The following is a 60,948-nucleotide window of genomic DNA, read 5'->3' on the forward strand; positions in this document are numbered from 1 at the left end:
ATCAAAATTTGTCATGCAGCATCCTGAATCTCCTGCATGTCCTCGGAGCAAAGCACACTCAGCACCATCATTTGAAAAGTAACTCAGCCAATAACATCATTTCTGTATGTGAGGGCCAAGTGGCATTAGCAAAGTACGCAAATTCTAATTTTAAAACTCACGAAAATATTTCAGAGCTAAAACAATCCACATCTTTTTGAAACAAGCCAAATAACTGAACAAAATTTTGTCTACAAAGCCCAAGTTCACCCACCCACCTGTCACTGCTGCATTCTTTGTGATACTCTCCCTAGTGGCCCAGAAAAGTTAGCTGCCTTAACTAGTATACTTGGAGGAAGATTCCAGAGTATGGCAGCATCTCATTTTCTTTGTTTAATTTGATGGAAACTGGACTCTTACCAAACTGTGAAGGTGAGATCAGGGGAAGGGTGTGAAATATCAGTTTAAAAATAACCACTTCCCATCCATTGAGACAAAGAGGTGTTGAAGGACCCAGTGAATTTTACAACAATGAGCGTTAAGGAAAACACTTGAAGCTCCTAAATCCAGGGACTCAACGACTTAAAGAGTGAGAACCAACCCCGCTGACATCACAGATCCTTCCTGCGGTCACAATGTTGCTGGGCCACCCCAGGAAGATGCCCCAGAAACATGAAGACTTTAGTCTGGATGCGATCAAGATTCCTTAGTACTTTGGCTTTCTGAGAGAGAAAATTAAAAATCTCTGTGCCCTTTCAAAAAAAATCCAATCAACAAAAAGTAAAGTCAGGAAATCAGGCATCATGAGTTCAGGTATTTATCTCATGGATTACTCAAGGACTCTTAATTTCTCGTACTTTGCTATGTTACTTGTATTTCTTCTTACATACAAACAAGGTAGCAAATCCCAAAGAAGATCCTCAGATGGCTTTGGCACAATAGGGTGAGGAATCATTTCCTATTATTTTAGAAGAGCTTGATCTAAATGAGTGCATCTTAACAGTTTCCTGAGTGTCTCATGGCAGTACCTGAGGTGATAAGCGCTTTCTGTAGGTGTGATGGGGACCTGGGAGAGAACTGGGGTGGGGAGGAGGGAAGGGAAGAAGTGTAAAAGAAATTGGAAGCCTCCCTTTAAATTTCACTGTATGTATAGAAACTGCCCTCAATTTTAAAAAGTAGAAAATTGCCACCACTGCAAAAATTCACTTGCCATAGTTCCTAATCTGACTCAGCATTCTGGTTGCCTAGATACGGATGTACACGAAAGTTCCTCCCCTACCGCCACGACTGCCTGCCACGGAAGAGCCAGATGAACCTGATGGCCCCCTTCTTGGCTCAGCCAGTGACCAAGAAAAGAAAGCAAGTACTTTTAGATATTCATATTCAAAATAGAATATTTTGCTCAGCTTCTTTAAAGCTTAATGTTGCTTAGAGAGATCTAAGGAGTCCTGGAAGAGTTGCTTTTCTTTTCACTCTCCCACATCTCCTGTTTGTCCTGCTTTGAAAAAGTGACTGATGCCAGCACAAGCTGCAAAGAAAAATTTGTCGATACATTCATTGCACTGACTTTTACTATGTGGAGATAAAAATTAACAAAAATTTGACAATTATTTTTGTGAAGATTTAAAAGGAAAGATGATAAACTCAAAGTGGAGACATTACCTCTAACATAAAACAGAGAATAGCTAAATAGAATTTTTATTGGTATGGACTTGTCATATCTTCCCCATGAATGAAAAAGAACATTCAAATAAGCAGGGTTTTTAGACTTTGCATTGTAATTCTCAAACACCTGACCAGCGGATGCAGCCTCTTGTGATGGGAAGAGGACTGGAAAGCTAGCACAATGTCAAGGACTGATTTTTGGTATCTATTGGCTGTACCACATATTGGCTATGTGACTTGGACAATTACTTAAACTATCTTGTTTCCTTCGGTGAAATGGGCTAATTAGGCCTATCAGATAAAGATGTGGAGTTTGAATGAGCCACTAAGATAAAGGACTTAGCAGGTAGGAAGGACATAGTCTGATTATTATCATCGTCTATATGATCTTGAGCAAGTTCCTTCTCTGATCCTCAGATTCCTCACCTATAAAAATAATTATCTTAAATTCTTTCTGTAATAAAGATTTCAGTTACTTAAGGTAACTATTGTTATCCATAAGTTAAAGGCAATGATTCCCACCTTAAAGGGCTGTTTCAAGAATGAAATCACATCATATATGCGAAAGTATTTTATAGTCCGTTAAGCCATAAAGCATTATTATGAAACAGATGAAAATACATGTAAAATGTTCCATAATAATCACAAAGTTGTTTGTGAAACAAATTTGATATAATTATGCTTAGTCTGTAGGAATAGGGATGGAAGAGCTGACATATTCAGTCAGCAAAAATATAAAAATTTAGTCTTAGATACATCAAAAAATTGCACAAAGAGTAAATAAATATGCCATAATGTTAACAGCTTTTGCTCTAGAATTAAAAGAGAATTTTTTCTTCTGTACCTTTTCCTTTTTCTATATTTTTCCAAATTTCCCTGCATTGTCAGGTTTCACATTTGTTACTTTACACGTATGTGAGTTGTAGGTGTGCTTTTAAGAGGATGCTATTTATAGTCTTCCAAATAAGACTTAAAAATGAACAAAATAAAAATAAAACAGATGAATAAATAAGTAAATAAATAAAACAGATATATCCAATTGCTTCACCTCAGAAGGAGAAAGGAAGACAATAGCCCAGTAACGTAGTGCCCTTGGACACAGTATTCATCACACTCTTTCATTCCACAAGTACTCACAAAGGACTACTAGGTGCCAAACATACAAGGCCAGGGACCAGCCCACAAACAATCTCCCACAGGCCAGGCTGTAGCAGCGGAGAGATGAGAAGGAAAGGGCTGGCATTAAGTAGGTGAGGAGCCCAGGGCACAGTACTGTTCCAGCCGGAATCCGGAGTGAAAACAGGAACCAGGGCAGAAGACCCATCCCATTCTCTAGGGAGTTAGGATGGTTTCCATAACGTGGACACCTGGGTGCCCAGTGTATTAGTAAATCCATTCTCTAAGCGAAGACCTGGCTTCGGAGCATCAGACCCATTGCAAACCCCATTCAGCATTGGGGAGGGAGGATCTAAAGCACAGTTACAGCGGCCCACTGGCTCCATCTGAGCAACCTCAAGCTTTTTCTGATTCCCACCACCGAGTGGGCTGGTCAGGAGAGCCTGATTATTGTCAGGTGTCCTATATTAGCTTCTTTGATAAGAAACTTGCGTTACTTTTTTTCTTTAACTTTTATTGGAGGCGAGGGGTTCCAATTAAGTTTCTTTGGCCCTAAATTAAGAAGTAAAATGTGGTCGTTCCTAAGGCATTTGCAAAAGGAATGATTTCTGTAGTGAGTCTTAACATATTCTGCTCATCATTCTAGTATATAATAACATAAACCAAGAAAAAATATCCTAGAAACATATTTTGCTTAAGTTTTTAACTGAGGTGGAATACAACTCGTACTCTCCCTACTGAATCCAATTCAGTGAGAGGCTATTAAAATGAAGGTAAATCTGTCTTGTTTTTTAAAGTTAAAAAATAAGAGAACATTAGAGTTTAAAACATTTTCAGCATAAGCAAAATAGTGAGTACATTTGGTAACCTCTTTCCTCCTAGAAATGCTACGAAATTATGAATTTTCATGCAAGTAGAACTTTCTAGTACCATTTTATTGAATTAGTTGTGTTCATACGGCCAACTATGTTTAACACTAGAAGTTATGTATGTAACTGTGCTCTGTACTTTTATTTCTCATTGACTATAAGAATCTGACATCCAAATTTCTCAGAAAACAAAATTATTTGAATAGACTAGTTTTCTAGGTTTTGGCTTTGTTTTTGAAAATTAGCTGATTCCCCTCAGAATTCACCATGTCAGGAATAATTCACTCTATGAGGACATCTTTAGTAACTCAGCCAATAATCATTTGTTATTTCATTTAAAAAACTTTCCAAGAATAATCTATGGCTTTGACTTTTCCTGAAAGTTTTTCTTAACTATGATACCAAATCTATGAAATGCAACACTCTAGAATCTTCCCAGAACTTGATTTTGATTTTAGTCTTGAGCAGTACAAATGGGGGCATGTGCAAGATTAACTGGGCTGGTGATCTATGATCTATAGCACATATTTTGTTTTCAGTTAAAACATTATAAGATGGATAAGATTTCCCTGTAAAGCAGCTAATGATACATTTTAAACCCGTGACATTTGTTTCAGGTAAGATTATCTCCAGTCAAAATGTCAACCAAGAATTCTACAGATCTAGTTGAATATGTTGACAAGTAAGTCTGTGAATTACAACAGTTTTAACTATTTACTATACTTGATGATTACGTTAGAAATTAAAGTGCCTGAACGAGATCTTTGAGTTCATCTAAACTAGTTCTCTGCTTTCAGAAGGACTGCATTAAACCATCTCAAGAAGACGAACCTCTCTCTCTTATTCCTCTCTGATTAACAGAACAAACCAATTTTACTGTTTCCTCTTTAAATAACCTCCATAGGTTCCTATAGATTTATGAATAAAATAACACAACATAGGCAATGAATGACATATGACAAGATCAGATATAGTTAACTGTGACTTTCAAAATAAACCAAATAAATATGTTAACATTTCATGATAAAAACTCAGGAAATTTTGAAATATATTAAACTAATCATCAGAATGTTTTTGTTTCTGCTATTTACAGTGTCACACCTGGAGCTCATCCAGGGAAGGTCTACAAAAGAGGGACAACTCCAGGGACTTGGAAATATAGCATACAATTGATAACATGCACGTTGTCCAAAAGATCCTAGAATTCCAATTTGTAAAGAAAGGATACAGGGCAAGGCATATTAGTTTGAGTTTCTATTTGAGTATGTCAGAGGGGGATTTGGTCTGATGTGCACATTAATGTTCTCAGGGCACTTGGGATTTAGTCTCAGGCTTTCCAGTAATTTTCTGCATGACTTCACGCAGTCCCATATGTCTCTGGGCTTGTTCTCTCATTTGCCAGATGAAGAGGCTGAACTAGAAACTCTCTAAGACCCACTCACTGTATCTTTAAAATAATTCTGATTCTAAAATATACATCATGACCACAGGGAAAAAAAATGACCAAACAAATAAAATGATTCAACATGAAAAGAAAATTCTAAATACTGGATTTTCATTTTTTTAATTACTTTTAACAATGAAGATGATAAAATTTTAAAAATCACTAATATTACAGTATGTTCACAGTTAAGAATTTCCCTGTTCCTTAGCCAGCTGAATTTAAGCCATTCCAAAAAGTTCAACCACAGTATTTCAGCCCCTCTTTTCATGCTACCCATGATTTGTATTTGCTTATGTGACAATGAGGCTGTAATTTAGCGAATGGAACCAAACAAGGGGAAAGGTTTTTTTAATGTTTAGAAATGAGACATTTGGATCGATGGCATTTTTTCTTAGTTAAGGACAATGAATGTGGTATGCACAAAAGTAATTATTGTAAAGATATATTGGCTAACCTTGCCATCCAAGGAGAACACAAAGACCTATTCCCACCTGACTCTCCACATGACAAACAAAATAGAAATGTTTCTTCTGATCTGTCAAATTCCAGTATGAACCCAAGTGGATTTATTTAGCTCAGGCTGGTGACTTACATCATAGGAAATGAGAGAAAATTCCTGGAAGATGGCAACAAACTTAAAATGAAATCCAAGGAAATTTTTGCCATTTCTTGGATTCCAGAAACTAAAATTAAGACAAAGGGAAAGAAATATTCTATAATTCAGAGCAAAAGCATGATGACCCCAACATTCATTTCCGCTGTGATCCCTCCCACATCCCTTCTCTTTTTGTCCAAGTCATATATCTAAGAACTTTCTATGTACTGCCTAAGATGGCTGGTTTTCTTTTGGTCTCACTCCTCTAATCTCCCAGAGCAGGCTGCAAACTCCCTAAAGGCAGGGACTCTCTGGCCTTAATGCTTTCTGATATCCCTACAGTAGCCTATCATGATGCATTGAATATCAATTCCTAAGGAACTGTAGTTGACAGATTTAATGGAGAATAATGGGGGAGCAATTGAATCTTTAGGGCTCTCCTTAGAGCAGCAGACTCCTGGGTAGCTGATTAACTGGAAAAGCAAAATGGCCTTTGGGCATTTCAATCATCAGTGCAGATATTTTGAACTGACATACCGAATCCAACAAAATAAATATCAAAAACAATAATTTTTAAAATAACTTCTTCCTCACAGTCATAGTATGCATTGAGTGGCAACAAATGTATTGATATGCAAGCAGAGTACTCACACAAGTAAAAGTCATTATCGATTCATTAAGCAGCCTGAATATATGTTACATATTCTCAGAGGTTCTGCCTCATAAATCTATGTGGGCATATTTACAGGCAATACTAAAAACAAATAATAAAAACAATGGAAAAGAGTAAAAATTCAGCAACAAAAGAGATGATGCCTAGTCTGTGAACTAGGTTTGGCTAGAGATGAGCACATTAAAAAGAAAGGCGGACTGAGCATGTACAGGGCCCTTCTCAGCCTCAGGCAGCTGGAGCAACACCCACACTTGCTAAATGTTAGATCTTATTAATAATCCATGCAGCAGGGGCAGGCGGAATGCTTGCAATCATTTCTAGGACAATTATGGTGATATTATATTAAAGGCAGTAAATAATTCTGATTTCCACATGTGTTTATAGATTCACAATGAACAGATGTCCACTGAGTTCATGATGGTGTAGTCAATGCTCACTTAAGCTTAATTAAGCAGAAAAGCACCAGAGGCTTTTTCTTTTTCTTCTTTTTCTTCTGTTGGTAGAAGGAGCATGGCATGGAGGCTAGGCACCTAGGTCTACCCTTGAACCTGCCTGTAATCAGCTATGTGACCTTGAGAAAACTAAAATGTCTTTGCTTCTCCAGGCAATCTCTGCCTCCTCTATAAAATGGGGTGGGGTTTTAGGTGCCTGAGTCCCAAGGTCTGTCTCTGTTCAAGGTAAGATCCAGAATTCACTTCCAGAATGCAGATCAGAGCCACCACTACTTTCTATTTCTCAACTCTGCCCACAGTTTAAACTCATAAACACTCTTTTATGTAATAAAGTAAGTGGTTAAGATTTAAGAACATATGTTATTCCCCCACAGGATTTCATATGGTGTAGAAAACAAATACTGCCCATAAATTACTTTTTATTTTCCTTCAGTTGACTCTCCTGAAAAAAAAAAGTTTCTCACCACCGAATCAAATAATTTCTAAGGTCTCTTCCCTCCCTTAGATTCTTTGGTCTTCAAAAACTGGTTATAACCATTTATTCACTTAACAAATATTTATTGACAATCTACTATATGCCAGGCACTATGCTAGGCACTTGGAGGGTTTTCAGTGAACAAAACAAAGACCCCGTCCTCATGGAGCTTTTGTTCTAGTAAGAGGAAGAGATACACATTGTTAGGTGGTCTGGCCAGGGTAGAGTTCATTGAGAAGTTAGCATCGGAGCAAAAACCAGGAGATGAGAAAGTGGGCCATGGGGACATACAGGGGAAAGCTAAGTTTCTAAGGCAGGAACACTCCTGTGGTGAGGCAGAAACAGCACAGGGGCAAAGAGGGCTGGAATAAAAAGGAGGGAAGTATAAACCCGAACTGTAATGCTATCTGGGCCAAGAAAATGAAATTGTTTTGTACTGAAGAGTTGTCCAGGCTGGGCTATAGCCAATATCCATCTCAGGAATTCTCTTCAGGAGTACATTTTGGGAAGATGGGGGTCTGGCTGACAGCCAAAGAATGGTATGTAAAATTTGGATATATAAAACCATCAGTGAGTCAAATGGGCAAAATAATAAATTATTAATGATCTCTACTTGTAAGTAGAATAGGGCATTCAGGGTCTGGGAAGTATTCATTTTCAAGGTTTTTTTCTTAGGACCGTGGCAGCCATTTTATTATACTGTGATGCATTGCTTTTGTTGCTACATGAAGACAGATATTTCACATTAGAGTACACAGGAAAGGAAGACAAAACACTGTTGGTTGAGTTTTTTATGGGATAGGTCATGTTAGGTTGGAGCTCTCTTGGGTTTTATTTTGCAGTATCATATCCATCTTCAAGGGCAGCTAGCTCCCAGGTGAGAAAGCTCAAAATAGTCTGCATAGCTTATAAAAAAAAGATACATGGGGCACTCTGGGTTGTTAGCAAGTTGCTTATTACCTGGCAGACCCCCTCCCACCCTGCACAGTTCTCTAGCCCCACTGACCGCATTCAGCGTTAATGTTTCCAGCTCTTACTCCGTGTTAATCATCTCATTTAATCCTCACAATAACCCTAAGAGGTGGAGAGTGTCGCTATTTCAAAGATGAAGTCAGTGGGGTTCACAGAGAAGTCAAATACTTGCCCAAGGTCACACAGAAGATTCTAGACCAAGATTAGACCAAGATTCTAACAGAAGATTCTAGACCAAGATTAGACCAAGATTCTAACACAGAAATCTGTGTCTACGTTATTCCAAAGCCTATTTTCCTAACCACTCGCTATCCACGCCCCCTACCAGCTATCTTCTCAACACACACACACATATAGCCTGGGACATCGTCACCTCCAGCCCATCCATCCCTTGCAGCATGGAAGATGTGAAGGCAGCCATATCTGCTCTTCCTCCATGGGTTCCCTCTGTGGGATGTAGGCAGCCTGGGAGGCGCTACCGTCAGCCACAGTGCAGTCTTTTACTCTCTCTCTGGCATCATCTCACTGTGCTGGGGGTGGACACAGCTACAGGAACTGGGCATTACCCACAGCACTCCCATATCAGTCCAGGCAGGAGCTGCCCACATGGAGCTCAGCTCCTCCCACCCCAGGAGGGACTGAATTCTTGCCACACCTGAGAGTTTCTGCTCAAGTGTGAGAACTGTGCTGAGGTCAGGCCAAGGCTAGTCTCAGTCCACTAGAGCAGAGAGGGAGCCCCTCCAACCTCTGGGCCACAAAGAGGACCCTTAGGGCTCCACGGAGAGATGTGAGCCAAGCAAAGGAAAGGTAGCTGGGGTGAAAAATTGCATGATGTTGGAAGCAAGTTTTATATATATATATATATATATAAATGCAGAGGAGTATATTTATATATACAAGTTATATATAACATTATATATAAACATATGTATCTTGAACACATATTTATATATGCAGAGGAATATACATGTGTAAATATATATGCCAGTTATATGTATATAACTTTATACCTATAAATATATATACCTTGAATATATATATTTATATAAATATATGCAGAGGAATCAATATACCTTATCTCTCTAAGAAAAATTCAAATATAACAGGCAGAACTACTAACTGGTCTAAACAAATGTGCTGTGGTGTACGGAAAAAGAGTCAAGGGGGCAGGTTGAAATGTTTCCCAGCTGGATTACCGATCATCTTTAAGCTTTAGTTTCCACCTAAATTGAGAAAAATTTTACTTATGCCAAGGACAAGTTGTGGGGATGAAATGAAATCATGTTTATGAAAGTGCTATGTTGACTATAAGCATTACGGAGAAATAAAACAGCAATAATAATAGATTCCTTACATTTCTCTTGGGCTAGAAACTCCCCTCAAATAATCTACCATTTGTATTAGTTTCCTAGGGCTGCCACAATACAGTACCTCAAACTGGGTGCCTTCAAACAGTAGACGTTTATTATCTCACAATCCTGGAGGTTAGAAGTCTGAAATCAAGGTGTCTGCAGGTTGATTCCTTCTGAGGGCTCTGGGGAGAACATGTCCCGTTGGTCTCTCTTAGCTTCTGGTGACAGCCAGCAGTCCTGGTGTTCCTTGATTTGTAACTGCCTCGCTCCGGTCTCTGCCTCCACCTTCACGTGGTCTCCTCCTTGTGTCTCTGCCATCACACAGCCATCTTCTTACAAGGATATCAGTCATACTGGATTAGGGGCCCACCAACCCCGTAAGACCTCAGTAGGTATGACTAATCACATCCGCAGTGACCTCTAAGGTCACATTCTGTGGTACTGGGGTGGGGGGCGGTTAGGACTTCAACATATCTTTTTGTGGGGACACAATTCAGCCCATAGCACCATCTAATCATTACTAATAATTATAACAAGAACACACGTATATGACCCTTGTAGACATTACAAAGCACTTCAGATACATTACGTAAATTGAAAAACTTCAGCCAAATAAGTAGGGCAGGAGTCATCTCCACAGGACAAATAAGGAGCTCTCTTCTGGACAGCTTAATGGGGGTTAAGGGTATTAAGTGGCAGAGGCAGAACTCGAGCTCCCAGTCTTCCAACTCCAAGTAGAGTGTTCTTTCCCCTGGAGACTCACATAAATAACTCTCAGAGCCCAACATCAGCAAGGTAACATGGGTAAGCATCTCAAGAGCCCTAGAAAACGCTGTAAGAACTCCAAACACCCTCAAAACAACTTGCTGCTGCCATTTACATGTTGCCCCTGTGTCACCCAGATGTCCACCGAGCCCCCATTCACACAGGGACTCAGGAACACCTGCCAACCTGAATGCCTCTACCAGAAAGCCAATCACAACAGGTACATTACTAATTCTGTAATTTTATTGAAAATGTTACTGAACACGGAGAGTTTGCCTCATATATTACATAACTTGCCTCTGGAAAAGATCCACAGCCAGTCTCTTTCTCCAGTCTCTTCTCAGCCAGGTAACTATTTGGAGTCCTTCCCTTTCCTAGCTCCTCCACGCAGACCCCATGCTGACCCAGCCCCGCTGGGCTGCTTCTTCCTGTTATGTGTTATTTAAAACAGGAGATGCCTCCCTCACCCACCTACAGCATTCAGCCCTGTGTAAAACTCAGCAATGGAGGCTTCTAGAGCCACCAAAACCATCTGCCAGGGTGATGGTTAGGAACAAGCAATGGAGAAACCATAGAAAAGACATTTTCAGTTCCATCACTCTACACACACACTCACGGATTATTTTTGTGAGGCAGCAAAATATTCTCTGAAATGCCACTTTGTTTGCTTTTTTTTTTTTTTTTTTTTGCAAAACTCTATGCACTGAGAATGTAACTAGTCATAGAATAAATCTCATGGAAATGAAAATTCTCTTCAGTTATGCCCTTTTGTGTTCTAGAAAGGGGTTTAAATTTTCAAATCTTTGTCTCTTGAATATTCCAGGTTGCCGAAATGGTTATTAAAATCTCCTAAGTAAATTTAGTGCTCTAGTCGCAAGAACAGAACGGGCAGAGAAGTGAGAGTTACTATGTACCAATGCCTCTGCCAGCAACAGCACAGCTGGTGTAAGTCACATTGAGTTGCAGAGAAATAGAACTCAGAGTTTGTGGAAAATCTGTTCAGATTCAGTTGTCAGCTACATAATCAATGATTTATATAAAGTCCAAATATCCCTCTGAAAAGGCCCCCTAGGAATACTTCCTCCTGTGGTTAGTAACTCCACCTGCACGAGTCTGGAATATTCGTTATATCTTTCTTTCACAATTAAATTTAGATATATAAGTCCCACTGCTATGATATACTCATAAAGCAGTGAATTTTTTAAATTCAGGGTAGCCACATCTTGCTACTAATGAAAAGCCTCAGTTTTTAAACTTGTGGATGATCTGATGTTTTGAACAACAGTATTACTAGGAATCTCTCTTAGAAGACTGAGAATGTTCGTGTGTTGAATGTTATTCCAGTCATTGATTTAGAAAAGTCAATTGGAAAATAATATTCTCTTTCCTTACAGCAAAAAATAGGAAACAGGGCTTCCCTGGTGGCACAGTGGTTAAGAATCTGCCTGCCAATGCAGGGTACACGGGTTCAAGCCCTGGTCCAGGAAGATCCCACATGCCACGGAGCAACTAAGCCCGTGCGCCACAACTACTGAGCCTGCGCTCTAGAGCCTGCGAGCCACAACTACTGACCCCTTGTGCCACAACTACTGAAGACTGCACACCTAGAGCCCGTGTTCTGCAACAAGAGAAGCCACTGCAATGAGAAGCCCACACACTGCAATGAACAGTCGCCCCCACTCACCACAACTAGAGAAAGCCTGCGAGCAGCAACAAAGACCCAACGCAGCCAAAAATTAAAACAAGTAAAATAAATAAATTTATTTAAAAAAAAATAGGAAACATATATATAAGCTCTATCTTCATCCTGTAGGAATCATGCAAATAGAACTAAACAGAGCATGATTTGGTGCTTCATTAAGCATCATTAATAAACAACAATAATAATACTCCAATAGTAAATCTCAGACATGAAAAGACATTTCAAAAAGGAACATTCTCCACTTAAATATAAAATAACTTTTAAAAATAAATGTTAAGAACTAAAAGAAAATAAGCAACTACAGTCCATCATTTATGTGCCACTTAATGTCCCATGGTTGCAGGCAAATACATTCACATAGCACCAGGTGCTGCCCTGCAAGGCTTCCTCCCATGTGCAAAGAGCAACAACACTGAGGCCAACTCTGAAGGCAGGACCACAGGCTGGCATCTGAGCAGAGGTGGTAGCCCTGTTCCACTGGCCCCTCTACTGGCTTAGGTCTGTTTCCTCAGACCTTTCTGGATACAATGTTCTTTCTGGATACAATCTTGATACCAGCCAACAACACACCCAAAGACTGAGTGCACATAGGCCCCTTGTGAGCCTGGACGGCAGTGCAGTTGTAAGCACTGGTCTCACTGCTCCCTACCACCTGCTTCTACATGTGATCTCAGAACTTAACAGCCATATGGCAAAGTGGCCCCGTTACCTCTCTCTAAAATGAATGAACAGAAATATTTGGTCGGTAAGTGGTGGAACCTGTATTCTACCCTCGGTCTACCTTGCCTTCCAACTTGCCAAGCTGCCTCCGAGTATCTGCATGATTTGAAATCTCATAGTCCACATTTCACACTTCAGCACTTCATTATATGTTCTTTACCTTTATGCCTTCAAGACTGGTCATGACTCATATGACCAGTCTTAAATAAATCAGTGATGTTCAGTCTTAAGAATATATTAGATTCATCTAAGTGCTTATTTAAAATACATATTCTTGTTCTTCCCCTCACCCCCAAAATTATGATTTAGTAAGTCTATAGTGGTGCCACGGAATCTGCATTTTAGCAACTTCCCTCCCTTCTCCACCCCCATGATACTAACGCAAGTTTCTTCACAAGAAACACTGAATCAGATTAAGTTCCTGGAGGGACAGGACCTTTATATATTGTACATGGACTAGAGTAGACATTTAGTAAATATTTACTGATACATTTCTATTTCAACTGACATATTTATTGGTAAGTTACTAGATACAGATACAGTGCTTTCAGCTACCCATAAAAACTCCAACCAAAATGGCTTAAATGTAAGGACGTTCATTATTTCACATTAAAAATCTAGAATTTGGTTAATTTGGAGGCTTAACAACATCATCAAGCACCCAGGTGTTTTCTATCCTTCTTCCCAGCCATCCTCTTTCCCCTCATGATCACAGGTAGCTTCAGCAGTTCCAGGCATCACACACAGACATGACTACAACCAGCAAAAAAGAGAGAGGTTTCTTCTTGGGTGTGTCTTCTTAAAGGCAAAGCAACCTTACCCAGAAGCCCCACAGTAGGTTTCCCCTTGCATCTCATTGGCCAGTATTGCTTCACGTGCTCCTACCTAAACCAACGGCATCTCAGCCCAGAAGAATGGGACCACCATGGTTAGCTTGCGCCCCACCCCACCCTGAAGGACATGGGGGACAGGAGGACGTACCAAGTCAGGCAGAAGCAGGGACGGCTATTAAGAAGTTAACCAACCGTGTCTGCCACAATGAGAACACCTAAGAGAGAACAAATTCTAAACTTTGAGAGGAATGCAGCATGATTCACAAGGGTCTGTACAGAACAAATGGAGATCAAATACTCTTTCACCAGCAAATCCAGGCTGCAGATTGTCTGGAGACCAGAAAGAAGCACCAGCTCAAGGAAAACAATGAGTAAATCTGCAATCCACTGCTAGGCTATGTGCCACCATCAGCAGGGCCTGACATCCTCTTGCCTTCTGCCTGTGACTCATACATCCCATCCAGGGTAGCACTGTCAGCATGCTGGGGTTTGAGAAGAATGGATTTTATATATATAAGGCTCCATTTGGTAGTTTTCCAGAAGAACATTTTTGAGCCAAACGAGTGGTGGATGGAATCTTACTACCGAAACACTTAGCTAAGCCATATCTGTTCCTCAGATGTGCAGGTGATACGAAAGATGAATCTCACCCAGGCTGAAGCTATTTTATACTGCTCGAGAAAGGAAACTGAAAACTTTGAGGCTCTAACAACTTGGAGCTTTGTGGAACCATTTTTTCCTCCAATTTTCTAACAACTGAGACTTAAGGAAACAGTCCAGCTAGAGCAATCAGTCAGTCAACAAATATTTATTGACCACCTACTATGTGTCAGGCGCTCTTCTCAGTGTTGGGGAAACTGTGGAGAACAAGTTAGATAAAGTGCCTGCCTGCAGGGAACTTTCATTCTAGTGATGAAGGGCAGAAAATAAACACAAACAAGTAAACATGATGATTTTAGGTAATGACAAATGTTATGGAGAAGATGAAATGGGGTATTATAATAGAAAGTGACTGAGTGGAAGGTTTGCCCAAGGAGGGGATATTGAAGCTGATACTTAAAGAATGGGAAGCAGGCAGCCATGAAGAGACTGCGGGGAAGAGCACCCCAGGCAGAAGGAACAGCAAGTACCAAGGCTCTGAGCTAGGAACTGCTCGGCATCTTTGAGGAGCAGAAAGATGGTCTGCGTAGTTGAACGAGAGTGAATGGAGGGAAGAGTGGGAGGAGATGCGGCTGGAAAGGAGAACCAGGATTTTATTTCCAGAGAATGGATGAGCCATCAGAGGGTTTTCAGTAGGCAAGTTCTATCCTCACACTTTTAGAAAGATCACCCTAGCTGTTGTGTGGAAGATGCACTCTTTGTTAGGAGGCGAAAGTGGAGGGGATAATGGTGGCCAGGACCGAGAAAAGGAGAAGGAACTATGGAAAGAGGAGCTTTGAAGCCTGAGGACACTTCTGTTTGTCATTTCTGCGGCCACTCTATTAGGCCACATCAGTAGCATTAATCAAAGTGTGTCTTCTGCTTCTGCTTACTATCTCGTAGAATGACAGGAATATATGGGAGTAAAGGTTAACATTTGATTTTGGAGTCAGACAGACGTGAGTTTTGAATTCTGACTCTTGGCATCTCCAAGTTGTGTGGCTGCTCCTTCTGTCTGGTAAATTTTCTCAATCTTCTCTCCTAAATCACTAATTCATTCTTCAGCTCTTTCTTGTGTCATAGCTCTCCCACCTTTTATGTTTCTTTATTTCAACTATTATATTTTTCATGCCTAATATTTCTACTTGTTTATGTTTTCTAGTTGTTTTCATTTTGCTAATATCTTCCCATATCTTCCCTTTTAATACCTTTATTCGCTTTTTAAAAAATTTCTCATTGCATATATTTCAGTAATTCTCTTTTGTAGGAATCTATAATCCAATAGATTGTCTGTTGGCAAATTGGTTTTTAAAAAGACTGTGCTCCTCAAATGTCCTGATATTTTGGCCTGTGAGTTCATCTTTCCCTGAAGATTTCAGTCAGAGCCTGGTCGCCAATGAAGTTTTGTCAGCTCCAATGAGCTCGGGAGGTGGGGTGTGGATAAGCCCCAGACACAGTAAAACCGTAGTCAGCCACTCCCCATCCTACAGAATAACTTCTCCTGTCAGGTCTTCACCTTTTGCTCCTCGGGAAGAAGCAACACTAGAAGAGCAGTTGCTTTCCCACCCCTGGGACATGTGGATGTGGTGAGATTTTATAGCATTTGGAAAATGTTTTGGCTTTGTCTTTTTTCAGAGCCAATCTAGGATAATCAATTATTATAGGAAAAGAAGCTCTTAGCAAGATTTCTAGAGATCCAGAAACATTTTTCCTCTTAATACTAAGAGTATTTTATTGGGGTATAATTAATATGTCCTAAAATATACAAAGTATGTATCTGGATGGATTTTGACAAATATAATCAATTATTAACAACCACCCAAATCAAAATATAGAACATTCTAGAAGCATTTTGATATTCCTGAGAAGCCAGTTAGATGACGGTGACAGTGTGGTGGTTTTTAAATGACCACGAATTCTCTGACACTCCATTTTTCAAGAAGCGGAGCCTAACTCCCCTCGCTTTGAATATAGGCACAACTCAGTGACTCGCTTCTAGGGAATGGACTAAAGCGAAAGTTATGGGGTATGACTTCGAGATTAGGTCACAAAAATAAGCAAAGTAAATTAAATAAAGAAAAAGACACAACAAAAGTAACTTGTTCTCCAAGAAGTTCATCTGTAAAGGGAAGGAGTAATTTGCTAATGCCAATAGAAGCTATCGGGATTTTACATGTTTCTTTGCCCTAATACTAAATAGCCCTAGTCTTTGTATTTTCCTTTTCTAATTTATTTTTTTTTGCTTTTTGTTGACCTTCTGACTCTTTTGTTAATCTTGGCCTTTGAGCTATTATTTCTTCCAGCAATTAGAAAGCAGCTCACTCCTCAGTACAGAACCATCAGGCATGAAATTTATGTGGCTCCAACTTGGCTTGTTAGAATAGCGGGTAAAATGTAGAACAGTTCCTGCTTGGGAAACAGGAAAAATACATGATACAAGATCAGGGCATAAGTCAGATCCAGTTTTCAGATGAGACATAAATCGAGATTCTAACTACACAGGGTTTAAAGTCCTAACAGACTTCTCACAGGGGAGGAAATACAGGAGTAGGAGTGCGGATGCAAGTTCTGGTTCTGGTTTGTCCAGCTCATCCTTGTAACACCCGCGGTGTTGTTTCCTTTTCCGGACCAGGGGTCATTCTTTTCTTCCTGCCATTCCAAACATCCAGAGAAGTCAGCTAGAAGACAGACTGAACAACCAGGGTCGCACCATAGCTTTCCTCCTTGAACAAGCTTTCCGCATCAAGGAGGATATCTCTGCCTGTCTTCAGGGGACGCATGGCTTTCAAAAGGAGGAGTCACTTGCCAGGAAGCTTCTGGAAAACCACATCCAGACCATCACCAGCATCGTCAAAAAACTCAGCCAGAACATTGAGGTAGTTCTTTATTTCTCATATGTTGGCATCATTGCTTGACAAAGATTATCAAGCACCAGTGTCATTTTTCAGCTAGAGAAATGAGTCACTATTACTTAAGTTTAAATGATTTCAGTTTAGTTGCTTCCAAGGGAAATAGTCAATATTTCAACTTCTCATTTATGCCAAAAAGTAGAAGGAAATTCTACCTTCAGAAAATGTTTGTTGAATGTTTCTGTGACAGAAGAGACAACTGTCTAACATTAAATGTCAGACATTGTGCTAAGGTACTTATTTTCATCTTAATCTCCAAGATTCTATTAATATAATCATTTCAAACAGAGGTCTTCATTAGGCAGTGGGAATGCTAGTTCATAGGCCCATCACACTCTGACACCATCTCCTACCCCTTTCTCCTTCACTCTGGCCAAACTGGGCTCCCAGCTCTTCCTAGAACACCCCAAACATGCTCAGGCTTCAGGGCCTTTGCACTTGCTGTGTATTCTGGGTGGATTATCTTCCCCTAGATACTTCTATAAAGTATTCTTCATTTCCCTCAGGTCCCTGCTCAAAAATCATCATATCAGAGGGCAGTTCCTTGACATGCCATAAAATACCCCCTCCTCACCCCAATAGTCACAACCTCCCTTAAACCCTACATTATTTTTATCTATAGCACTTATCGCAAATGACCATGGTCTTTATTTGTTTATTGTGTTTCCCTTCTAAAATATAATCTCTGTGAGGACAGGGACTTCATTTTGTTCACTGCTAAATCCCACATCAAACTGATGACAGTGTATCGGAGGCAGTCAGCAACCTGTAAATATTTCTTGAACAAATAAATGAATGAATGAATGATGTTTAAGGTGCTAAAGGAAAAAATAGAGTTTCTGATGAAAAAATGAAATGCTTGGGTTAAACCAAGACAAGTAGATTCTTATTACAGGTCTTTCAGAGTTTTTAAAGTGCTAATGAGCATTATGAATCTGGGGTAGCAACTTTCAGGCAAAAGTTCCAGAGAATACAGTTTAAAAATCTGGCCCAAAATGTGTGAAATTGTGAGAATTGACAAAAATGCCCTCACACAATAATGTCCTTTTCTCCTATCAGATAGAATAGTGGATTAGACAAAAAACAAACAAAAACCATGAGATTGACCCAGCAATGACTTACTCATGACTATATATTTAAGGCTAAGGATATTTGTTAATTTATTTTCTATCTGTAGACCCCATAATGCCATACTGCATTTGAGGGACTGTGGACAGTTAAAAAATCTTGGTGAGCTTTTAAAAGGCACTTTATTGGTATTTAGCACATATTGAATTGAGAGCAGGACCTAAAGAGTCAATGTTACTTCTCAAAGTGGTCAAAGGTGTTTCCAGGCATAATGAACTGTCATGAAAGTAACAAGAGACACATGGCTCAGTGCCTCTGAGATGATGAGAAAATCAAGTACAGCACCAGGACTAAAATAAGATCCTAATTTAGGAGTCAAAACTTCTTGATAATTGAAAAGAGAACAGCATTCTCAGAAATATCAAAATGCTTCTAGAATGTTCTATATCTTGACTTCAGTGTTTGTTACATAGTTGATTATATTTGTCAAAATCCATCCAGAGATATATTTTGATTTATATATTTTAATACGTATTAATTATACCCCAATAAAATACTATTAGCTTTAAGGGGAAAATAGTTTCCAGATATCTGAAATCTTGCTAAGAGCTTCTTTCCCTATAATAATTACCTTAGATTAACTCTGAAAAAAGACAAAGCCAAAACATTTTCCAAATACCATAAAAATCTCAAAATATTTGCAATCCTGTTAAGGGTTTGGCATATATAGGGAAAATGACAAGGACTGGTCTGATTGTGCAGAAAACTGAATTAGGAAGTATATAAAGACTATAGATATGAAGTTAAAACATTATGAAGAAGTATTAAACTACCATTAGTAAATAACTAAGACTATAAAGTAATAAGCATTTATAGAGAAATGGATGCTATCCAAGTATTTTTTTAAAACCTAAACTCTTTAATCGGATCAGCCCATTTGTAAATTGGCCAGCAAGTTAGATCCAAGTGTGAGCAGAAGCTTGACTTGGGTTTTTAAAAGAAATGAAAAAAATTTTTTTTGTTTAATCAACAATAATTGTAGTAGTTAAGTTTCTTGTTCCTTTTTATTTTTTATTATTATTTCTTTTAATTAATTTTTATTGGAGTATAGTTGCTTTACAATGTTGTATTAAGTTGCTTGCTCCTTTTTGAATAAAAATATTTCTTTTTTAAGCTGGCAGCTAATTAAAGTTTGAAAATTAATTTATTTTTAATTCAGGAAAAAAGCATTTCATGTACAACATTGCTTTATTGCATTTTTTTCCTCCAACTTATAAAAGCAATACTTGTTCACTGTAATTATTTGGAAGTTTAGGAAACAATTTTAAAACCTAGGAAAAATTTCTCACAATTTCACCACCAAACGGCCATCTCTACAAATACCTAGATGCACCTCCCTCTGGTCTTTCCAGGCATTCCCTTTAGGAAGCTGAGACTACGTTTGTAAGCACAATTTTTAATACAAAATTATATCATAAACTCTTTCGTATGTCATTAAAAGCTCTTTGCATGGTGCGTACATCATGGTTTGCTTAATTATTTTCCTAATATTGAAATATCTTTGTGCATAAATATATCTTTGTGTCCACATTTGGATTATTCCTATTGTATACATATACGTATTGTATACGTTCTTGGAAATGGAATTACCAGGGTAAGAACACTATAAAAGCTCTTTACACATATTGCCAAATTGGTCTATTTACACTTCCATTAGCCTTACATGAGAGTGCTTTTTTCACTGCGCCTATCCCAGCATTGAGATTTATTGTTAATTATTGCTAATTTGATGGGATAGAAATGAGATCTTTCCCTTTTTTTCACTTTTTAAAAGTGACTATAACAATTTACATTTTCTCTGTCAATAATCTGTTAATGTCTTTTGCCAATTTGTTTTTTTGGATTTTAGTGCTTTTTGGTTTTTATTTATGAGTTGTTTTTTTTTTTTAATATTTATTTATTTATTTATTTTTGGCTGTGTTGGGTCTTCGTTTCTGTGCGAGGGCTTTCTCTAGTTGGGGCAAGTGGGGGCCACTCTTCATCACGGTGCGCGGGCCTCTCACTGTCGTGGCCTCTCTTATTGCGGAGCACAGGCTCCAGATGCGCAGGCTCAGTAGTTGTGGCTCACGGGCCTAGTTGCTCCGCGGCATGTGGGATCTTCCCAGACCAGGGCTTCAACCTGTGTCCCCTGCATTGGCAGGCAGATTCTCAACCACTGCGCCACCAGGGAAGCCCTATGAGTTTTTTATTAAGAAAAATAAGCAGTGGGACTTCCCTGGTGGCACAGTTGTTAAGAATCCGCCTGCCAATGCAGGGAACATAGAATCAAGCCCTGGTCTGGGAAGATCCCACATGCCGCGGAGCAACTAAGCCCGTGCGCCACAACTACTGAGCCTGCGCTCTAGAGCCCTTGCTCTGCAACAAGAGAAGCCACCACAATGAGAAGCCCACGCACCGCAACGAAGAGTAGCCCCCGCTCGCCACAACTACAGAAAGCCCGCGGGCAGCAACAAAGACCCAATACAGCCAAAAATAAATAAATAAATAAATAAATTTATTTTAAAAGAAGAATAATAAGCAGTGATGCTTTGGTAAATGTTTAACAATCAGCAATCAGTTTTTTTTCTGAGGGATAAAATACCTGGTTTATAGTGTTTGCCTATTTCCATGGTGTAAATACTCTCACTATGATTGATTTAGAAAACCAACTGATGTTACTAAACACAAAGATGGGAAGAGATATATATGCACAATCGGCTCTCAAGAACAGGTGTATACTGATTGCAACACCCCATTGAGACCCTTGGCAGTAACATTTGTTATAAATGTTTTTCCAGTTGGTTGTTTATATCTTAATTATATTTATATTGTTTTTTACAAGTTTTAGATAAAGTTAAATGTTCCAATATTTTGGTTTGTGACTTCCCTCATTACTTTCAAGAATAGAAATTTCCTTTAGAAATTTCAAAGATGAAATAATCTCCTCTATTATCTGTTAGTTTTATGGCTTAACTTTTTTAATATTCTAAATCTATTTTTTTCTAAAATCTATATTCATGTATGATGTAAGGTAAGGATCTAAACTGATTGTTTTCTGAATAAGTAACCAAAAATCTCAACAGCATTTGTGAAATTCCTTCCCCAGTGATTTTGAGTCTCATATATAGCATATTTCTTTCTTACATTTACCAAGATCTTCATTAAATTACAGTGATCGATTTAGCTATACACAGCTATTTAGCTACACACAGCTATTTAGCTACACTCATTTACTTATCCTTGTTTTTACAAAATGCTTTACTATTTAATAGGGCAAGTTCCTTTTTATCACTGTTCCTTACAAAACAAAGCAAAACCACACCTACTATTATGGTCTGAACGTTTGTGTCCCCATCAAAATTCATATGTGAAATCCTACTGCCCAATGTGATAGTATCAGGAGGGCTCTGGGAGGTACTCAGGTGATGAGAGTGGAGTCCTCATGAATGGGATTAGTGCCTTCATAAAAGAGGTCTCACAGAGGTCCCTGGCTCCTTCCACTATGTGAAGATGCAGCAAGACGTGAGCAGTCTGCACCCCAGAAGAGGGCTCTCCCCGGAACCCAACCACGAGGGCACCCCGATCTTGCACTTCCAGCCTCCAGAATAGTGAGAAATAAATCTCTGTTGTTTATAAGCCGCTCAGTCTGTGGTATTCTGTCATAGTGGCCCGAATGAACTAAAACACCTAGAGGCATGCAAAAGCAAACAAACAAGCCAAAACAAAAAGCAAAAAAAACCTCTAGCTAGTGTTCTTGACACTTTTATGTCTCCAGTTAAAGCTATATTTGCTCTTGGATTGTCTCAATCTGCCAGTTTACAAATGGGCAAGATTCTGTATATAGTCTTGGAAATTTCTATAATTCATTTCCTATAAAATTCCTTCTTTTCCTCCAAAAATTCATAATCACAAATTTAACATGGTTCAGGCCTTGGTAAAATATAGCAATTAACCTTTAATGTTTCCCCAAATCACAAAGTTGTTTGTGTTTTCCTATCCTCTAAATGCTTTTCTGAGTAAACATAAATTATTTTGCATGTCTTTACTTTGGAATTTGTTTGAATGTCAAGCAAGATATATATTTTTTCTATGGACAAGCAAAATTTTTTAGTTTTTATGTATGAGTGCCAAAAATTAAAACCCACTGTTTGGGGGACCACCAACCTGGTGGTATAGGACAGTCAGCTTCATTTCAGAACACCAAGACATAATGAAGGCATGACAAAGGATACTCGGCAAACTCTGAACACACTCAAGCCATAAATTTCTCATGTTCTCTAAAAAATCTAAAACAATAAACGTTTTTCACTCCATGTATGTGAAACAGTTTGATTCAGATTTGCTTGTGTTAATTGTACTAACTTCATTGTGGTTCTGATTCAATCTGTAAAGGGCCTTGCTTGATACCATATGAAAGGTTCCTTTTTCTAAACTTTACCACCAATTCTGAAAGAGGTTTTTGTGAAAAGCTTTTACGTCGATGATGGCCATGGCCATAATAGCACAGTAAATATGTTTTGTTTGGCCCATATGGTGTTTATAAAAGAATTTGAATAAGATGTCAATATTTTAAAATTGAGAAATTTAACATAAAACCTGGATTTCCAGCTTCTGTTGAAACATCGTTGAACCATCATGCCCACTTGGCAACAATTGGCAGGACTCACGCCATCACTGTCTCCCTCAAATAAAGCAAAGATGGCTTTTCTCTGATACAGAACCCTCTCACTCACTTACACTATCAGCCTAACTAGGAAATGCACCCGATTTTGTAACCTCTACTCTAAATGATATTTTCTTATCATGTCTGATGGGAAATTAATGGAAATTTTAACTCAAATATTGCAGATGTTGGAAGAACAAATAAAAGCTCGAGACGTGGCAGCCACAGGAACTAATTTTGCAGTACAGGACCTAAACACCAAACACCTTCAAGGAGTTGGAGATCTTCGAGGAAGAGTAGCCAGGTGAGAAGAAGCGTGTTAACTGATGCTTCGCGGTCAGTTGCTGGCCACTGAGTTCTCATCCCTAAACAAGTTCCATATTGCAGAAAACAAGATACTGCCTTTAAGCGAAATGATGAGACAGTAACTGAGAAAGTGTATCATGAAATTTGAAAACCTCATTCTCCCTGTGAGATCCAAGGGTTCTATGAAGGACCTCTCATACAGGATGCCCAGTTTGGTTTCATCTGCAAATGACAAGTCTTGTCTTTACAGCCCTCAGCTGTCCAAATGCCAACATCTATACAAAGACGTACCCTTGAAACCACACACAAAATCCCCAGATGTATCAAATCTAATGATTAAAACATTTAAAATATACAATAATTACATATAGAAGCCTAGCAAAAGGGATTTAATGGTCAAGTGAATAAAATTTTGAATATCTTTTGTATGAGACTTGTAAGTTGGAAGAATTCATGGTGTACAGTTCAGCAAAAATTTGTGGGCATTGACAATGGCAGGACCGCTCTGGTTGACACACGGAAGATGACTTGTGAGTGGCTGAGCGTGGACACCTTTCCATCTTTACATCTTCTGCCAGCACCTCTCTCCTCTCTCCTGAAATACCCCCAGCTTCATCTCATTAATCTGCTCTGAAGTGTTAATGACCAATAATTATTATTATTGACTGATAATAATTAGGTGATTAACACCTAAGACAAACCTCTTCTAGGGTATCCATCCATTCAATTCAACAACAACGACAAAAAAATGTATTAAACACTTCTATATGCCAGGCAGTGTGCTAGTATTCAGAGATTCATCAACATGGTCCCTTTCCTGTAAATTCACAGTCTACCTGGGAAAACATAAAGCAATGAGGTGAGCACTATAATGAAAGCCTGGGGTGCTATGGGAATATACAAATTAGATGGGGGCATAAAGATGGCTTCCTGGAGGAGGTGACACTTGGCATGAATTTTGAAAGGTTTGTAGCAGTTAACTAGACAGGGAAGGAAAGGCAAGGCACTTCACATAGGAGGCAAGATATGTGCAAAAGAACTGAGGGGTAAATTACTGTGACATGTTCAGGGGCTACCTGTGAGAAGAGTATTTTAGTTATGTTATTTTGGATTTGCACTTAGGGAGAGATGGGAGATTGGGAGATGAAGCTAGAGAAATGGTCCAGAGTTGGGTGATGAGGATCTTTGGCCAAGGTAAAAAGTTTAAACTTTATGTAGAAAGTTGTAAATAGCCATGGGAAGATTTTAACTAAGGGGATGACATTTAGTGACCTTCTAGTAGTAGCCAAATTGGTGGGGTACAGAAAGAAGGCATGAAGATGAAAGGAAGCTATTGCAGCAATCAAGGTGAGAAATGTCAGGGCCCTAAACTAAAGCACTGGCCATGCAAGTCCAGAGCAGGTAACAGACATTCAGAAAACAGAATCTACAGGATTAGTACATATGTCTGTGTGTATGTATGTATACATAAACATACATACATATATATATATACACACATATATAATTATATATTATATGTATACATGTTTTTAAATATATAAAATTGTATACTTTATTCTATAATATTTGGTACATGGAAAAGAATTTTTATAATATTTGGGTAAGTTATGAAGCAAGATAATAAAACAAACCCCAGCAAACCCATCACCCTACTTAGATGTGCCATGATTTTACAAAGAAGATAAACACCAAAAATCTCTTGAATGGAATTTGGAATTTGGTTCAATTTGGTGCTGATGACACTTCAACAATTTATTTTTTTTTCTGCAAACCACTTAAGACCCTACTATTTCATTCTTGTAAATCCTCTCTTACGTACAAGACAAAGTCACAAACAGATTTAAATGAAGCCAAGAGATGAATGGAATAATATCAAGGAAAAGATGTGCAACTATTTTTGTTCTGCTCCAGTTTCTTTTTTTGTTTCCTTTTTAAAAAATATTATATATATTTAAGGTGTACACGATGATTTGATATACATATACATACTAAAATGATTACTATAGTCAAGCTAATTAGCATACCTTCTCCTCACAGAGTTATCTTTTTGTGTGTGTGATGAGAGCACCTGAAATCTACTCTCTTAGCATATTTCCATTCTTCAGTACAGCATTATTCACTGTAGTCATCACACGGTGCATTAGGTCTCTAGACTTATGCAGCCTACAGAACGGCCACTTTGTGCCCTTGACTGACGTCTCCCCATTTCCCCCACCTCCTCACCCCTAATAACCACTGTTCTCCTCTCTGCTTCTATGTATTTGACTTTTTTAGATTCCACATATAAATGAGATGATGCAGTTTTTTCCTGCTGTGTCTGGCTATTTTCACTGAGCATAATGTCTTCCAGGTTCATCCATGTCGTTGCAAATGGCAACGTCTCCTTTCCTGAGGCTGAAAATTTCAGAGTGCGTGTGTGTGTGTATCACAATTTCTTTATCTATTCATCCAAAGACACTTAGGTTGTGTCCATATCCTGGTTATTATGAATATTGCTGCAATGAACATGAAAGTACATATTTCTTCCAGGTATTCATCTCATTTCCTTTGGATATGTATCCAGAGGGGGGATTTCTGGATGATATGACAGTTCTATTTTTAATTTTTAAAAGAACCTCCATACTGTTTTGTATAATGGCTATACCAATTTACATTCCTGTTAACAGTGTAGAAGGATTCCCTTTTCTCCACATCTGCACCAATACTTATCTTTTATTTTTTTGATAATTCTCGTCTTAACAGGTATGAGGTGATATGGTTTTGATTTGCATTTCCCTGATGATTAGTAATATAGAGCTCTTTTTCATGTACCTGTTGGCCATTTGTACGTCATCTTTGGACAAATATCTGTTCAGGTTTTTGCCCATCTTTTAAAATCATGTGACCATTTAAAACCCCCTCTTTGTTTTCTGTGGTCCCAACGGACTCACAGATGAGCCCCATCGGGTCTCAGAGCTAGGTGATTTGGGAGCCAGTCTCTTGGGTGGCAGCTAGATGTATGGTCCACACCCTTTGCTCCCCATGGAGAATCTGGGATTTGGAGGTTCCCTCCCAACAGTAAGGTGTTGCACCAGGGATGGGGCTTATGGCATGTGTGTGTCTCAACTTTTTCCACCCAGTTTGATGTGGGTATTAGTTGCCTGATGTGTAGAAGTCTCTAAACCAGTTTCTGAATTTTTCTCAGAGGGACTTGATCCACATTTTGCTGCTTATTTGGTGCACCTGAGGGAGGAGGGAAAAATCAAGAGCCCCCTATTCCTCCAACTTGCTCTCTGACTGCTTACTTACCTTTCCCTTTAATATGAAGCAGTGATTTTAGGACAAGGTCTTATTTTTCCTTGAAATGTCTCCCTTTTATGAAACTTTCTTAACTCTAGTGATTTGAGACAGATTCTGGCTAAAAGCTATGAGATTTAAATTCACACTTCCACTTTTTCTTTTCCATATTTTTGCAGGCAAGCAACCCATGGACCAGCTGAGGCAGATTAATTACTTTTCTCCCACATATATTGACCTTAATTCCAGTTAGCATTTTGGCATAAGTGAAACTTAGTTGATTATTTTTTTTTTTAATTTTATTTATTTATTTATTTATTTATTTATTTATTTATTTATTTATTTATTTATGGCTGTGTTGGGTCTTCGCTTCTGTGCGAGGGCTTTCTCTACTTGCGGCAAGTGGGGGCCACTCTTCATCGCGGTGCGCGGGCCTCTCACTATCGCGGCCTCTCTTGTTGCGGAGCACAGGCTCCAGACGCGCAGGCTCAGCAATTGTGGCTCACGGGCTTAGTCGCTCCGTGGCATGTGGGATCTTCCCAGACCAGGGCTCGAACCCGTGTCCCCTGCATTGGCAGGCAGATTCTCAACCACTGCGCCACCAGGGAAGCCCCTAGTTGATTATTTTAACATAATTCCTAGCAAACCTTCTACTGCTTCACAAATCAAACTCAATATTTGATAACAACAATGTGCTTTGAATTTTATATCTTATTTTCCACTCCAATATAGTGTCAGTTTAAAAGCAAATACTTCCAATGAGATGAGGTTCTCGAAGTTGTCTGTCCTGCTTTTGACACTCTGTACTGTATTTGATAGATTAGTCTCATGTGCAAAAAAGAAAAAGGCAGGTATGTAAAAGGCAGCCATACAGACGGCTTACAATCTGTAGAAGCAGCCAGAGGAGGCCAACCCTCTATCCACACTTGACTATTTGGGACCCCAAGGCAGATCTGCAGATGAAAAAAAAAAGTTGTGTTGATGTGGGATTAAAAGCATAAGTCATGTCCTTTGAAGAAACAGTAATGATATTATTTGGATACTGTCAACTTTTGAAAAGAGTGGGGACTTCTCGTTAAAGATATTTTTACTCCACTCCTCTCACTTGAGACATCTCAATGCCAGTAAAAATAAAAGGAAGAAAACAAAAAACTTCATCTTTACTAGAACATGGAAGTTGCCATAACCACTAACCACAAACAGAGCACACGTAGCAAATACTGAGATGTTTGGACTGATGGTGTTCTCCTTAGACCTTAAACATAATGATTTCCTCCAAATCAAGAGGCATAATTCAGAAAGGCATAGACCAAATACTTTGAATATAGCAATATTACCTAGGGGATGGGGTGAGTCACAGGAGAGATAGGAAACGTCCCTTGAGAGATTCAGGTCAGCAACACAGAAGAGCAGAGGGGGTAGAGCTGAAGATGCAATCATGTTATTTATCATCTGGGGCCTCCCTTCCTGCCACTTCATGCCTGAGAGAAACCAGCTGGAGTGCAACAGGCTGAGGAAGGAGAGGAGGTGATAACATCACATGAAAGAATCTATCATGATGATTTGCTGTGAGATACACCAATCTGGTTTTTGAGGAGAAAATGGGGAGATGTGCCCTCTTCCCTGGGCCTAAAGAAACAACAGATTTGATAATGATAAGGCTGAGTAGAGGAAGTGATCTACTCTCCACCAAACACACACTAACTCATATACAATGGAATATTATTCGGCCATAAAAAAGGAATGAAACAAGGTCATTTGCAGCAACATGGATGGACCTAGGGATTGTCATGTTGAGTGAAGTAAGTCAGACAGAGAAAAACAAATATCATATGATATTGCTTATATGTGGAATTTTAAAAAAGGTTACAAATGAACTTATCTACAAAACAGAAATAGAGTTACAGATGTAGAAAACAAACTCATGGTTACCTGGTGGTAAGGGGGGCAGGGAGGGATAAACTGGGAGATTGGGACTGACATATACACACTACTGTATATAAAATAGATAACTAATAAGGACCTACGGTATAGCACAGGGAACTCTAATCAATACTCTGTAATGACCTATATGGAAAAAGAATCTATAAAAGAGTGGAGATATGTATATGTATAACTGACTCACTTTGCTGTACACCTGAAACTAACACAACAGTGTAAATCAACTCTACTCCAATAAAAATTACTTTAAAAATATATATATACGCTCACTCATAGGCCGGTGGCCAGAATCACAGGAAGATGTGAAAGTGGGACTTAGGAAGAATCTGGCCTGTGCGTGAAAACCACCACCACCGTCGATTGATCGATAGATCGATAGATTGATAGGTAGGTAGGTAGATAAAAGTGTAAGACTGATGAATATATCTCATAACAGGAATTACCCAGAAAAACAGAGGAAGAGTTCAAATCAAAGTTCTCCTGGTTTCAAAGAAATTAAGAGCAAACGAAAGAGATAAAAGAAGATTGCTGATTGAACTGTCTCATGTCATTTTGCTCCTTCCAAAAGCCCCACTAAGTCTACAGTAAAAAAGAGTTTTCCCTTTAAAACATAAACCCACAAAGACAGGGGATATCAGCCTAGAAGCGCTGGAACCTAGAAGACAGATAGACATGCGGAAACTGACTGAGCAGATGTAATGAGACCAGTTTTAAAGCTGTGGGATAAGCTGAGAATGACCTGGTTTTACACCACAGAACTCTCACAGGCTGAGGAGGGCTGGGCCAGGCACCTCTGAGAGTGTGGGTGAAGGTGGGCTCTTGCCTCCTGGGAGAGGAACTGAGAGAAGTAGGGAGAGGCAGAGCCAAGAACCACTGCAGTGTGTTATTAACCTTCTTGTTATTATTGCCTTTTAAACTATAAACATGTTTTACTTTGATAAAAATAAGAGATAAAAGGGTTTCCCACCCCAAAAGAGATTATCAAATAACAAAAGGAGATAGATAAACTGGAATTGCTCGGGGGTAGGTGAAAGAAAACATTAAAATATTATAGGGATTCAATCTACTTTAGAAGTCTCCAAAAGAGATTACATACAAGTGAAAATAAGTTATTTTTTTTAAAAAGCATGAGCAAACTGTACAAAACAAAAAGAAAATGCCTTTCCGTATAAAAATGGTTAGAGAAATGACGTATAGGGAAGACAACATAGACCTCATTCAACAGAGACATAAGAGGAGCTCCTAAAGAAGAAAAAGAACAAATACTTCAGAAGAAAAAAATATTTATGGATATAAGAGAGAAAGCTTTCTTGAAACAAGAGATTTGAATCTGTAGATCAAAAGGAAAACTGCAACCCCAGAAAAATTTACATAAGAACAATTAAACCAAGATATCCTGGTTGAAGTTACTGAATATCAAGGATAAAGAATCAATAGAAGAAAAAAGAAAAACAAAAAAGAATCATTAGACAACCAGGTAGACAAAACAGATTACATAAAAGAATGAAAAAACAGTCATCTCAGACTTCTCCACCTCAAACCGTGCCAGATAAGAATGGAGCAATGTCTATCATGTTCTGAACAAAAGAAAAAGTGACCCAATAATGTCTTCTTAACCAAATTACCTTTCAAGTATAAGAGAACAGACAGACATTCTCAAGCATTCAAGAATGTAAAGATTTCAATGCTTCCTGGATCCTTCTTTTGAAATCTGGATGACAAAATCTGGCCAACCAAGGAATAAATCAAAATAAGGGGGGACTTCCCTGGTGGCGCAGTGGTTAAGAATCTGCCTGCCAATGCACGGGACACGGGTTCGAGCCCTGGTCTGGGAAGATCCCACATGCTGTGGAGCAACTAAGCCCCTGCGCTACAACTACTGAGCCTGTGTGCCACAACTACTGAGCTCACGTGCCACAACTACTGAAGCCCATGCACCTAGAGCCCATGCTCCACAACAAGAGAAGCCACTGCAATGAGAAGCCTGAGCACCTCAAGGAAGAGTAGTCCCCGCTCTCTGCAACTAGAGAAAGCCTGCAGGCAGCAACAAAGAACCAACGCAGCCCAAAAAAAAAAAAAAAAAAAAAATCAAAATAAGGATTTCAGATAAGAAATCATAGTTTTAAAGGACTGTCATTGAACATAGAATCTAAATATAGAATGAAGATTCAATAAGAGTGGGAAATTTAGTTGCAGAATGCACTGTAAATGCCCAAAAAACTGATATTTTTAAAATAGAAAAATATTAACAAAAACTGTTGAAAGAGCAAGGATATAAACATTTAATTGCTCACTTTTTGGCATATGGCCAAATAGATAATGTCTAAAGTTGAAATTGTAGTTGTAAAAACTATAATGATTCCAACCTATGATAGCTTTTTATAACTTCATTTTTTAGAAATATCTCTTGTAGAGAGGAGATATATATATATATTCGAAGTTCAGCAATTTCTTCATTTTTCACTACAGTTTCCTTTCCTTAGGTTAAATTAAAATTCAATGTAAGGTTTTTAACTAAAACTGGTACCTATAATCCTAATATTCTAAAATTAATTTATTATATTTCTATCTTTCTTCCTCTCTCCATATGTAATATATATACATATAACCACACATCATATCTACATACTATGTGTATTTAGTATAATGGTGAATGAAATAATAACCAAATATTAGCAATGACTATTTCTGAAAAGTGGAATTTGGGATGATGTTAGCTCTCTTCTTTGTTCTTTTCTTTTTGTATTATGTGTAATTTTTTTATAATGAGCATGCGTTATTTTAAAACAATAAAATCACTTCAAAGGAGAGAAAGAGAAACTTCCTTTTGAAATATGGAGAGCAGCTTTGAAAAACCACTAATCCTTGACTTCAACGTGTGGGGTTCAGCTGGTGAGGTGGGGTGAAAATGAAAAGGTGGCAACTCTCAACTGTTTATTTATTTGAGGAAATAAACAGTAGCTGCTGATCCTGTGTGGGTGCTTCCTCTGTGCCAGGCACTGGCTAAACATTTTGCATTCATTACCTCCTTCATCCTTCAATAACCCTAGGCAGGTCCACTCTTCAAGACAGCCGCTTATGGTTTGGAAGGCTGAGCACACAGCACTCCAGGAGACATTGTTCACATTGTCCCCCTCACCATATGTCTGGCACACCCTGGAGTTGTGCAGGGGACAAATTGTGCAGCTACATGCAGTGACCTCAGCATCGTTACCCCCCTTTTCTCAGATAAGGAAAACTGAAACTTACAGATGTTAAGAAAATTGTCCCAGATCACAAACCTAGGAAGTAGTAGAAGCCAGACTCAAAGACACATCTATCTGACTAAATCCTCAACCACTAGCCTACAACGCCCAGACCAGCGGTCCCTGAGGGTCGGAGCAGGTGGCGCTGGGTGAGAGGCGGCAGGGAGGGGGGCAGCAGCAACTACTCCCGTGTAGCCTTTGGGTGTCTTAATGTGAACTCACGTAAGAATATTCTAACCAACAGTAGAGGTTGTTCTGACAATAACAGTTTATATATACAAACGTGCGAAATGGCTTTTGCCCATGACTTTGGTGCTCCCATTTTTTATCAGAATAATTCCAAATTTTTCCTCCCAGCAGTCTCCCCACCCCTCACCAGTTATCTGGTATCCCTTTCAAGAGGTTTCTCAGGAAAATTACCATCCTTAGCTCACCTTTGGCTCAACTTTGGCACCAAAAATCTTAAGAAGTTCACTTCTAGAGCCTAAAAAATGTTGACAGTCATAAAACAATATTTATAGCACTTAGCATGACAATATGAAAATATAGTTCCTAATAAATATTCCTCGATGACAGTCAAAACAGTTAATTTATAGAATGACAAACTTCAAAGTGATCTCTGGTGACTCATATACAAAAGACACAACACTACAGCGCTCTCCGCCCTATCCTTCATGCAAATATTAGTGTATTGAAACTGGTAATACAGTATGTAACCTGCTCTCTCCCAAGGGAGGCCGTGAGTTGGGATAGTGGGTCGGGTTCCCTGACATGCTGGGAAGATTGTTAATCTGAACTCCAACCCCATTTCACTAGGGTTCCTTCCTGGAAATACCAAATGCCACCTAATGGGCCAAAGCTCAATACACATGTTAGTGTGGATTATTTTTGTCCTAACCTAAGACGACACTTGATTGACACCACTCAAGGAGCGGGAGTTTTCACTGGGGCTAAGAGAAAGGACGTTGCCCTTTGAAGATGGGATGGAAGACTTTGGTGTGTTGGGACACTTCTTTTAGCCAAAGGGGAATTGACAGTCTGGGAGCCAAGGAAAGAGGCTAAAGGGAGGAAAGAGGATTCAGAACACAAAGTAGAAGAGGAAAAAGTTTCAATTTTGCCTAACCGCAGGCAGCAGGGAGTATGCCCAAAACATCAAAATCTGTTGGAGCTCCTATGACTGAATTAACATATCAGGCCAAAAATCTAAAATTTTACCCAATTTCCCCCAAAGTCTTCATCTACTCCAACTCAGTGCTTTGATTTGGGCTAATGTATCATTATCCAACCTGTTTTCTCTCCCTCAGGAAAAAAAGAGGAAGATGAGGGAGATTTCTGTATATGCTCCTACATCTGCCAACTCACTATTCAAAGAACTTTAGAACTTTTGCCATCAAATGAATGCACGTATTCTACTATAGTATTAAAAATGGTATAAGCCTATCAATCTCACAACCAATTTTCATCTTGCCACTAGATGTGATTCCAGCATCATGAAGCTTTCTGGAGACATTCACTTCATCAGGCACGAGCACCGGCAACTCGAAAAAACAATTCAAGAGCTCATGTCCGCCCTAGAAACTGTTTCTAAAAACTTGGATATGAAGGTAACTGAAAATATTTGGAACTCTTACGTGTTACTGCCAGAAGTAAGATCATTATAGCTTATCAAAATGCTCAGTCAAGCAGTAATTGTTCAAAAGAACTCTTTTCCTCCAAAAGGTTTAAATACAACAGCTCATGTATATACACCATGAGTACTGCCAGGGTAATCAACAAATATTTAATGAGTGCCTCCGATGTTCCAAAACAGCCGCCCCTTGTAAGCATATGCTACTTGATTTTACTGTTGCCATTATTTCCTTACTCTCTGGGTTCTTCTCAAAGGCTGTGTAACTAGAGAGAATAAGCAAAGGAATTTCCCATGGAAGCTATTATAATACTATTAAAGGTTCAGCATTAATGTCAGTTGATCACGTTACATCCCTGCAATGGGTTATGTCTCTTACAAAATAATACACAAGTCCTTTGGCCTGGATTTTAAAGGCCATCTCTACACTGGCCCCTGCTTTTCTCTACAGCTCACCCTTATGCTTCCTGGCTCACCCTTTAGACCCGGTGACACTGCGTAGGTCCCACTCACTCCAAGATACTGCACTGCATCCACGTTCTCTGTGCTCTTTTTGCCTGAAATGTCTCTCCCCCTTTTCACCTTCCCAGGCAATGGTTTATCGAAAGGAGCCAATGCCAACTCTTCCATGCCCCACTTTGTCACGTACTTTATGTGAGACAAACTCATCTCCTCCGAAGTCATTTGGGCAGAACAAAGTGGAAATTCTTTGGGAATTGGGGGAGATGAAATCTTGCTGTTTGTTTGTTCATGGAGCCAGTTTATCAAGAGTGGAAGGTGCCCAGGGGCACACAGTTTACTCCAGTCCCACCAGGCTTGTCCATCTTCCCACAAACCCATCTCATTAGTCCTAATAGTTTTTGGGTTGATTCTCTCAGTTTTTCAAGATAATCATATCAACAACAAATCATAACAGTTTTATCTCTAGTTTTCTGGTAAAACGTCATGACTTTTTTCTTAAGGCCTTGACCAGAACTTCCAGAACACTGTTACATAAAAGAGGTCAGAGAAGGCAGCTTATCTTGTTCCTGATTACACTGGAAATGTCTTTGTTGTTTGCTGTTGGCTATTGGTTTGATATATTTTTATCAGACTTATTAAGGAAGTATTGAGTAAGTATCCATCAATTAAGGAAGTATCCATCAATCCTACTTTACTTAGCTTTTATTAGAACTGAACATTTAATTTTATAAAACGCCTTTTGGACGTTAACAAATGCCTAACTCAGCATGGTTGTGTTTTGATTTGGGTTTCTGTTTGTTAGCTTATTTATTTCTTTGGCCTTCTAATGTGCTATGTCAAAGCATTTCCCAATGCTGAAACATTCTGGAATTTCTATAATGAAAGCTATACAGTCTTTGTAATAATTCAGTATTTAATTTTGCATCTAACTTCAAAGGTGATATTAGACTCTAGTTTCTCTCTCCTTAGTTTTTTTAAGATAATACATACATATGATCAAAATCAAAACTATACAAGAAAATACACCCCAAGAATTTTCACTCCCACTTCTGTCACCAGTTATCACAACCATTCATGCCCCTCACAGGTAACAATTTTTATTAGTCTGTTGTGAATCCTTTCAGTATGCCTTTAAAAAGATAGAAGCAAATACAAATATATATATTTTTCCTTTTTACACAAAACATATGTGTATTACTATGCACCTGTTGTTTTTTTTTAACTAAACAAACATACCCTACAGATCCACCCTATCAATACATAGTTTCCTCATTCTTTTTCACAACTGTGTACTCTTCCTCTGTGTATAATGGCTCATTTAACCAGTCTCTCATAGACAAACATTTGGATTCTTTTCACTAATTTGCTCTTTCAAACATTGCTGCAATGTATAATCTTGCACTTATGTTATTTAGTGTGTCTGTAGGTATGTTTGTAGAATAAATACCCAGAAGTGGGATAGCTGGGCCAAAGGTACCTGTGTTTGTTATTTTGAAAGATCTTGCTCTCTGCAGGGCTTTTACCATATTGCTTACCCACCAACAATATATAAAATGTCCTATATCACCATTGCCTCACCAATGAGTGTTTGACTTTTGAATTTTGCCTTTTTTTAAAGGAAAAAGATAGCATCTCTGTATTTTAATTAGCCTTTCTTATTACATCTTTTCATATATTCAAGAACTAATTGTATTTCTTTTCCAGTGAGCTGTCTGTTCATACCTTTTATCCATTTCTCTATTGGGTTATTTTTCTTTTCAATTTCTAGGAGCTCTTTATATGTTAGGGAGATGATATGAGCTGCAAATACCTTTTTCCAGTGTGTTGTCTTTTGACTTTTGATATGCATATGTTCTCTATTTGTAGCCAAATTTATCAGTCTTTTTTTGTGTATGTGGCTTCTGGAATTTTAAGTCACATTTAGACAGAGCTTCCCCACACAAAGGCTTGAAAGAATTGCTCATATTTTCTTCAAGCACTTTCATGGCCATATTGTTTATATTTAAATTCTTGATCCATTTGGAGTTTTCCCTAGAATAGGATGTGTCTTAATTATTATTTTAATTATTGAGACCTTGTAGTATTTTTACTATCCGGTAGGGCTAGTCCCTTCCACTGCTTCCTTTTTCCCTTTTCCTGGTGATAATTGTTTATTTGTTTTTGCATATGATTTTAAAATCAGCCTGTCTAGTTCCAGCAAATAAATCGACAAATAACTCTGCCTTAATTTTTATTAAAATCATGTTAAATTTATAAATTAATTTTAGAACTGATATAGTCATAATGCTGAGTGTTTTATCCAAGAACACAGCATACTTCATGTTTCTTCAGGTTCACTTTATATCCTTCAGGAGTTGTTTCAAATTCTCCTCATGTAGGTTAGGCAACACCTTAAATGTATTTTGAGATTTCGTCATCTTTTTTTTTAGTTTACTGTAATGGGGGTTTCATTATATCTTCTAACTAGTTGTTAGTTGTGTGTTATAAAGGCTGTATTAATTTTATACTTCAGTGAATTCTCTTGATTATAATAATTTTTCAGTTGGTTTTGGTTTTTCCAGGCAAACAATCATATGATTTTTTAAACAATAATAATTTGACCTCATCTTTTTCCATTTTATACACATAATTTCTCTTTTTTCTAATTGTTTTGAATAAAAAACTCTGGTGCAATATTAAATAGTAATGCAGCGATAGTGGGCATCCTGGTCTTGTTCCTGACTTTAACAGAAACGTTCCCAGTGTCTCTCCTATGATGGAGGAAGTAAGTTTTCTCAATAAGTCTGTTTAATACGCAATTGTTCCTATTTTACTAAGGTTTTGAAAATCAAGAAAGATTATAAAAATAAATTAGTCCTGTAGATATAATGTACAGCATAATGACTATAGTTAACAATACTGTATTGTGCATTTGAAAGTTGCTGAGAGAGTGGATCTTCAAAGTTCTCATCACAAGAAAAAAATTGTAAGGTGATGGATGTTAAGTTATTGCGGTGTTCATTTTATAGTATATACATATATCAAATCATGCTCTACAACTAAAGCTAACACAATGTTAAATGTCAATCATATCTCAATTTTAAAAAGTAATTATGAATTATGTTAAATAACTTTTTAGCATTTGGGCAAATAATGTCAGTTTTCTCCTATACTAGCATAATTATTTGTATTAATAAATTTCCTATTATTAATCCATCCTTACTTTAAAAAAAGAATCAGTTGCACTTGATTATGATGTGTTTTTCTATTGGGCTGCTGGACACTATTTGCTGATATTTTATTTAAGAATTTTGCATCAATATTTACAAATGAGATTAGTCTCCAGGGGCATTTTTTGTGCAATCTTTTTCAGATTTTGGAATCAATGTTGCACTGATTTAAGATAATTTGGAAATTTCTCTCCTTTTTCTATGCTCTGTAACAGTTTAAAGAGCATTATAATTATCTATTCATTAAGGATTTGGTAGTTTTACTTCTGAAAGTGTCAGGGCCTGATGATTTGGTGGGAAAGGGATGGTGATGGGTTTTGAGCACAGCAGTCAAGGCCTTTGGCCATAATATGCTCTTTATTGTAGGTGACCTGAGAGGCACATTTTCATGTGAAACACGGGGGAATTAAACAATATAATTTTAAAAGTTTTTTTTACTCAAATGGTTAGATTCTTGTTTCTTTATACTTTTCTTATTAATTTCTAGTTTAAATGCAGTACAGTTAGTTGCTTTTCCTACTTTTTGGAATAATTTGAGAGTTTCTTTGTAGTCACATGTGTACTTAGTTGTAAATGCTCAGTGGGCACTGGGAAAGAATGAGTGTTTTCTGTTTGCAAGTTTGATTGTTTGGCATGTAAATCTATAAATAAACTATATTTGTCCTATCTTTTTATATACTTATTTATATTTCACTTATTTGACCAGTAAGTCAAGAGAAGTCATTTAAAATCTCTAATATATTGTCTGTTAGTTTATCCTTGTAATTCTACAACTGCTCAATATATAAGGTAAAGTTTCAAAGCTATTTTTCACTGTGTATTTTAAAAAGAATGATTTTTACCTATAAAATGATCATCTTTGTTCCCTTTTACGTATTTTGCCTTTAATAACATTTTATCTAATGATGTTGCTCTGCCTGCTTTCTTTTCCTTTGCTTTGGCCATGCTTAATTTGCCCATGCTTCATTGTTCACAATTCTGCTTTTGAGTGTACTTTCTATAAGTAGCCTGTTTTACATGTATCTCATATAAATAACCAATCGTGTGCTATTGGTTGCCCACCCAACATTTACCTATTCAAATCCTTCCATTATTCACCTCTTTCTTTTCTAAGAGAACTTGGATTTTAAGTACCCACTCACCTCCACATGACCATCTCTTTCAGCAGTTGAGTTTGGCCAAAAGCAATCATGTAGTTTCATTCCCCTTGACAGCGATTAGTTTTGACATGATTATGGGCTGCAATTCTGCATCTATTTCCCAATCCAGTCCTTTTACCTAAAGAACTTCTTCAATGCTTCCAGCAATGTGGAAGGCGCTTTTACCCTAACTTCCAAACATGAGCTTGTTTTTTTCCTATGTTTAAAATGCCGTTAAGTCATTTCACTTGGGATTTACTTGTGCTCATGTCAGAATCCTACCTGGAAATTCCTGAGGCCTGATCTTAGGCCACTCAGGTGTTTTCTCTGCAGAGCCCAATTGTGCATTTAAGCATTTATTCAATAGCATTTGGTGAGCATCTACCATTGGTCATCTAACGTGCACTGAGGATACAGTGGTGATACAGGATAGAGTGGCTTACATTGTAACTGGGGAGACAGAAAGTAAAGAAATAATCAAATTAACAAATTGATAAACTAATGTCAATAGCATGTTTTTGTCACATCATCAGGTAGTCTATTATCAGAAAGAATATTATAGACAGCAGAATGGAACACTCCCCTATTGTTCTTTCCCTGAAGATAGTGCTATAATTGTTGAATCATTCCTTTGAAAAAAATCATTTTCAAATGCAGACATGCTTTAGGCTCAAAGCTGGGCTTTTATTCTGGGCTCCTTTAGGAATAAAGTATAATTAACGTAAGTGCTAGTGGTTTTGTTCACACACACAAAAACTCCCTTTTGTACTTTCATTAGGTAATGCAGCTCTTAGGAAAGATAGAGGCTTCCAGTTCTGAGCAAATCTCAAATTTAAAGATGGTCCAGGGGGATTATCACCAAGAAATGAACCTTTTGGAGTTCAAGTAAGTGAATGGAAGATTTTTAATTGTTTAATGCATTCCAAAGGGTTTTGCTTAATGAAAGCATTGGCATTAAATAAAATCCTATCCCAGGAATTTGAACCTGTCCAAGAATTAAAGAAACAAACTGATGCAGAGACTATTTTACACTAAAGTAATTTATACAATATCCTTAATTTTAAAATATATATATTAATTTGTCATTCTTTTTTTGTATAATATCTGAACTAAAATGATACTTTCTGATAGAGTATAATTTTAACTTATCAATTGTACATTAAAATGCCTCAATGTAAAGCACTATTGAACATACACTGATTCCACAAGATTATCAAATAATTTTTTAAAAACTTTGATTCACAAGCTTTTCTTTTATGATTTCTTTTAAGATCCTCTCCTTGGTTCTTTACAGTATCCCTATTTTAATACTGGTCTATATCCCACATTACACTGAGTTTTCCCCTGTACAATGGAGAGAGCAACAAAGGAGACAAGATGCCACAAACATTCAGATTACTGGCCTCCTTATCCTCAAATCCTCCTTTCTTATTTAAATGACCACCGTTTCCTGACACCATGGTTCAGGCAAAGGGAAATTCTAGGCACTTAGATGATACCACCTTTACTGCCCCTTCTATTCTTGTTCTTTCTCCTCTCTGTCCCACATCACTTGAGTTTAATGCCTTGGTCAAATCGTATTCTGAGTACACTCTTTCTCCATTTTTCCCCATCTCTACCATATTTCATTAAATCTAAGTGCCATTGACTATAAGATATACCATTACACTCTTGTACCTCTAAGACATGAAGCTAACAATTAAACCGTAGCATGCTATCATTTTATGACACCTCCCAATTTCAGAGATGTTAAGTTAGGAAAAACGTGTGTCTTAGAAATTGATGAACAACAGTAGTCATCACTAAAACTCAGAGAAGTAGGTGTCTTGGGTAAACAGAAAATACCTACTTTCTTCATACGCTAAAAAAGCAGGCCTAGGTTCTTAAATTCTAGCACAATGAGGGTGCTCAGTATATATCTGTGTCATGATTGATCTAATCCCTTTAGCTTAGAATTAAGATAGAGAAAAGTGTCCAAAGGAGAAATAGAAAAGTAAACTGTTTCTAGAACTACAATTTAAGAAGGGATTTTATTGGGAGAGGAAAGGGACTTATAATCTGGAGTGGAAGACTGGCTTAAAGGGATCAAGAATATTAACAAATAGAAAAGAGGGGAAAAGGAAATGTTTGAGATCTAGGGCTGACTGCTTCACTGCAGGTGCTGCATACTTTTTCCACCTGCAGTCCTGTGGGAAATCGGCTTATAGATGAATCATCTAAATAGTTAAATCTGAATCTGTACACTTTTGTAACAGTATAAACTGGAATCGTTCTCTCACTTGAAATAATGAAGTCTTAAAATTTCATTAGTATTACAGTAGGTAATAGTGAATTTATAAACGAGATTTTTCCCCCAGGCAAATACTTATAAGCTCCAGTAATTCAATTACACAATTGACTCTTTTTTTATTTAAAATTTCTCCACCGATTTTTTAAATTAAAAAGTAATATGCATTCATCGTAACAAATAAAATAAGGCAAAGATGAAAATAGAGGTCACCATTCAAGCTTCGTAATGTAATCAATGCTAACACCAGGGGTGTATCCTTCCTCACTTTCCCGCTCATTAATATAAATATGTAACAGAAAAGGGAGATTTTATGTATATACATATATAATATATATAACATACATTATATACAAAGAGAGAGCATGGGTGTTTAAAATAAATCCTATACACATTACTCAATAATTTGTTTTCTTCCAGGACATCTTGGATATCTCTCTCTAGATCAGTGAATATTTTTCTAGCATTATTTTTCACAGCTGCATAATATTTTAACTTACAGATATGTCATAATTAATTCACCCATTTATCTTATTGATGAATAGATTCTTTCCAGTTTATAGCTACCACAAACAAAAATTATTGTGTGCATATCCTTAAATTTCCTTAGATATAGGTGCTTTTATTTCTACAGGCAAGATTCTTAGGTCAGAGTTTATGTTTTTATTAATTTTTATAAATTTCTTTCTAAAAATGTTGTAGCAACTTACTCACACCAGCAACGCATGAGAAGACCTTTCTGGACATTCTCATCCACAATGGATATTCTTAATATTTGCCAATTAAAGGATAAAAAATAGCATCTCTTGTTTTCATTTGCATTCCCTTCACCCTTTGAATTTCCTTTTCTGTGAATTGCCCATTCTTACCATTTATCTTCATCACTTTCTTATCAATTGGTAGGATTCCTTCACATTAGGGATATTAACCCTTTGACTGAGCTATGTATTGCAAAGTATTTTGCTCAAAGAGAAAGTAAGGCAGGTAGGGCTCTTTTTGTTTGTTTGTTTTCTTCTTTTCAATCAGAGCACTTCTCAAAGCAAAGTGGATGGGGTATAGAATTTGCTTTACTTTTTTAAGAAACAACTGTTTCTGAACAAAGGGATTGAAAGCTTTTAATAACATTAAAGTGTAAGTTTAACTGAGCAATTTTCCCATTTAGAAACTTTAACAAATTCAAGTTTAATGGTCAACTGAACACATTTTATATTGAACTTAAAAGCCACAATACTGTCTTGGGGTTTTCTAGTGAATCTTTGGGACTTTGGCACTGATCACTAGACCTGACAAAGGAAACGCACAGGCTGTGCATCTGGACCCCTCCACTGAGCCTTCTCTTTCCAGAAGGGCCTTAGTCAGATGTTCAGCTAAGTAATGTCCTAAGCTGACAACTGAGTGCTTATAGAGCAAGAGTCTCAGCCATCATGAACTATGGCTGTCTTTCAGCAAGGGGTGGGCAGGGCAGCACTTAGCAGCCACTCCCTGGATAGCTCTTGCTGCTGACGCTGTTCAGTTGACAGTGATTTATAAGAAAAAGCATTTGGTCAATGAAGCAAATGCACAGAGTCAAACCTTACCACACGGCTTTGAAAATGCTACCACAGTAGAAAGTGGACCAGAGCAAGGACCTGTCTCGTTTATCTTTGTATCCTCCACACCCAGCACATTCAGACACAAATAGAAGCCAGTGAATGAATGTATGTTTTGAGCACCTATAATATGTAAGTTGTGTTTTGGAATATCCAAAGACATAATCATGGCCATATACAGTGGGGGAGAAAACACATAAATAAGTGACAAGTTCATAGCAGGTAAAGTAAAAGTTGAGAGGGTGTTAAATGAGATATATCAGTAGGCAGAAATAATAAATATTCATTGTCATTTTTAAATGCCTACCAATCCCTAAGTGCTCAAGATGTGCAGGTACACCCAGCTCTGCAGTCTGGGTCTTATCTTTAAAAACAAGGAAACATATAGTCATGGAAATTAAACAATTTACCCAAAGTCACATAGCTAGAAAGTCTCTGACTCTAAATCTCAGGTTATTTTTGTCAGTTTGTGATGTCTCCATCTCATAACTCCACCTACTGTAGTAAACTAACTGTGCCACAGAAATTTAGGGAAGGGAAAAATCACATGTGCTCAAAACTATGATGGTATGAGGCTATAAAGGTACTGATATTTAAACTCAAGTACAATTTACAATGAACAATTAACAAAAGTCTTCGTATCAGAGTGGAGTCGGAATTGCTTTTTAATTAGTCTCACTAATTAGAAATCACAGAACATTGAGAAGAAATTAATTTAAGATATATTGGTATAAACTTAGTAGAAAAAAAAAGTTTCTTGAAATTTATTTCTTGCTTCTGACATGAAACTAAGATTCTTAGACTCAATCTCTAAAGAAGCAATAGTACCAAGTCTAAAGCCCTTATTCAGATATGATTACAAAAAATGAAAACATCTTCTGTGTTTACAGCCCATCAAAGAGCACTAAATCTTTTTATATTCCCATTTGGTTAGAGCCACCATCTGAATTCTTGAGAGCCTGGTAATAGCAACAGTTTCCAAGAATTCAAAATGTTCACATCTTCTAAAAAAGTTCATGCAACAGATTGTTGAATGCAAGATAACTGGGTTTGAGACATAAGTGAACTGGTAAAACTAGCCCAGGATGGAGCTATGTCCTCACTTATGTATGTCATCCAGAACCAGGGAGGTCACTGGGATATTTGTTCCAAGCCCCATACTCTGCCGTCACCATTCACTCTCGCCACAGCTCTCTACCCTGGGCTCCGGTTATGTCTATAGAGCCCCGTTAAATTTTCTATTAGTTTTCTGTAACTTTCTCCCTTATAATTGAACTTGGTGTACATTTTAACCTGATTCCATTAGTATGAAAAATTTTTTTAAAAACCAGCGTTTATCTCACATTTATCCTAGCGAGGTCGCTGGTTATAATTTAAAAGTCTGACTTGTGTTTTGAGGAAAAAGGAAAGAAAAAGCTATCTATCAATCTATCTATCTATCCATCTATCTACCTAGCTACCTATCTGTATCTGACTATATCTGACTGAAGTGCTCCCATAACCACTGGTATAGGAGATTTGGGAACTAAAATGTGAGCGTCATACTAGATAAATTCATCCTATTGAGATTTTAACTGTATGTTAAAATTAACATGCAGTTGACATAATAACTGTATGTTATAATTAACAGAAAAATAATTCTTACATGGCAAATCATGTCCACTATGTTAGGAAAAAGTCTAAAGAGAGACAAAGATTTACATAAAACTCTATGTTTATCCTTTATACCTTTCAAGGAGAATGCTTTTTAAATAATGCTTTCATATTTTAATAAACTACCAGCAGACAGAATCTGACTTCTGATTGTTATCAGGAAGGTGAGTCTCCAATTGCAGGCAAAACCTTGTAATAAGAGGATCATAAGAAGTAATTCAGTCTTTATGGTTTATTTTAATTTCAGAGTTTCAATTACTGCCATGTCCTTCTAGAGACATTACCTGGGTACATTTAATGGTTCCTTGATTTTCAGAAGGATTTTAATATTTTATCAGTGATGAGAGTAAATGCTCTCATTTATTTACACAGTGAAGGTGAGCACTGAAGGACGGATTCTTGATTGTAAAGCCACCTCTTAGTTATCTGGAGATTTACTGTCCCCCTTAACCATCACTATTAATTAATTCTTCCACCAGAGACCAGGGAAGATGAAAATCAAAGATTAGGTCTCTAAATAGCTTGACAAGTCTATGATTTGTTATTTGTGAACGGCCCTAATGAAAGGTATTCAATGAAAACTAATAAATCATTTATTCAACCTCTACTTAATTGAGCACTTTCTATATTCCAGGCATTAGTCACAGCCATGAACAAAGCAAAATCCTTGCTTTCATGTGCTAGTGGAGAAGATATATATATATATATATATATATATATATATATATATATATATATATACATATCACATGATGATGAGCATTTTGGAGAAAAATAAAGAAGGGTAAAGGAATAGGGAGTGTCAGGTTGGACAAAGTTTTTTTTTTTTAATGTTGTCAAAAACAAGAAAAGCTTCTGTGATAAGGTGGTGCTTGAATATAAATCTGAATGAAATTAGGGCAGGAGCCATTATATATTCTAAAGAAGAATGTTCCAGATAGAGGTAACAGTTGGCTAAAAAGAGGTTGTCCACCTATCAGCTGGGGACTTATTTGTCTGAGAACCAACACCTGTTGTTAGCCAGCAGCACAAGTGTCTAAAAATCATGATTAGACTAAGAACAGGAAGAGTAACCAACCTCACCTTCTTCAACGTTGAGATACTCATCTGCATCAGGTATGCTTTCTAGGTGAAAAATGAAGATCGGAATTTAACTATCATACTACAACAAATATAAGTATTGGAAAAGTAACTACCTTTCCATTCCTTGATTTCACCATCCAAATCCGAGTTTCTCAACCTTGGCACTATTAGCATTTCGGCTGGATAACTCTTAGCTGTGGAGCTGCCCTGTGCCCTGTAGGATGTTTAGCAGCATTCTGGCCTCTACCCACCACAGGTCAGTAGCACCTCCTATCTGTGACAACCAAAAATGTCTGCAGACATTGCAGAGTGACCCAGAGTCTAAATAAAAATGGAAGTGGCCTCACATAACTTGTCTTTTCCAACTATTAGTCCAAACACTCTTTCAGGAGAGCTAAAGAAGCGAATACATGTACATGCAGTATATGTCCAGCATGCCTTAGGCAATTTCCAGTGATAAATATCACAGGCTAAATTAGCTGCATGTAACTTTTCCTGATCATTAGAGTAAATTATTTCAAATCACCCCACATTGTAAGGGAGTCCTGAATATTTTCAACAACAAACAACGTGCATTGTTCGTGCCAATCTAATATTTAGCCTAGTCTAAAAGGGAGTCTGAAATTAACTTCTTACCAAGAGCAAGTCACAAGCAGAAAACATATACAGAAACTACTTGCCAGTCCCCATCCCACCTCTTCTCAGTCCCGTATTTCTCAGTCATTTCAGATGAGGGTTCCCCTCTCAAACTCTCAACCACTCCACAGTGAATTTTCAAATTGCTGGTACATGATTCCAATCATTTTAATCTCTGTAATCTACCTCTGTTGTTGAAAATCCTTCATTCTCTGTTATTTAACACTCCTAGGGTGCATCAACTTGATGCCAGCGATCCCTTCCTGCACACCTTGTTATTTCTGATTTTGCCCCACATGAGTAATTCAGCATCTCTTTAAGTCCCCCCAACACCCCCAAAAGAATCCACTCACAGAGATCCATTGGTGACCATGGGGACTTTACTGAAGATTTTGCCTAAAGCAGAGATGACAGCCAAGAAGTGTCTCCCTTGGACACTCTGCTTCCCCAAATTCCTTTTGGGGCTCTCTTCTTTCTCCCCTCCCTGCTTCTCCCTCTGACTGTTCTCTCCTTTAGTAGACAATGCAAGTCCTCTCTGGCCCAGCTCCACCCCAGCCTCATAGTGGCCCTTATAGAGCAAAGATTCGGCAAACTACCGCCCTTAGCCAGTCTGCCCGTAGCTAAGAGTGGTTTTTACACTTTCTAATCACTTTTTAAAGAAAAGAGAATTATACTCATGACATGTGAATATTATATGAAATTTAAATTTCAGTGTACATAAAGTTTGATTAGACCACAGCCATGCTCATTGTTTCTTTATAAACAAGCCAGGCTAATTTGTGTCACCTGTGGCTGCTTTCCCGCGGCACTGGCAGTGGAGGGGTTGCAAAAGAGACCACATGGCCTGAAAAGCCCGAACTATTTACTATCTAACCCTTACAGAAAAAGCGTGCTAACCTCTACCATAGAGTGACACCATGCCAAGTGACTTGTCGAAGTAATTTTTCCGCACACACTCACTGCACCCTGGGCTCCGAGAGGAAGCCTGTGTGGGTGACACGGGCCTTTCTGCGCCCACGTGCTCCTGCCACTGTGTAGACTTGCATTTCGGGCTGTGCAGATGGGTGTCATCAGCAGGTGGGCTGAACGCCAGCTTGAGGCAGGGACCCAGCATGTGCTCCCTCACCCCCCCATCACCCCATAAGTGCTTGCTGGGCACATGGACCCTCATCATCTGAAAAAACTGCAGACTTTTCAATAAATTTTGGTTTTAGGTTTAAATTTACTTATTAAAATAGAGCAAACTACTTTTCCCCCTAGATTTAATTCCCTTTCAATGAGGCTATATGAGGAAATGGAGAACCATCAAAAATGGACAGAAAACCGGTCCATCAGATGTGAACAAGACCACCTCGGCCATGTAAATCAGCGTCTGAAGCTGCTGCAGGAGAAACTGGTAAGGGGTTGTGTTGCTCATGAAGTTAACAGCCGCACGGCCACTGTCTAGATGGGAGCCACGAGTCAGTCTCGAAAGCCACACTTACAAATTCAGTGACCCTCCCTGCGCCAGTCGCTGATTGCTTAGTGCTGGAATAGGAATCCAGAGGCCTGCCTTCTGGTCCTGTTTGCTACTCCCCAGCTCTGCGAACCCACACTTCTCAGAACGGGCTCTACCTGTACCAGAATAACCCAAAGAGAGTTTTTAAAAGTACAGATTCCTGGTCCCAACCCAGAGCTGAAGCATCAGACCCTCCAGGGCCTTCCCTGGGAACCTGCGCTCCCAGACAAGCTCCCTGGGTGATGCTTAGATACAATAAAGCCTGAAAACTGCCTTAAACAAGTCGTTTTACCTCTCCGGAGATCCGTTGGTAGATCAGAAGTTTATCAAAACTCCTTTTCCAGGTCAGACCTTGTAGAGACACCCCCAAGCTTTGGGGTAAGGTGACCAGGACACATAGGAAACCTATCGCAGGCTCCCTTCTCCCACGCCAGCCAGCACGCTGCTGAGCCCTGGGGGCAGCACAGGGCCGTGAGTGCCACCAGTGGCCGCCTGTCTTGCAGATGATTCAGATAAGATGTTTCTGGAACTTCAGTGGAGGGACTTTAGGCAGCCAGTAAACGACGCTCCAGTCACCCCACCTGAGTTCGTTAAAACTGACAGAAGCAGGAGTCCAAGAGAGGGAGGTAAACGTTACAGCTTTCTCACTGACAGGCTGTTGAAGCATGTGTGGTCAGAGCTGCGGCCAAGTGGGCCTGCTGGGCCTGCTCCGGATTTGGGCAGAGTCCTCCACCAGTTCTAGGCAGCCCTGGGTGACCACGGGGTCACCTGCAGGCAGAAGCCGCCCATCACAAGGAAGAGAGAGACTGGAATCCACCGTTCTTCAGGCAGGTGGGACCAGAGAGGATGAAAGGGGCCAAGTCAGTCTGCTGGTAAATTGCCTGCACAGGAGCCGGGAGGAACAAAGAAGCTAATTAGCTTCAGGCTGCCTCTGCAGCCCCCAGCCTGCTGCCCATTAGAACCACCTGGGGAGCTTTTAAATGCCATCAATTCCCGGGCTCCATCACAGACCAATTAAATCAGAATTGTGGAGGTGGGGAGGTGCCGGTAGGGGAGTTATGGGCCAGGTGATTCTAATAGACAGCCGGGTTAAGAGAAGCACTTCTACCTGAAGCCTGTCCACGTAGAGATAGGCAGCTTGAGGGAAAAAGGACGTCTAACACACAAGCATGTCCAAGGAGCCCTGGTCAAGCAGTATCTAAAACGCCTTCCTTGGCTACACTTCTTTAAACGCTAAAATTCCCAATCCTCAGGCATTTCATAAAGACCACAGCCCTTTCTTTTCTCCCATAGCATGTAGAATTCCAGAAACTACAAATGAACAAGGCCAAACGAAGGCCAAACTTACGCTTGTGAATAGCTTTAGATACAAGGGAACTTGGTTTGAATTCTCACGTTTAGCACAGAAATGCAAACTTGTTAAAAAGCATTCTCTAAGCTGAAAGTCAAATCCACAAAGGTGTTCTGAAGCTTTATCACATGATATCTTTTGTAGGATATGTCTGAAAAAATAATGGAAGAAAAATTACTGAAGCTTTCAAGCAAATTAGAGAATTTCATTAACATGCAGAAACAGGAAGCAGATCTAAACAAAGTAAAGCATATAGAAAATAAACTCTCCAAAAAGATGAACCAACTGGAAAAGCACGTCTGGGGAGAATTAGAGAAAATGCAGAATGAATATCAATCAGGTGAGCAGATACCTTTGATTAAGTAAAGAACATAAGTCCTTTCCTATCCAGTCCCTCAGGGTTTTCTACTTTGAGCTAATGGCCAGAGAGCAATCTTGTCATTAGCGAAGTGACATCCTTTGTATTTAATCCAGCTTTCCTAAATATCCCATAGAATGTCAGCATACCACCAGAAGGTGGGTAAATATGTAGATTCCCTTTCTCATTCACACTTGGCAGTGTCACAGGCTTGCCATTGCTGTGAGATTTCTTTTTTTTTTTTTTTTAACCAAGATCATAGAATCATAAAACTGTTAGACTTGGAAAGTCCTTGGAGATCATCAAGACCTGATTTGTGGGTATATCATGAAATTAGGAGCCTAAATCAAATGTCCCTCATTGAACTGCAGGTAATGAGCCTGGATAGCTGTCAAACTGGAGACCTGACCTTTAGAAGTAAGAAAGGGAGATGAATGAACAAAGGCCAGTATAATGACTGCTTTTCTTCTTAAAGAGGCTAATGGCAGCAGTGTCAAGCTGAGCTAACATCAAAGAGGATTAATTTGAAAGGCTCATCTAATTTGTCAAAGGGAAGGACGGGGGTTGGAGAGGGTGGGGGACAGGTGCTGAGGAGCAACCATCTGTCCCGAGCCACAGTTCTGAGAGAATTACCAGGAATCAGAAGGTTCCTTTATGAGAGACAGCCCCAACTCATTCCCTGTCCTCTAGCTCTCAGAAAAATTCATGGAAATGGTCTTTTATGGAGATGCCTTGGAGGTGTCTTAGAAAGATATGGTCTCAATCTGCCAGATGTTCCAAGCATATAAGGAACATTTCCTGCCTAGAAATCAGACCCTCACCACCCTTCCCCACCAACTTCCACCACCAAATCAAAAGAATGAATTATCTGGCCAGGAATCCTGCCCCAAACTTAACTGGCCATTCTTTCAGGGCCCTGCTTGCTACTTAGCTACCAGAAGTTGAATTTACTCATTCTAGTACAACCCCAGGATGAACTGAAGATCAATTAGCAATCTACATGTTTCTGCGTTTTACTAAGTGTGAGTTTAGCAAATGAGGACTCCCAACTAATGGTTTGCTCTTTTATGCCTTTAATAAAAATGTGTTGAGAAATGACTATGTGAAAGCCTCCAGTGAATAAGATATGGGCTGTACCCTATGAAACTTGAGGTCTGGTAGGCTGTGGTCATGAGTGGCTAGACGTGCATAAGAGAGATAGAAAGTGCTGGGGCCAGGGGCAGGGGACCAGTCAGCGAGGGACCATTCCTTAGGTCCTTCAAACAGGTTGCTTTCAGAGAAGGTTTAAAATCTCATCTGTGGCCTTTACCTTCAATTTGGTAACAAGAATAAAAAAAAGAGATCATCCAAATTTCTTGTCAAAGTGCATAGAAAGAAGATATTTTAAATTTCTCTCTTGAAATATAGAATTATTTCATTATGCAATATATTGGGATGGAGGGGAAGGACTTGAATTTTCACAATGAAGCCAGATATAAGTTGAAACACTGTTGCTAATGCATCTTCATGACATACAAGAAAAATAAATTATTGTACATGTTTAGACTGGTCTTAATGGAATTTAATATGCTTTGAATTAAACAATGATCAGTTATGGCAGGACTGCTGATTAGCAACTTTTGTTAAAACGTTTAAAAATTCCAATGCATTGTTTAGTCTCAGTATACCTATTTTCATATCCTCTTCTAGGATTTAAATCGATTCATGACTCTCTCAACTCCCTCCAACAAATACAGAAAACAAAGATGGATTTAGAGAAGTATAAAGTACAGAAAGACCTAAAGAAATTGCAGCGTAAGATAGTGGAACTCCAGGAAGTATAAACTTTCCAGCCATCTTCCTTTTCACCAGCCAGTGGAGTGGTTTGTTGGCAAAAGTTGGGAAGAAGAAAGCTAGTATCTCTGGGATGTTTACTGCTTCTATTTCTTACCACCTTTTTAAGGAGATGAATGTACCAGGAAACCCAATAAAGCAAAGAAGCTTTATTATGTCTTCATTAATTTATTAGTGAAAAAATTAAGGAATTTCTTTCCATACATGCATTTTATATTTTTATTTGCCCACAAATCTGAATGTTGTACATAAACGAGTGAAGTAGGCCTAGTATAATATATTAAAGAATGGCGGAAACTGTGGAAAATTGGAGACCACTTACCTGTCTAAAAATAATAGCAACTATGGAGTCCCAGTCCATTATTTACATGCATAAAATCCATTAATGCCAAAAATTTTATTTTTCAAAAGAAACCAGAAATCTGATTTTATATGAAACCATTAATAAGCATTAGCAACTAGTGTAAAATAGTTCTTAAACTGTGAGGGAATGTCTGTAGGGCAGATACAGTCAACTGAACTGTCAGACTGCAACTTCTGATCCAGAGGTTTTAGTTTTCTAACAATCCCAATATTTATAGCAAGTCTAACTTATGCACATTTAAAATATTAATTCATTGTACTCAATATGTGTCAGAATTATGAGCAAGTAAGAGTTAACGATGTGAAATAAAAGAATACAACAGTTTCCATGAAAAACATCCAACATAATTTTATCTTGGTGCTAAATTCAGAAGCACTTCAAAAGCACTAATTAGTTTCCCATAAAATTAAAATATTTCTAACTTTTGTAGATATAAATGTTAAATGGAGAGCCTGGTATTGGGCGGTAAAATCACGAAAAATAAAAACAAACTATTCATGTCTTGCACTTTGTAGAGAAATGTGTACTCTTTTACATTATTAGGGAGTCTACAAATTGGTACAATAATTTAAAGGGCAATTTGAAAACATCTATTAACATTTTAAAATGTATATAACCTTTGACCCTGGAATTCTACTGCTGGAAATATATATTGCAGGGGGGAAAGAAAATTCCAAAATGTGGAAAGATATATGAACAAGGATGCTCATTATAACATCATTTCTTATAGTAAAAAAAACTGAAAACTGCTGAATTAAAAGGAACTGATTGACTAAATTAATGATATCACCAACAAAAAATGCTATCCAACACTTAAAAAGAACACAGAAAGATATCCAAGATATGCTGTTAGGTGAATAAAGCAATGCAAAACTAAATGGATGTGATCCCACCCGTGTCAAAAATATTTTAAAATAAGTTAAAATACACTTACTACAGTATGCAAAAAAAAAAAAAGTAAGACTTTACAACAGACTAGCAGTGACTGAATTATGAAGAATTTTGTTTTCTACATTAAGCAATTATTAATGCTTTTATATTATTACAATATAAAATGTTTCCAGTAAAAATATGTTTTAAAAAACAACCACAACAACAAATATACTATGATCCTTTTAATGTGCTATTGGATTCTGTTTGCTAGTATTTTGCTGAGAATTTTTGCATCTATGTTCATCAGTGATATTGGCCTGTAGTTTTCTTTCTTTGTGACATCTTTGTCTGGTTTTGGTATCAGGGTGATGGTGGCCTCATAGAATGAGTTTGGGGGTGTTCCTCCCTCTGCTATATTTTGTAAGAGTTTGAGAAGGATAGGTGTTAGCTCTTCTGTAAGTGTTTGATAGAATTCGGCTGTGAAGCCATCTTGTCCTGGGCAGTGGCAGAGGTCAGCGTGATGTTGCAACAGCCTGAGGCGCGCTGTGTGTTCTCTCGGGGAAGTTGTCCCTGGATCACGGGACCCTGGCAGTGGCGGGCTGCGCAGGCTCCCGGGAGGGGCAGTGTGGATAGTGACCTGTGCTTGCACACAGGCTTCTTGGTGGCGGCAGCAGCAGCCTTAGCGTCTCATGCCCACCTCTGGGGTCCGCGCTGATAACCGCGGCTCGCGCCCATCTCTGGGGCTCCTTTAAGCGGCGCTCTTAATCCCCTCTCCTCGCGCACCAGGAAACAAAGAGGCAAGAAAAAGTCTCTTGCCTCTTCGGCAGGTCCAGCCTTTTTCCCGGACCCCCTCCCGGCTAGCTGTGGCGCACTAGCCCCCTTCAGGCTGTGGTCACGCCGCCAACCCCAGTCCTCTCCCTGCGATCCAACCTCCGAAGCCCGAGCCTCAGCTCCCAGCCCCGCCCGCCCCGGCGGGGGAGCAGACAAGCCTCTCGGGCTGGTGAGTGCTGCTCGGCGCCGAGCCTCCGTGCGGGAATCTCTCCGCTTTGCCCTCCGCACCCCTGTTGCTGCGCTCTCCTCCGTGGCTCCGAAGCTTACCCCCTCCGCCACCCGCAGTCTCCACCCATGAAGGGGCTTCCTAGTGTGTGCAAACCTTTCCTCCTTCACAGCTCCCTCCCACTGGTGTGGGTCCCGTCCCTATTCTTTGTCTCTGTTTTTTCTTTTCTCTTTTGCCCTACCCAGGTACGTGGGGACTTTCTTGCCTTTTGAGAGGTCTGAGGTCTTCTGCCAGCGTTCAGTAGGTGTTCTGTAGGAGTTGTTCCACATGTAGATGTATTTCTGATGTATTTGTGGGGAGGAAGGTGGTCTCCATGTCTTACTCCTCCGCCATCTTGAAGGTTGCCTCAGAAAAAAGCCAGTTCTTCTACTTTAAAAGCACTTCTTATTGTCTCTGGCGAGGTAGGCTAACAGCTACATAAACATTATGGACATTGACTGGAGGTGGGCAAGGTGCTGGTGCCAATGTGCAGTGAAGCATAACTCCTCCATAAGTTCTGGCCATCAAAAGCAAACCCAAGAGCTATAACTGTCAGGTCAAAGTCATTAGTATCCAACTACCAGATGCTTCTCCAAAAAAAGTTATGTATTACATTCACAAGGGAACCCATTCAGGGATGGACTTCAAGTGCACAGGGCCTACATGGAAGCATGGGAATGATGCTGGATAAAACCTACTCCTGCAACCCAAAACCACTCCCAAACCAAGGAACCTACATAGTCTTTATGCTCAAATTCCATTGCTTAGCACTTAAAGGCTTTTACATATTCACAACAGCAACAAAAAACCCTAAAAAGAACAAACACACACCCATGAGATTTTATGGATACCTCCTCTGCAAGGATTGGTTGATAACTAAGGAGAGCAAGGTTTTTCAAAGCCAAGAAAGTGCTAGGTACCTAAGACATAGGAGGGCCAAAAGAAAGTTGATGGAAGAGAGGTTAGAAAAGTCAAAGAAAACCAAAAGCTGGCACTTGTGATGTTATCAAAGACTAACTGAAACAATTAGTTCGCTGTGGGCCTCAATTTCTATGAAGTTCAAAATCTAACAAGAGTGGAGTATTCCTTATGACTGGATAGGTTTAAATTTGCATGTAAAGCTGGAGAAAAAATAAATTTGCAGTTAGTCCTTTGGAAGAGGTTCCCTTCCTCCTAAGGTTCTTCCTAGAATTGTGGAAGATAGTGGTACCAGGTAAATGGTAGCATCAGAATACACCTTGGAAGGATAACTGAGTCAGTCACAAAGACACATACCTTGACTCATTTACATTTCTTTGAGGTGACAGCAATTAACAAAATTTGACAATAATGTTGAAAATGATCTTGGGGGCCAAACAGTTTGCCTGAGAAAATAGACAATTTCTGAAGAGTGAATCTGAGTTCGCCTGTGCTCTCTCTCTGTAAAACGAGGATAATATCTACTGTAAAACATTATGTGAGAATAAAATGAGGTGACAGTGTAAAGAGCTTGGTACATAGTAGGCATTCACTCTACTCCTACCTGTAAGTCCCTGACTGCTGAGGCCCTGGGCGGTAGAGACTACTACCTCATAAGCATAAGAAGCTCCTCTGCTGAAGCAGTTGGTACAGTACCAGATCTTCTGCAATGCTAGATCTTACTTGGGCTTTCTTAGATGCTACTTGATGTGCACAAAAGCTTATATCTGCCTACATATTTCCCAGTGTTCATAGGTATTCACCACTGCCTAAATTTGGGTCTAGTGAGTTAATAATTTATTCTGAACCTAGTTCTTTGACAGAAAAGCCATCCAACAATATACAGAGCACTTGTTCTGAGGCACTCTAGGGCTGACCTCAGGCAATTTCAAAATATGTTTATTTCTACCTTACTGAAGCTGCTTAGGACAATATAAATTTGCCTTCTCAGCAGTGCTTTTTCTCTCTAATCTCCTTCTTTCCACACAAACTTCTGTTCCATTTGGCTTTTCTCTTATGCCGAAAGACACTTGTGTCTCAAACATAAGAGAAATTAACACTGCCAGGAATGCACATAGGCAAAAAGACCCCCATATAACTCAGTCAGCCAAGATAGAACCTGCAGTTGTCTTTTTTCCACACCACCTGATTTCTTTCTAGGCTAATTTCCAAACTTCTGAAACCAGCAAATATTCTTTACATAAAAACTATTTGTACACTATTTTCCCTTTCTTGAGCTATTAAATTGGACAGAACAATTAAGATTAGAGCTTTTAAACCAGAATATGGTGGTTTTCCAAAATAACTCCTGATCGCCTGATACTAAACTTTACAGCATTTTTTCTCCATAGAGATTAAGCAATGACCGTACTTTATACTATCAAAGGGAAGGAAATGGCATTAAAAAGGCAGAGTCTTAGAAACTCAAGTTATTTAAGCCATCTGAGAGTCAGATAATCCAACAGCATGCATATTCTACTTCATGGGTGGGCCTTCTGAATGAAGTATAACCTATTTCGCATGTAGCAGGCACACGTAATTCCATTCAATCATTCATAGGATGATTCAGAATTTAATTCCATTAAATTACTCTCAAAGCGTAGGCCTATTTTCCTTCTCAAGGTCTTAGTACCTAGAACTGATTACCCACCTTTCTACAGTTTGCAGGTGCTGCACCAAGTTTATTTCAGTGTTTTGCTTTAGCTCACTTTGGACTTGGAAAACTTTGGTGGCCTTAGAACAATAGAAATCCATTAGAAATCTAGCTCAAGGCCCTGATTTTACACATTCACATTAAAAACTAAACGCCAAGAGATAAGACTTATCCAGTCACATCCCCATTCAATATTGAAACTCAGTTTGAAATACATCACTTAGGTTTTGTGAGTATAATCCAGTGCATTTTCTTTTAAAGAGAATTAGAGAGAAGTATAATACTTAATCAGCTAATTTGGTGACACTGTGCTGTTAAGTAGAATGTCGAGTGAGAATAGTTCAGACACTATTACAGAAATGAACAGCCACATATTCCTAACAGTCAAGTACTTTTGACACTTATATTGTCACAGTAACCATTTTTAATAACTCATTATCTTTATCTGATGACCCCTTTTTTGGCAACAATTTAGATGATGATCCTCAATTCCAGTTATCTGGTGAAATTCAAATTCAAAGTATGTGTATTCATTTTAACAGTTTACACAATGAGCAATGTACTAATTTTCTACTGCTGCCCTAATAAATTACCACAAACCTAGTGGCTTAAAAACAACATAAATTTATTATCTCACAGTTCTGCAAGTCAGAGGTCCAATATGATTCTCACCAGGCTACAATCACAGCATCAGCCCGGCTGCATTCCTTTCTGGGAACTCCAAAGGAGAAAGTCTCTTGCTTTTTCCAATTTCTAGAGGCTGCTCTTATTAACATGGTTGGTGGCCCCCTTCCTCCATCTTCACAGCCAGCAAGGTAGAATCTCTCCGACCTCCCGCTGTCATGTCGCTCTCTCTGACAGGCTCTCCACTTTTAAGAACTCTTGTGATTAAACTGGGTTCACCCAGATAATCCAGGATAATCTCCCCATCTCAAGGTCCAAACCCTAAATCACATCTGCATAGTCCCTTTTGCCACGTATTCACAAATTCCAGGGGTTGGAACATGGACACCTTAGGGGACAATTATTCTGCCTACCACAAGCAGAAATAACAAGATAAGTATTTTTTCAATACCCATCTTCTCTCCAGAATAAATATAACTTAAATATGTTTTTATCATAGGTATTATATACAGGGAAATCATGTGGTAAAGCATGAAGTCCAAATGAACTTTTTTACTGATTCAAACTCATGCAAGATCATGACATACCAATTATTTCAACAGTCCAGTGATGTTATATGCAACCCAATGTTTTTTTCAATGGATACTCCAATTTTAATTATCCTTCTCCTGGTATCATTTCCCTTCACTAAAACAAATAGGTATTTGAATTCTAAGTTCAAAATACAAGAAAAAAATATTTCAAATATTTCATAACACTGTTTGTTAAAGAGATACTATTCTTAAATTTCTTACTTCAAAACATTGTGAGATCTAAAGATAATTTAGCATTTATAAAAAAAAATTATAGTTGTGTAAGGTATTTGTTTAGGTAAATCAGAATTTAAAATACATACTGCTATTCAAAAAGTTCTGACTCAGCCAAAGAAAGGAAAAACCCTTTATTAGATAGTGCGGGGACAGCTAGACACTGTGAGTGGTCTTTAGGTGCTATAGATCTTAAGTGACTATATTTTCTAAACCAAAAATGATGTATATACTCTAAACAAGGTAAAATTTCTGACTTTTTACATTATCTGTATAAAAAGTCTTAAATATATATACACATATACATGGAAAGATCACTATACTTGTATCTGATACATAAATGTATCTTTCTGAAGTAAAAAAAAAACAAAGGCAAAACAAAAAACCTCTACTGCAAATTGAAGGTCAGTTTATAACCAGCAGATGAGTGCTATGCCTTATAACAAGCAGTATGGGAGCCTGAGAAGTTTTCTATCCATTAAGACTAAAGTGGGAAAAAGGAAGACCTGTCCAGAGACAAGGGTCAACTTGGCCAAAACAAAGTTTCCACATTTTTTAATGCAAAAAATTGAAATGAATCTGCAAGACACACTGACTTGTACAAAAAATATGCTTCATTTTTGTGTTCCTATAAAATTTCCCCAAAGCAGATATCAAATTTTCTGTGGAGCAACCAAATACGTATCTTTTCATATTCATATATTACTTAACACTCAACATTTACCTAACTAATGTTTCATACTGGTTTAAATAACCACATCTTTTAATTCCCTTAATGTACAAGCTGAGTATTTCTGTCCAATCCTGCTTTGTGTAGAGTCCCAAATTAAAAGAAGTTTGTCAACTCATTTCGTAAAGTGAAAAAAGAGCATAGCCTTTAAACTAAGGTTATTTTTTTAATCCTGACCAGAAATTAATGCAAGGGACACTTCAAGAAATATGACAAGTGATCCCAAACAGACTGCACTCCAAATGTTTACTCATAAGCTAAAATGTATTTCTCCCATAGGAAATGACCATCAGATGCCAAGCTAGCCTATAAACATCTAATCAATAATAAATAATCAATTAATAATAATAATAGCAAAGGTAAATAAAAATTGGCAGAAAATGCACTATAATTCTCAAAGAAATAATGAAAATAATGAAATACTTAATATGAATGCTAAATATTGGTATGTCAGGAAATAATTTTTAATGTAATCTCTCTAATTAAACTTATGTATAAACTCTGAAAAGAAATTCCAGCCTCTTTTAAAGTTTAGAATCTGGTAACACTGATTCACCTCAAATTTTCTCTGCTTTAAGCATGCTGTTTAGCACCACTCCCCTTTACTAACTGCAATTAAATGACAATGTTTAAAACACTTAGCACAGGTCTGGCACAAAGTCAGCTCTGTATAAATTATATGGTTAGGAATGATTTGAGGATCACAGTAATTAGGGAGCATTTGAAGAGAAGGCAACAAACAAAAGAGAGGATGTATGTACGTCTATGCAAAAAAGAAGTTCCTGAGATAGTATTAACTAAGGTATTTTCCAATCTTCCTTTCTAGAAAACCTGGATCTGAGGTTCCTGGAGGCCAGAACTAGGCAATGGAGTCAAAAGGTTACTCCTTGATTATAGGCTTGGAGCAAAGGCTAGCCAAGTCCACACTGTAGGTGAAAGTGACCTTGTGAAGCAAGGTGACAGCCCAGAAAGCAAATGGGGAACAAGAACTGACTCCTAAACATGTAAGCAGACGGATGCAGCCCATTCTGGAGGTAAAGGCTGATGTGCCCTCTTGAGGAAGCAGGAGGGCAAGGGCCCCAGGACTGCACAGGCAGCCTTTTTACGGCAGCTCTTCTAAGTCTGTGGACTAGGCTGTTAAAAGCACTGAATCAGTTTGACAGTTGTGAGGACAGCAAGAAATGGGCAGAGAATGGCAAGTGCTTGATCTTATTAAAGAAAGAAGTAAAGGGCAGAATCATCATTGGATTAATCCAGTGGTTCACAAACGTGAATGGCCCAATATTAGAATTTCTCAGGCATGCCTTTAAAATGCAGAGTCCTAGCCCCCAACCTTAAAGATTCAGATTGAATAGGTCTCAATGATGATAATATTCAGCCAAATGATAATATTCAGCCAAATGTGGTGAAGTGGGATTCAATTCACCACATTTAGTTCAATAACAGTTCAATAGATTAACCTGTGGAGTAAAATTTAATTACAGAATATTATCAATTTGTATCATCTCACAAAGTAACACTGTGAAGCTGCTGGTTTAGAAAAACTACATACATAAATTATACCACCCATTTTCATACAATAAATATGCAAATGTCTGAAACATTTTAAAAACACAAATCAAAAGTAAGTGACATATAGGTTCCTCAAGTTAAAATAAAGGGTTTTTTTTTTTTTTACATCTTTATTGGAGTATAATTGCTTTACAATGGTGTGTTAGTTTCTGCTTTATAACAGTGAATCAGTTATACATATACATATATCCCCATATCTCCTCCTCTTGCATCTCCCTCCCACCCTCCCTATCCCACCCCTCTAGGTGGTCACAGAGCACCAAGCTGATCTCCCTGTGCTATGCGGTTGCTTCCCACTAGCTATCTATTTTACATTTGATAGTATATATAAGTCCATGCCACTCTCTCACTTCATCCCAGCTTACCCTTCCCCCTCCCCGTGTCCTCAAGCCCATTCTCTACATCTGCGTCTTTATTCCTGTCCTGCCCCTAGGTTCTTCATGACCTATTATTTTCTTTTTTTTAAGATTCCATATATATGTGTTAGCATACGGTATTTTTCTCTTTCTGACTTACTTCACTCTGTATGACAGACTCTAGGTCCACCCACCTCACTACAAATAACTCAATTTTGTTTCTTTTTATGGCTGAGTAATATTCCATTGTATATATGTGCCACATCTTCTTTATCCATTCATCTATCGATGGACACTTAGGTTGCTTCCATGTCCTGGCTATTCTAAATAGAGCTGCAATGAACATTGTGGTACATGACTCTTTCTGAATTATGGTTTTCTCAGGTATATGCCCAGGAGTGGGATTGCTGGGTCGTATGGTAGTTCTATTTTCAGTTTTTTAAGGAACTTCCATACTGTTCTCCATAGTGGCTGTATCAATATACATTCCCACCAACAGCGCAAGAGGGTTCCCTTTTCTCCACACCATCTCCAGCATTTATTGTTTGTAGATTTTTTGATGATGGCCATTCTGACCAGTGTGAGATGATACCTCATTGCGGTTTTGATTTGCATTTCTCTAATGATTAGTGATGTTGAGCATTCTTTCATGTGTTTGTTGGCAATCTGTATATCTTCTTTGGAGAACTGTTTAGGTCTTCTGCCCATTTTTGGATTGGGTTGTTTGTTTTTTTGATATCGAGCTGCATGAGCTGCTTGTATATTTTGGAAATTAATCCTTTGTCAGTTGCTTCATTTGCAAATATTTTCTCCCATTCTGAGGGTTGTCTTTTCGTCTTGTTTATGGTTTCCTTTGCTGTGCAAAAGCTTTTACGTTTCATTAGGTCCCATTTATTTTTGTTTTTATTTCCATTTCTCTAGGAGGTGGGTCAAAAAGGATCTTGCTGTGATTTATGTCATAGAGTGTTCTGCCTATGTTTCCCTCTAAGAGTTTTATAGTGTCAGGCCTTACATTTAGGTCTTTAATCCATTTTGAGTTTATTTTTGTGTATGGTGTTAGGGACTGGACAGATCATCCAAGATGAAAATAAATAAGGAAACACAAACTTTAAATGATACATTAAACAAGATGGACTTAATTGATATTTATAGGACATTGCATCCAAAAACAACAGAATACACTTTCTTCTCAAGTGCTCATGGAACATTCTCCAGGATAGATCATATCTTGGGTCACAAATAAAGCCTTCGTAAATTTAAGAAAATTGAAATCGTATCCAGTATCTTTTCTGACCACAATGCTATGAGACTAGATATCAATTACAGGAAAAAATCTGTAAAAAATAAAAACACATGGAGCCTAAACAATACACTACTTAATAACCAAGAGATCACTGAAGAAATCAAAGAGGAAATCAAAAAATACCTAGAAACAAATGACAATGAAAACACGATGACCCAAAACCTATGGGATGCAGCAAAAGCAGTCCTAAGAGGGAAGTTTATAGTAATACAATCCTACCTTAAGAAACAAGAAACATCTCAAATAA

The 60,948-nt window shown here is 38.3% G+C and overlaps 1 protein-coding gene across 1 annotated transcript; it reads left to right on the forward strand.

Annotated features, from left to right (window-relative positions):
* Positions 1-645: 645 nt before the first annotated feature.
* On the forward strand, positions 646-50,572 carry FAM81B (family with sequence similarity 81 member B). The gene is made up of 10 exons (XM_036846133.1): positions 646-792; positions 1,228-1,338; positions 4,247-4,311; positions 16,884-17,127; positions 23,116-23,234; positions 33,176-33,305; positions 38,917-39,023; positions 46,647-46,782; positions 48,380-48,575; positions 50,283-50,572. The coding sequence occupies exons 2-10, from the start codon at positions 1,234-1,236 to the stop codon at positions 50,414-50,416; spliced, it is 1,236 nt and encodes a 411-aa protein (XP_036702028.1). The 5' UTR covers positions 646-792; positions 1,228-1,233; the 3' UTR covers positions 50,417-50,572.
* The last annotated feature ends 10,376 nt before the right edge of the window (positions 50,573-60,948 follow it).

The sequence above is a fragment of the Balaenoptera musculus genome, chromosome 3 (assembly GCF_009873245.2).
Source record: "Balaenoptera musculus isolate JJ_BM4_2016_0621 chromosome 3, mBalMus1.pri.v3, whole genome shotgun sequence".
NCBI classification, from domain to species: domain Eukaryota; kingdom Metazoa; phylum Chordata; class Mammalia; order Artiodactyla; family Balaenopteridae; genus Balaenoptera; species Balaenoptera musculus.

Excerpts from the sequence above, each read along its gene's own strand:
- FAM81B (XM_036846133.1), top strand. The coding sequence starts at position 1,234 with ATGTACACGAAAGTTCCTCCCCTACCGCCACGACTGCCTGCCACGGAA. Across the intron at positions 39,024-46,646 it reads ATGAACCTTTTGGAGTTCAA|ATTTAATTCCCTTTCAATGA; the intron begins GTAAGTGAATGG and ends TTTTCCCCCTAG. Across the intron at positions 48,576-50,282 it reads GCAGAATGAATATCAATCAG|GATTTAAATCGATTCATGAC; the intron begins GTGAGCAGATAC and ends ATCCTCTTCTAG.